The sequence below is a fragment of the Aquarana catesbeiana genome, linkage group LG08 (assembly GCF_042186555.1).
Source record: "Aquarana catesbeiana isolate 2022-GZ linkage group LG08, ASM4218655v1, whole genome shotgun sequence".
NCBI lineage: Eukaryota > Metazoa > Chordata > Amphibia > Anura > Ranidae > Aquarana > Aquarana catesbeiana.
In genome coordinates this window covers 201,807,270-201,879,358 of record NC_133331.1, presented here as the reverse complement: position 1 = coordinate 201,879,358, position 72,089 = coordinate 201,807,270, and positions in this window count along the sequence as shown.

Here is a 72,089-nt window from a genome sequence, read left to right as displayed (position 1 = left end):
CAGAAACTGAGCCCAAACCGTAGAACATCTAACTCCTGTTGAGTAAACTGATATAGGGTGAGATTGATCACATCCAACCCTAAGTGGGTGGTAGATTGATCACAGGTATCTGAAAATTTTCATGTGGAGTTCCCGGCTGGGTAATATGTGAATCCAGTGTACTTTGTTTCATGAACATCTGCAATTGTGTGGTCGGTAATATTTTGAACTGTGCGTTGTGGGAAGATAATTGAGAATTATCTGAAGTCACAGAAAGTGAAGGGCCAGATGCATTTTAATCTGCCAATAAGGTGTTTTGAGTAAGAGGTGATTAAGAAATACTAGAAGTTTGTGATTGAGTGTTCAAAATTTGTAAAGCTTGCATACCTGTGGCACCTATGTATTTTGTCTGTGACTGATTCCCAGCACCATTAACAAGAGAGTTGCCATGTGGCTGATTCTGGTGTGTTGATATCATGTCCTGATTAGAGGACCGTTTCTTAGAGTAGGGTGTAAAAGATCCACCACCATGATTCCACTTACGTGCTCCCTGGTTGCTGTGGGGAAGTGTGGTATTCCCTTTTCTGGAGAGTGACTGTGAAGAAAAAGTAGAAGAATCAAATTCAATATCATCATCGGTCACAAACATATCATTCACTTTAGTACGGTACATTCCATGATTGTTTCTAGGGCCTCTGCCCTGGTTAGGATTTTGCCAACGATTGGCAAAGCCTTCTGAGAAAGCCTGTACTTGGACAATTTATTTTGTTTTTTGAAAATTATATTTTTGGTGATTCTTTTGTTTTGTTTACTGGGTATAGTTTTTAATAGTATCATTAGTTGATTGCAACATCAATATGTCTTGATCGCTACTGTTGAGTTCAGACTAATACTGAGTGATCAGTAGCTTCATCAGCTTGATACTACATTGTGTTAAGATACTCTCCTAGACTGTTTTAAACTCAAAAGAGGCATTCTGAAAGGAAGGATATAACTGTACTCGCAATCCCATAACATACAGTCATTGGCACCCCTGCATTTCTGTCAGATAATGGACCACTTCGCTCAGAAAATTGTTGCAATTACAAATGTTTAGGCATTCCTATGTTTATTTCTTTTGTTTGTATTGGTATGACACAAAAAAATGTAGAAACAAAAAGCCAAATCTGACACATTCCACGCAAAACTCAAAAAATGGACTGGACAAAATGATTGACACCGTCTCAAAATTTTGAGAAATAATTGCATTCCAAGTTTGTGATGCTCCTGTAATTTGTAATTACAACAAGTCTCGTTTAAAAATAAAAAAATAACAAACACGTTATACTTACCTCCTCCGTGCAGTTGGCTTTGCACAGAGCAGCCTGGATTCTCCTCTTCTCAGGTCCCTCTTTGCTGCTCCTGGTCCCTCCCTCCTATTGAGTGCCCCCATAGTCAGCAGCTTCCTATGGGGGCACTGGAGCCGACTCACAGCTCCGTGTGTCCATTTAGACACAGACCCGCCCCCTCTCTTCCCTGATTGGCTGACTGACCTTGATTGACAGCCGAGGGAGCCAATGGCGCCGCTGCTGTGTCTCAGCTAATCAGGAGGAGTGTCCCAGATGGAATAGACAGAGAGATGGGGCTCAGGTAGGTAATTAGGGGGGTTCTGGGGTGGCTGCTACACACAAAAGGTTTTTATTATCTCAATGCATTGAGATAAAAAACCTTCTGCCTTTACAACTCCTTTAAACTCACCTGTATCAATTAACAGGTGCTGACAATAAAGAAATCACACCGGCATCCAGTTAAAATGGTGAAAAATGTACTCAACCTTTCTGTTGTGAGTCTCTGTGTGCCACACGGAGCATGGAGAAGAAAAAGAGCAGCAAAAAATTTTCTGAGAATTTTAGAACAAAAATTATGGAAAAGCATGGACAATCTCAAGGTTACAAGTACATCTCCAAAGATCTTAATGTTCCTGTGTCCACTGTGCAAAACATTGTCAAGAAGTTTACAGCCCATGGCACTGTAGCTAATCGCCCTGGAAGTGGACGAAAGAGAAAAATCAAAGTGTTTGCCAAAACTTACCCGAGGAAGCCAAAATTCTTTTGGGAGAATGTGCTGTGGACAGACAAAACAAAATTACAGCTTTTTGGTAAAGCCTATCATTCTACTGTTTTCATTAAAGAAAAGAATACAGTCCCTACAGTCAAACATAGTGGAGCTTCACTGATGTTTTGGGATTGCTTTGCTGCTTCAGGCACTGGATGTCTTGTGCATGGCAATGTCAGAAAGTTGGGTCTCCGTCAGAGGGCATGGGTCTTACAGCAGGACAATGAACAAAAGCACAAGTCAAAAAGCACCCAGAAATGGTTTAATCATTTGCCGACCGGCTGCAGTATATATACTGCAGCCGGTCGGCTCTATTGCGCGAAACAACGTACCTGTACGTCATTTTGTGCAATAGCCAGCGCGCTGATTGGCCAGAGCACTGATTACTGTAGTAATGTCACTGGTTGCCAAAAAAGTGTCAAAAGTGTCAGTTTGGTGTCCGCTCTGTCCGCCACAATGTCGCAGTCCTGCTAAAAATTGCTGATCTCCGCCATTACTAGTAAAAAAAAAAAAAATGCCATAAATCTATTTTCTAGTTTGTAGACGCTATAACTTTTGTGCAAACCAATCAATACACGCTTATTGGGATTTTTTTAACCAAAAATATGTAGCAGAATACATATTGGCCTAAATTGAGAAAGAAATTAGATTTTTTACATTTTTTTTATTGGATATGTTTTATAGCAGAAAGTAAAAAATATTGTTTTTTTTTTCCAAAATTGGCGGTCTTCTTTTGTTTCTAGCGCAAAAAATAAAAACCATAGAGGTGATCAAATACCACCAAAAGAAAGCTCTATTTGTGGGAAATAAAGGACATCAATTTTATTTGGTTACAGCGTCGCACGACTGCGCAGTTTTCAGTTAAAGTAACGCAGTGCCATATCGCAAAAAATGGCCTGGTCATTAAGGAGGTAAAACCTTCCGGGGCTGAAATAGTTAAGACAAAGTGCTGGAGAGTACTGAACTGGCCAGCAATGAGTCCAGATCTAATTTCCATAGAGCACCTGTGGAGAGATCTCAAAACAGCAGTTAGGCTACTTTCACACTGGTAGTGCTGGCTGTTTTTGCGGCTCTTTAGCGCTGTTTAGCGACGCTTTTGCTGCGGTTTTTGGATGCTAGCGGGTCGTTTTCTACCCCAAAAACTGTGAAAACTCAAAACTCGACATTTTGCGGCACTTTCAAAATGCTTTTAAGGCACTTTGGAAGCACTGCCCATTCATTGCAATGGGCAGGACGTTTTGGGAGTGCTAAATACAGTGCTCCCAACCCGCCCCAAAGATGCTGCTTGCAGGACTTTTGGTAACGTCCTGCAAGCGCACCGCCCCAGTGTGAAAAGAATGAATGGGAGGCGGTTTTTAGGAGATTTGCAGAGGCTTTGCAGATTGCGATTTGCAGAGGCTATTTCTAGCGCTAAAGCGCCTAAAAACCACCTCGGTGTGAAAGTAGCCTTATGCCGTGTACTCACGGGCGGACTTTTCGGCATCAAAGGTCCGATGGTCTTTCCGACGGACTTTTGACGGACTTCCGACGGACTTTCGAATGAACGAATCAGAAACAAACAGTCAGCGCAAAACTTAATGACTAATCACAGCAGCTGAACACTAAAGGCAAATATATAAACCCTTTTGAACTATGTAAATTAATAAGTGCAGCGCTAAAATTAATAACTAAAAACAATCACTAAATAAAAAAGTTCAATAAAGTTCATATGTTCGTGAATTGAAACACATGTAGATAAAGAGGCACACAGACGTCACTGGTGATAAAGGGTGCTTCATGCAAAAGTTTAAGGTGATCCTTGGTCCGTGCTCACACCATTTGTTTAGCCAAACTGCTCACCTTGCTTAATAGACCCCTGAACTAACAGAAAGGTCATGAGAGCTTTCACCACCTCTGGTGGTAATGGTAAACTTGTAGATGGAAGCTGGGCACCTCTCGGACTCCGCAGATAAGCCTTGTAACTCTCCCGCAGCAACATATAATACAAAGAAAAAATCTAGTGCTCTCTGTATGACTTATAAAAGGTATCATTTATTAAAGACGGGTACTCACATAGATAGCACTTAATCCAAGTGCTAGGATATCAAGCATTAAAAAACTGGTAACAGCAAATGAACGGACTTGCCTACACACGATCACACCAAAGTCCGATGGATTTGTACGTGATGACGTACGACCGGACTAAAATAAGGAAGTTCATAGCCAGTAGCCAATAGCTGCCCTAGTGCCGGTTTTCGTCCGTCGGACTAGCATACAGATGAACGTATTTTTCGACTGGACTCGAATCCGTCGGAAAGATTTGAAACATGTTTTAAATCTAAAGTCCGTCTGATTTTCAACCGAAAAAGTCAGCTGCAGGTCCGATGAAGCCCACACACGGTCGGATTGTCCGACGGATTTGTTCCGTCAGACCTGTCTGGTCGAAAAGTCCGCTCGTGTGTACATGGCATAAGGAAACAGAACCCTTCCAATCTGAGAAACTTGGAACAGTTGGTGAAAGAAGAGTGGTCAAAAATTCCAGTAGAGAGGTGTAAGAAACTCATTGATGGTTACCGAAAGCAAGCATTTTGGTTATTTTTTTTCCAAGGGGTATGCTACCAAATATTAAATTGAGAGTGCCAATAATTTTGTCCATTTTTGGAGTTTTGCGTGGAATATATCAAATTTGGCTTTGTTTCTCCACTTTTTTGTGTCATACAAAAAAAAAAGAAATAAACATGAGAATGGCTGAACATTTGTAATTGCAACCATTTTCTGGGTAAAGTGGTGTATTATCTGACACAAATGCAGGGGTGCCAATATTTTTGGCCATGACTGTAGTTTTTAATGCATTATAACACAGTGCTAATGCGTTTTACTTCCAAGGCCCATTTACACCTATGTATTTTAACCACTTTAGCCCCAAAAGGATTTGCCCCCTTCCTGACCGGGCCATTTTTTGTGATACGGCACTGCGATTTAACTGACAATTGCGCGGTCGTGTACCCAAACAAAATTTATGTCCTTTTTTTCCCACAAATAGAGCTTTCTTTTGGTGGTGTTTAATCACCTCTGCGTTTTTTATTTTTTGCGCTATAAACAAAAAAAGAGCGACAATTTTGAAAAAAACACAATATTTTTTACTTTTTGCTATAATAAATATAATATATAATAAATAAATAAAAAAAAAAAAAAAAAATTCTTCCTCAGTTTAGGCTGATATGTATTCTTCTACATATTTTTGGTAAAAAAAAAAAAAAAATCGCAATAAGCGTATGTTGATGGTTGCACTAAAGTTATAGTGTCTACAAAATAGGGGATAGATTTATGACATTTTTATTATTATTTTTTTTTTTTTTTACTAGTAATGGCGGCAATCTGCGATTTTTATCAGGACTGCGACATTTCGGCGGAGAGATCGGACACTTTTTGACACTATTTTGGGACCACTGACATTTATACAGCGATTAGTTCTTTAAATAGCCACTGTATAAATGTCAATGGAAGGGAAGGGGTTAACACTAGGGGGTGATCAAGGGGCTAACTGTGTTCCCTGTGTGTGTTCTAACTGTCGGGGGGATGGGACTGACTAGGGAAGGAGACTGATCGGTGTTCCTATATACTAGGAACACACAATCTGTCTTCTCCTGACAGGACATGGACAGGACGTGGATGTGTGTGTTTACACACACACATCCCTGTTCCTGCTCTGTCAGGAGCAACCGCGAATGTGCCGGCAGACATCGTGGCCACCAGGCACATGCACGGGGTCCTCAGCGAAGCGGTGGGCGCGCCCCCAAAATCCCCTTAAAGCGGCCGCCATACAGCTACGGTGATTCGTGCAGGGGAGCCATTCTGCTTCCATCAATCGGCGGCGGGCGGTCTTGAAACGGTTAAAGGAGAAGTTTGGGTTTGGGTTTTTTCCCCCATTATACAGGCGGATACAGGTTATATAGGTGAATGCAGCATATGTCCAAGGGCGTCTCTGCACTGAGAGCCGAGCCATTGAACGTTGCCAATGGCTCGGTTCTCTCAGCTCCTCGAGCAGAGAGCTGCTGACTGTCAATTATCAGCTCTCCTCTCTGCTCCTCCATGCTCACTGGAGTGCTGAGCTGTGGAGGGGCAGGGAGCGGCTGTCTCTCAGCAGTTTGCTGAGAGGCTGAGACAGCCATCAGTCCAGACACCTGGCGGATCCAGACTTCAAGAGTCGGGATGACGCGGTGCCTGGACTAATCTGTGTGACGTCAGCAGAAAGCGGACTTCAGACTGCTCTCTGCTGAAAACGGGTCACAGGAGTGCAAAACGAATAAGCAGGGATATGATCAACATGTACAAATACATAAGTGGTCCATATAGTAAACTTGGTGTTGAGTTATTCACTGTAAGGTCATCACAGAGGACAAGGGGGCATACTTTACATCTAGAGGAAAAAAGATTTAATCTCCAAATACAGGAAGGTTCTTCACAGTAAGAGCTGTGAAAATGTGGACTAGACTTAATGTACATAATATAACTGGGTACTAACATTTATAGGTAAAGTTGATCTGGGGAATATCCGATTGCCTCTCGGGGATCAGGAAGGAATTTTTTCCCCTGCTGTAGCAAATTAGATCATGCTTTGCTGGGATTTTTCACCTTCCTCTGGATCAACTGTGGGTGAAGGATTGGTTATATGGGATTGTATGATTTTTTTTTTTTAATTGGTTGAACTCGATGTGTCTTTTTTTAACCTGACTAACTATGTAACTATTGATGACAAAAGGCAGCACTTAAAAATGCATTATTAAAGCACATAAAAAGCCCCCCTCCCCCGTATGTGCCATCTGGAATGACCACTGAGTCTCTAGCAAACTCACCTCTGTCAACGACATTCTCCTGCTTCAACCTACTTGATGTTACTGAAACCTGGTTTTAGGAATCTGACTCTGCATCTCCAGCTGCCCTTTCTTATGGTGGCCTCCACTAAACTTACTTACCCACTCACCCACTCAGGAGGTGGAGTCAGACTTCTCCTTTCCCCATAAAACACATTCCAAGTACTTCCTACACCTCCCTCTTTGTTCCTCTTACTGTATTTATCTTTTTTCCCTGGATTCTCTGAGGATTGCAGTAATTTCTCCATTAGCTCATCCCCCACAGCTATTACCTTTTTGTATAACTTGACCCTCCCTCCTAGACTGTAAGCTCTAACAAGCAGGGCCCTCTGATTCCTCCTGTATTGAATTGTATTGTACTTGTACTGTCTGCCCTAATGTTGTAAAGTGCTGCGTAAACTGTCGGCGCTATATAAATCCTGTATAATAATAATAATTTTTCAGCTTCCTGGACCAGTGTCACACCTCCTCAATGACTGCTCTGCTTGGCTACCCTGCTTTCTCTCCTCTGAAATACCCACCATCATCTTCAGTGACCCAAACTTTCCAGTCAATGTTAACACTCCAGCCACCTCTCAACTACTCAACCTAGCTTCTTCTTTTAACCTAGTGCAACACACTTGAGCTTATATTCTCCAACCTCTTTACTCCCCGCAACCTCTCTAACACCTCCCTGTCTCCAAACCCCTAAGTCTCAAGAGGCGCAGCTGTGCTCTTCAGTGACTGTGGCATAAAACGAAATCCCTGCAAGACTTCACTTTATAATAGTAATAATGCATGAAAAGGTGTGAATCCAGCCTAAAGTCATAGGAGTGATGTGCCCTCTCTTTGAGTCCTTTATTTTTTTTTCCCTTGATTTTTGTTCCAACTCTTGTCTACTCTGCTAAAAAAAAAAATGTTGCCTTGGAGAAATAGAGGAATAGGGGAAAACCTAGTAGAATTGCCATTAAAACCTGACAGAGGTTTCAACCCTTACCTGCTCTATTCAAAGGAAAATACAACTTTTTGCCTTGAATTGGGCTTTAAAGCTGAACTCTGGGCTGGAGACTAAGTTATCTTTGCAGCATCACTTGCTACTTCTCCTGTTTCTGAAATCCTAGAGGAAGCACGATCCTGCTGTTGCTCCAGCTTCTGAAACAACTTTTTTCTCATCCAGGCTCTTATTTAATTCGACCACCCACCTACAGTGACTTGGTCACCACCACCCAGCTGTGACCCTCATCAGCACCAGCAGCTTTGGTATATGTGTACATATGGCCTTGCCTCGCTTTTATCCTAGTTGTTTTTCCACTATGTGGTACAAAATGTCTTTTCATAGAAACACAGAAGACAGTCCTGTCGCAATGGGTGACCTCAGGCCATTCTCTACTGCTTCTAGGGATGATTTCTCAGGATCCCTAGAAAGAACCAGTGACTACATAGATCCTTGGAACCCTACTATTACAGGGTCTTCCTCATCAGAAGCTTTTATATCTCTGCTGAGCGTGGCTGAGATCTGCCAGGTGTCTACAAGGCCCCTTATGTCCATTGCAGACTTTTTCTCTGTTGGTGCACAATTAATGGAGCAATCTGCTTGCAGAGGCAGCATCCACAGGAGACAGTCTAATTCTGACCCTTCTGAACCTCTATCTGTAAGTGTGCCTAAGGCCCCTATAAACATCCCGGATTACTCATCTGAGTCCTCACAGTCTACTCCTTATAAGACTGTACTTCAGCAAATTCCATATGAATCAGTATTAAAAGGAGTTGTTTCTAACCTGATTGACGTTCTATTCTACATTTGCAGTAGACCTTGGGCCTTTTAGAGCTCTTACAATTGCAAAGATCTTCCCAATGCACTTTGCATTTAAAACATTTCTCTATGAGGATTTGGAAACAACCTGCAGAATCATGGGCCCCTCCTGACAATGTGAAGGAATGTGTTCAATTTAAAATAGAAAGTATTGATAAGTGGTCACACTACACACACACACCATTCATACACCTTAACAAGAAGATCACTAAAGGTCGATGGTATTCTCACCATTAGGAATTTTCCTGAGACAAATTCCCAGGTTTCAGTTAACCGGACTGACTCTCCATCCACTGTTGGCAGTGACTTTAATTTGTGAAACTGTGCCACTTTGGATCATATGCCTTATGTTCTGGAGCTTTTGGAAAAAAGTGTCTGGACACCTGCACTTCATCTGTGATGGTCTCTTGCAAGCATCCAAGCTTGAGTCTCCAATGGGTTGTCGTCTTTTTCTATGATTGGGGCACTTTGGCTACATGCCTGGGATATCAAGGATACACACAAGCAACACGATTCATTTGTCCCTTAAGAGAAAGAGTCTCTTTGATCCTGCCCTTGACAAAAAAAAATAATTGAAAAAAAGTGCTAATCGTCACAGAAAGAGAGCTAAACTAACCCACATCCCTAACTTACACAATTGAAAAACAGGTTTCCTCTATATGGGACTTTTGAATAGGGCGGGTAGCTATTGAAATGTAAGGCGAGTATTAAAAAATATAAATCTTTTAATAAAGTAGTTTAAAAGAGTGAGCACATACATATTATAGAAATAAATCTTACAATGATACTCTGGAGGCTGTAAAACACACAATACAGTGAAATTGTACAAACAATAACCACAAAATATCCCTTGTACTACAAGTGGGTGCAACATACGTACCCAATGCATTTCAAGATTTGCAATAGTTGCTTTCTCTTCATCAGGGGTATATGCGATTTATCACACAGCGTAAAAACGTCTGCAATTAAACAAAAATAAATACATTACATAAAGATAAGTATACAGTGAAAATACAGCTTTCTAATAGTCAAACATGTCATCACATCCTATCTTACATGTTGATATTGTTTCTTTAAAACAAACTAACCGTACAAACTGTATACAATCCAGCATCCAGATTGGCAAAAAGTATGCTGCGGCTATTAGCCCATTCGGCCCTCGGCTCAGTGTGGTAGGTCAGCATGTCATCCAGAATGTGGCAGGTCCCAGAGCAGGGAAAGAAATGGTCCCTCACAGAGGACATCCCGGTATAGCCCTCTGCGAAAGTACCCTCTGTGTGGCCCCATAAAGAGAAGAAAAAAGGAAGAAGGATAAATATCCAGCTGATATATGGAAGAAAACACACGCAAACAATATATATATATATAAACCTCAAGAAATTATATGCGTCATAAATAGATCCCATCTAGAGGCCAGTTTATGTACAGTATATATGTATATATATAGAGAGAGAGAACAACCTCTTCTCATATGTAATAATCGAACGATGGAAGCAATCTCTAGGGGGGCCCAGAAATGGAGGTTATGAAAAATAACTATACCCATAATTCTAGTGTAAATAGAGCATATCTATGCCACCTTAATGATATATATGTATATACATATATATCAGTGGAACAGTAAATAAATAAGCACTTTATATCTACCTGACCGGAAAGGAAGCCAAACTATGGGAGGAGAAAAAGGTATCTGGAATCAAGGATCTGCCATTGCTGCCCAAACAAAATATACCAGGAGGCTTGGAAAGGTCAAATAGACTGCCTACGATCTAATGCCAAAACAAAAGAGAAGAGAGATCCAAGCAAAACTGTAATTAGATAAGGCTAACATGCCTTGTGGCCAAATAGACTGAAATGTGCAGGTCAATTACATGTATATAGCCGTCTAAGTGCCACCAATGCAAAGCATAGATGAATGCATCAATGAGTTTACCTGGTATGTGTATAAACAGTGTAAGGCAGGTCCAAGCTCAGTCCGCCCAAACAGCATCACAGACCAGCTGGAGGACAGAGGGAATTTATGTGCCTGATTGATTGGCTGAAAGCCAATCAAACCGCACATATACTCAGAGGGGCAGGGCCTACCGGGGCATCCCCCAAAACGGCGGCGCCACGCCTATGGTCAATGACAGAGATGTCCTGCATCAGTAAACAGACGCGGTGACATTAAGATCTGAGTCCCGGCCAGAAGGTCGGAACAAGCGTGCAGGCTGTGTCGTCCCACGTTACCCTCCCGCGGTGCACAAACAATGATTACGTGACCCGGAACAGAGGGCCGCCAGTGCATACAGAGCACGAGCGGCCCCCATGTGCCGAGTGGGGGAACCAAAGCAGTAAGAACTGCCGTGATGACACCGAAATAACCCACAAAGCCTTAGGCGTAAAAGGACTCGAAAAACATAACACAATAACCACAAGGAAACACCTAGGAAAAAGAAATAATAATGTGCAAAAAAGAAGAAAGAGAAAACTATAGAAAAACACAGACAAAATCAGTACCATTAGGAAATGTAAATTAACATACATCATTAATCATGACTAATAATGATATTCAATACAGTAAATAAGAAGGACAGAGCGGTAATAACTCTATTTAGAACACATATTGAGTAATGAAAGCAGAATACAATAATGCTATCTCATGGACATAAACCAATTCCACAAAAAGCTTTTGTCCTATGGTTGTTATTAGGGGTATTTGAGCGCTCAACAAAGAAAGACAGTGATGAGATATATATTAATATACATACCCATAAACTTCCCCCCTTGTTCCAGATGTGAAGTACATAAACCGTAAATGTATATCTCCATGAGCTTTATAGTATATCTATGTTAGGTCGGGTGGTTCCCATTCACACCCTCCAGAGGAAAAACCCTCTAGGAATGGCCTAAAGGATATCGACCCATTCAGGCCAGGTGGTGAGGTGGCATTCAAACAAAAGATCCACCGATGTTCATGCTGGAGCAGAGTCCTATTCCAATCCCCCCTCCCCCCCGCATCCCAGGATGGACGCGATCGAGAATGATGAACGAGACTCTAGGGAAAACTCCATCGTGAACATTGGTGACATGCTTTCCCAAAGGAAGACTAGGGTTGCATGTACACATGGATGCAAGATGACGATAAACTCGTTTCCAAAATTCTTGGGCAGTTTTGCCCGCATAAAAATAACCGCAGTCACACAGGAGGAGATATACTACTCCAGGCGTCCTACAGTTTGCAAAGTGTCGTGGGGAATAGCGTTCACCATTTGGAAGTGTTAAATTGTTAGAGGTGTTAATAAAACGACAATAATTACATCCCCCGCAAGTGAACGTCCCAAAACGTCTACATGGATCCCTGTGACCACCTTCCCTGAATTCACTTGACACAAGCTGGTCACGAAGTGACCTAGCCCGTCTAAAAGTGAATGCCGGGGTACTGGGCACAAATGGACCAATGATTGGGTCCAACGTTAAGACATGCCAATATTTTTGCACAATTGACTTGATTTTCCTGTGTTGGTTTGAGAACCTTGTAATGATGGATATCGGGTTCTCCCTTCTCAGTCATTCTGAGTTCTAGTGCATGCCCTATTGTAGGCTTTTTTCAGACAAGTCTTAGAATACTCACAGATCAACAGTCCTCTTCTCAGAAGGTCAGCCTTCTTCTTGAAGACACTACTGTCAGAGCAATTCCTCCTGGTCCTTAAATATTGGCTGTAAGGGATGGAAGCAATGAGCGCCTGGGGGTGGAAACTACTTGAACGTAAAATTGAGTTTCCAGCCGTCGGCTTTCTGTAGAGGCTGCTGCTCAACAGTCCACTGTCATCTTTATGTATTGTCAGATCAAGAAAGGTAATACTGGAGCTGTCCTGTACCATGGTGAAGTTAAGATTGAACTCATTGTGATTAAGCCTGACCATGAAGAGATCTAGTAGTTCTACAGGACCGTTCCACACCAAAAATACATTGTCGATGTAGCACACCCACATCAACACGTGCCTCATAAAGGGGCTCAGGTCATCATCTCCATTGATCGCACATTCCCACTCCCCCAGCTACAGATTGGCGTACAATGGGGCACATGAAGTCCCCATCGCAATGCCTTGTACCTGGAGGAAGTGGGAACCGTTAAAGACAAAGTGATTATGGTGAATTATACTCCATAGCTCCCAGAATAAAATCCTTAGTCAACTGGTCAACCCCACTATCACAGGACAAAATATGCTTGATGCAGATAAGCCCTTTATCATGTGGGATGGAACTATATAATGCTTCCACATCTATTGCCACCAAAGTGGCCATCGACGGAATACAAATCCCATCAATATTTTGAAGTAATTTCATGGTGTCTTGTATATAACTAGGAAGCTCGGCCACATAATGGCGGAGATGACCATCCACATATTCACTGAGTTTTTCTGTGATGGAGCCATTTCCTGATATAATTGGACTGCCTGAAGGCCTCTGCAAACTCTTGTGTAGTTTAGGCAGGCAATGACAATGTCATTACTGATGATAATGATGTTTGAAATATGCACCTGCCTCAGTTCAGGAAATCTGTGGATCGGGCAGAAAAACCTTCATCTACTACTGCAGTAGTACCTTGTTTGGCAAGTAGGGACCTGTTTGTTTATCCTATTCATTCAGTTGGGTCCCTTCGTACATTACCTCCTCACAGTTTGGATCCCCAGGCTTCCCCCTGTAGCTTCATTTTTAGATCCTTGAATTGGCCACCTCCTTAAGCTGTCCATTCTCACCCTTCAGGTAGTTTTGCACCCCACTGTACTGTTTCCCAGGTTTGTTTGGGTTCCCCGCACCCTTGGATGATTGTATCCATTTTTATCCTTCCCCTAAGAGGCCTCTTGATGAGGTTGACAAGGATCAATCCTTATCGCTCTATTCCATGGTAAGAACCAGACTTTTCATTGTCCATTGAATGGTACCCGGGCCTCGTGTCCGAAGAAACAAGGTTTTACCTGTCTCTTTTTAGAGAGCTGGACCCCGGGATCCAGTATTTGTTTTTTTCAGCCATATTCCTGGCGGGGTGCTTTTTACAGGCCCAGGGTTGTGAAATCCCCGATAAAAAGGGGGCCCCAGTCCCTGAAGGTTTTTTTAACAGAGCCCACCGTGAGAGGTGAAGATTGGGTCTGTTACCACAGAACCCTGTAGCTGGATAAGGTAAAGGAGATTCCTAAGGAATTTTTCTAATTCTTGTTGGTTTTCTCCTTTAAGTAAATGTTGTCATGCCTATAGTCACCACCGGGGGCTGTCAAGAGCACATACCTGTTCCATGCTTGTTAGTCTCGCTCTGTGTACAAGCTTCACGTTTCCCCCAGCCCAGGCTCCAGGTAAAGTTGTGGGAAAGGGGGATTTTTTCTCCTAGGAATGTCCCCCCACTTGGATAGCTTTCCTCCAGGCAGAGGGAGCATGGCATTAGACAGTGGTATGCCGTGCCGCTCCTGCCGCCATTGCGGCGGTTCCCTTCGGCAGCTCTCCTCCACCCCAGTCCTCCTCCATGCGGTCCGGTCAGGATCGGAGCCCGCTCGCGCGGGAAAACAATCTATTTTAAAATAGATGAGGGAGGGGGGCGTGGTGGGTGGTCGGAGGAAGGGGGTGGGGCTGAGCGGCATTGGCGTGCTTCAGCGTCCACAACGCGGGCTGCATAGCTATAAAGTGCACCTTTTTTCAGGTGCATACAGCTAAAGGAGGGACAGAACGGACAGGTGGCATGTGAGTGGATGACACAGGCATTCCCAGGCACATTTACTTAAGCATCAGGCTGAGCTTAATAGCAGCGGCAGTTGCTGGACTATTGCTCAGCAGTGGGTGCATTTTTTTGGTGGCAACTCTGCATTGTGCTCAGCACTATGACCAGAGGAAGTGGTTCAAATGCCACAAAAACCAAGGACACAAAGGGGTCGCCCTCAGGTCCTAAGGACCCTCCCTCTGCAACCCCATCCCAATCTAAGGAGGCTGGTCAGAGTGAGCCATCAGGGTCATCAGGGGCAATTGCTTCCAACACTTCAGCCCCTGTCTATATAACTGAGCAGGTTTTCTCCTCAGCTATGAGTGGTTTAGAGGAAAGATTAGTGGCCTTAATCGCGCCTTCACAGAGTGGAAGAAAACGCATTAGGTCCCCTTCTACCACCCAGGATCCTCAAATGGAGGGAATGTGGGAGGGAAAAGATGAATCCCCCTCAGAGGACCATGAACAGGCTGATGAGTCCTCTTCCGAGAAATCAAGTGGGGAAGGACCCTCTTCAGCTTCACATGCTGAGAAGTTGCTGGTGCATTCTCTTACTGAAATGGTCCGCTCCACATTTAAGCTACCCTTAACGGAGTCGGTTGAAGAGCCCACTTCCTGTTTGGGTTCACTAAAGCCTCCGCAAGCCTTGCGTGCCTTTCCTGTCAATTCATTACTAGAAAAACGTATGTATTCTGAGTGGAATCTACCAGATAAGCACTTTTTCCCTTCTAAAAAGTTTTCAACACTTTATCCTATGGAGGAAAAATGTATTAAGATGTGGAGTATACCAGCAATTGACGCTGCTATATCCTCTGTGAATAAAAGTTTGACTTGACAATATGCAAATGCTTAGGGATCCAACTGATAAAAAATTGTAATTCCTGTTAAAAAACATTTTCTACCTGGCAGGTTCAGTGGCTCAACCTGCAGTGGAGGCAATTGGGGTATGTCAGTCCTTGAGAGACCATTTGAAAAAGGTACTCAAAGTGTTCCCTGAACAGCAAGCCCAGGAACTAGCTGAGCTGCCAGCAGCTTTGTGCTTTGCAATTGACGCAATCAGAGATTCTATTCTTCAAACCTCTCGCCTTACGCTTGGGTTGGTACTTATGCATAGAATCTTATGGTTGAAAAGTTGGTCAGCCGAAGCGCCATGCAAAAAGCTCCTGGCTGGTTTTCTTTTCTGAGGTGAAAAGCTGTTTGGGGAGGATTTGGACAAATATATCCAAAAAATATCAAGTGGGAAAAGTACCCTTTTGCCAGTTAAGAAAAAGAGTAAATGTCCCTCATTTAAACTGGTTTTTTCTCCAGTGCCAGGGGCATCAGCCTCCAGGCAGTCGTGACGGCCTCCACCATCAGGTTCAAGAGGTAAACCTCAGGGTCAACCCCAGGGACAAAAGAAGTCCTGGGGGAGGAAGACAAGACAGAACGCTAAAGCCTCTTTATGAAGGGCCCCCCCCGCTCGCTCGAGTGGGGGGAAGACTTCTGCAGTTCTCAATGGTCTGGCAGGAAGCATTTCGGGACAGATGGGTGGTCTCCACAATAGCTCTAGGTTACAAAGTAAAGTTCCAAGAATTCCCATCCCCTCATTTCCTCAGGTCAAATGTCCCCAAAGATCGAGAGAAAAAGAAGTCTCTCTTTCTATCGTTAGACCGACTTTTGTCACAAAAAGTGATCATGATGGTTCCCGTGGAAGAGCAGGGGTCAGGGTTTTAGTCAAAACTTTTCTGTCAGACCCATTCTAGATCTCAAAGATCTAAACCAGTTCCTGAAGATTCGCATGGAATCAGTCCGATCAGTAGTCTCCATCCTACAAGGGGGAGAGCTTCTGGCATCAATCAACATCAAGGATGCATACCTGCATGTATCTATTTTCCCTGCTCACCAGAAGTATCTGCGTTTCGAAGTAGAAAAACTTCATTTTCAGTTTGTAGCCTTGCATTTTGGTCTAGCTACTGCATCTCGGATGTTTACAAAACTTCTGGCCCTTCCTCTGGCCAAATTAAGGACTCAAGGTATAACAATAATAGCATACCTGGATGGCCTGCTCTTGATAGACCGGTCGGTAGTCCGCTTGGACCAAAGCGTGGTCACCACAGTCAACTACCTGGAATACCTAGGTTGGGTCATCAACCTAGAAAAATCTTCTTTAAAGCCAGTAAGAAGATTAGAGTACTTGGGTCTGATCATAGATACAGCCCAGAAGAAGGTGTTTTTACCCCAGACAAAGATCAGCGCCATAAAGGAGGTCAGGGCAAAGAAGGGTCCTTCCATTCGACTTTGTATGAGGTTGTTGGGGAAGATGGTGGCTTCATTTTTTTTGTAATTCCTTTATTTCTTTCAAATATGGTACAGTTTAGTACTCAAAAACAGATGACAGCGTATACAAGAATAATAGAAATAAAAACATGTCACATACAGGGTTAGATGTCATATCATCAGTGTCAAACAACAATTCCCTCGGTTATGCATTCTGTACATATATGGGTTAAACTATGTGATGGAGCTGTCTGCGTGCTCAACCAGGGAAGCTTCCTGATCGTCATCTTATTAACCTACTTAAGCTTATATAGCTACCAAGGCCAAACAGTGAGAAACACATTCTCAGCTGATTGGGAGGAATACCCCCCAAAAAAACAGCTGAGTCCAGTCATGGGATGCAACAGATGGGTAATGTAAAACAGGATATTCATATTGTCTGACTAAACCTGCCCAAAACTGGGGGTAATTTGGGGGGGAACAGGTGGAAGGGAGAGGAAAAAGGGGGGGATAGGATTCCCCGCAATTGGGGAAAGAAAGAGAGGGGTAGGCGGAGAGGTAGTGCGCAGAAGAGGCGAAAAGAAAGGGGGGAGGAAAGGAAGAGGAAGACGGCGGCGGTGCCCCCCGACTGGTAAGCAACCCGAGCCCAGGATTCATTCAGTCTGTGCTACCTCTCGGAGCTACGCTTCAGAATAGATGTAATGTTGCCATGGTCGCCAAGTCTCCCGAAAGGCCTCCTCCCTGCCGTACAAGGTGGCAGTGAGATCCTCCATGTTTCGTAGTTCATTTATCTTGGCAAACCACTTGGATTTCGTTGGTGGGGTCTCCGATCTCCAACACAAGGGTATGCATGCCTTGGCGGCATTCAATAACTGAATGGTAAGGGAGGCTTTGTATTTCTTGATTGGTCGTCTAGAGAGGTGCAGCAAGCAAGCCCCGGGATCCCTCTCCAGAGTAACATCGGTCAAGTGCTTAATCGTGCGTGCCACCTCCAGCCTATAGGGTTTGATTTTGGGGCAGTCCCAAAAGATGTGACGCCAGCATAGACTGGGAACTTGCGGGAAATAACGGTGTAGAGTGGAAGGTACTCTGTACCAGTGAGTCACAATTTTATAACATGTCTCTTGAACTCTAGTGGCCAAGGATGACTTCTGGGCAAAATGTAAAATCTTCTCTCTCTGCGAATAATTGAATCGAACTCCTAATTCCTCTTCCCAGGAAGCAGGAATAAACCCTTCCGCTGGTGAAATCAGGGAGGAGTAGATTAGAGACAGGCAGTGGCGGGTCAGTTTTCTGTGGTGGAAAATTTGTTCCAGCTCCGTGAGCTGGCGTGATATGCCTGGAGTCCATGCACAACGGCGTAGAAAATTACGTAGTTGGAGACCGCTCAAAAAGTCCAATGGAGGGTCTGTGACCGATATCCCCGCATCTGCTGTGAGTTGGCCATTCGGGCCTAGAAAGTCATGAAGGTGGAGCCGCTTCCCCCCCGCCGTCAAACACCTGAAAACAGGACCCTGACGACCAGGCAGGAAGTTACCAAGGATTGGCACCATAGGGGAAGGTATCGGAGATATCGAGGAATGTCGGAAGGTATCTCTGGCCACCTGAATTGTGCTTCCTAGTGTGGGGTGGTCGGTGATGGCCCTCGGTAGAGGGGTGGCGATCCACGGCCAGCTCTTGACCGTGCTGTCGGAGTCCTCCAACTCCATTGCCACCCACTTTTTTGCCCCTGCATGTCAATGCCAGTTGACCACTCTAGTGAGATGTGCTGCCCTATAATAGGCTTTCACCTCAGGGAGGCCAACCCCACCCCTGTGCTTTGCCATATGGAGGAGTTGCAGTCTAATACGCGGTTTTCGATGCGACCAGACAAAGTTGCGAAACATTGAGTCAATTCGCTTAAAGAATGGAGGAGGAAGGCGAATGGGAAGGGCCTGTAGCATGTACCATCCTCTTCCCCCAACCAACCGGGGGAAGAGGATGGTATCCTAGTAATCAAAGAGGGGATTTTCAGAGGAGAGGATCAGGGGGACCACCTATCACAAGAGGGAGAGGTGCTCCCACCCCCAGGGGTTGGGGGAGAGACCAGAGTCTACCAGAAGAATGGAGACCATGGTACCCCATGACCCCTCAATCAAATCCAGAAAGAAGAGGAGAGCAAGAGGAAGCAGAGGAGGGAAAAGGAAAGCGAAAAAGAATGGCTTAATGGAAGGAATTTTTAACTTAAGTGATGTTACTTTTTCTCAAGAAGAATTAAAAGTTTTAGATTTTGGTTTAAAATACGCTATGGAAAAAAATCTCAACAAATTTGATGTGTTCATTGACCTACAAAAATTCATTAGGAAAGTCAATATTAAAAAGCATTTCTCCAACAAAGAATTTGCATCAAATTCCCCGGAAGAGGAGTATATGCATACAACTTTGAGGAATAACTCAATTTTCAACCCCCAGATCAATAATAATCATTTTGTTGGGGTGTTCAAATCTCTGGTAGAACAGGATCTGGATAAACTTGTTGTTAAACCTCAAAAGAGAAAAAAAGATCTAGAAAGAGGTTTAGAGTCGCTAATAAAAAACAAAAACATAGTGATTAGGTCAGCTGATAAAGGAGGGGGGGTGGTGATACTTAATAAATCTGACTACCTAGAAGAATTAAATAAACTAGTTGGAGACCGAGAAACTTACGAAAAGCTGAAGAACAATCCTACTAAGAAATTCAAGGTAAAATTAAAGAATTTAATTAAAACAGCAACTGAAGAGGGTATTTTGAAGAAAAAAGAGGCCAGATACCTCATCCCCGATGCACCACGAGTACCGGTGATTTACCAATTGCCGAAGATTCACAAGAATAGATCTAAGCCCCCAGGCCGACCGATAATCAGCGGGATTGGATCCCTCTTTTCCAGACTCGGGGAATACCTGGATTGTTTCCTGCAACCACTCACCAAGAAATACCCTGCATATCTTAAAGACAGCAGAGAACTGATTGAATTAATCAAGACAATAACAATAGATGAAAATTGTATACTTGCAAGCATTGATGTAAATTCACTCTATACCAATATTCAACAAGAACATGCGCTACAAGCAGTTGAATGGGCCTTGGGAAACACAGATATGAAATCTAAACAAAAGAAGTTTATCCTAAAAGCTCTTGATCTAGCAATGAGCCACAACTTTTTTTGGCATCAAAAAGAATACTATAGGCAAAAAAAAGGGATTGCAATGGGTGCTAAGTATGCACCTTCAGTGGCCAACCTGTTTATGAGTTTTTGGGAGGATGAAGCGATTTACCAATCTAGTATCCCAGAGCTCAGGTTATACAAAAGGTACATAGATGATATTTTAATCATCTGGGCAGCTGACTCTTTTTTAAAATTCTTGGCCGAAATAGGGACAAATCGATTTGGTATTTCTTTTTCTGAATGTTTTAGTTACCAACAAATCAACTTTCTAGATTTGACATTATTTAGAGAGGGTAATAAACTACTTACTCGCACCTTCTTTAAAGATGTCGATCGAAATGGCTATATCCCCCTGACAAGCTGCCATCATCCAAGATGGCTAGGGGGTATTCCAAAAAGCCAGTTACTCAGGATTAGGAGAAACTGCAGCAATTTGAGTGATTACAACTTGCAAGCTAACATTATTCTGAAAAGATTTCTAGAAAAAGGCTATAGTCTGGAGAAATTAGAGAGGATAAAACAAACGGTTGGGGAAATGGATAGGAACGATCTGTTTAAATCAAAAGAGAAAAGGGAACAAGATAATTTTAGTTTGTCCTTTTTTACAGGATTTAACAGACAGTATCGTGACCTAGAGAAAATTGTCAAGAGACATTGGCCCCTTCTGCTTCAGGACAATGATCTCAAGAAGGTGTTGCCAAAACAGCCCAAATTTATTTACACTAAACCACCCACACTAAGGCTTCAGCTGGCACACAATGTCATAGACCCTCCTAGAAAGGTATGCACCTTTCTAGACAGTGTTGGGTTTTACAGCTGTGGCAGGTGTGTAATGTGCAGGACATCTAAATTCCGAAAACGGAAAACTACTCACTTCAGTTCCCTGGCAGATGGTAGATCCTATGAAATTAATAAATTTATAACTTGTAGCACCACACATGTCACCTACCTTTTGTCTTGTCCTTGTAATCTTCAGTACGTAGGAAGAACTACTAGGCAATTGGGTATAAGACTCAAAGAACATGTGAATAGGATAAAAAAGGGGTATAAGTTCCATGGTCTCTCCAACCATTTCAGGTTATTTCACAATCAGGACCCTAGTCTACTCACCTTTTGTGGGATTGATAGGGTTGAGGAACACTGGCGAGGTTCTAACCTTAGGCAAAACATCTCACAAAATGAAACCCAGTGGATACATAGATTACGTACGTTGAATCCCCTGGGCTTGAATATTGAGTTAGACTTAAACTGTTTTCTTTCTAATTGGTAGTTTCATTTAATAATTTTTAATTTCATTTTATCTATTTTTTTTTTTTTTATAATTTTTTATAAATTTTTCTATATGCTCATTTCTTGTCTAACAATACTGTTATCAAAAAAAAAATATGTGATTTGAATTTTTCTCTTGTTGTAACATTTTCTCTTGTTGTAAGATTCAGCAATTAGTAAGGTATAGTGTTATGTTTTAAAAGGGATTTTTTTGACTAATTAATTATTTATATGTATGTGTGAATTTTTCACATATATATATTTTTATTCTATTTTTTATTTTTAAATTATTTAAATTTTATATATTTTTTATATAATTTTTACATTGTACAACATATTAAAGAATGAATTTTTATTGTTAAAAATTACTAGGGAATCAGACATTCAATATACACTGTATACACTGTATAGAATTTATATTCGTCTAGATATCCTGTTGTGATGTATATTTTATTTTTGTAAAAGACGGTGAACATCTAACTTGTTATCCTGTGTAAGTGACACCAGCATATACATCTGTCCATTGGAGTTGTTTGTGTTCCCAATCACTGATTAAAGTTTCGATTGCAACAGGATATGATGATATAGGAAGTAATGGGTGATAATTCACCCATTGGCCGTAAATGGCTGTCACTCACCGAGCATAATAATATAAATAACTCCTTACGTGAGCAGGATGTTAAGTCTTTGATAACGCCCTGGGGGAGGGGCGAAACGCGTTGACGCAACATCCTGCCTACGCATAACCAGCAACCAGTGACCAGTGACATCACTTCCTGGAGTTGGTGGAACGCATGCTGACTAGCGGCGAACCGACCTAGTATCTGAATGCCTGCTCTGCATGCCGGTCCCGTGAGTAGCGCTTATATGCGCAGGTGACCCTATGTTATCTTAAGGTTTTACACCATATACTTTTTCTTTCTCTTTTGGCGGAACGCGAGTCCTTGTGATCCTCCAAAGCTTCCTTCCGGGCATCTTCAACATCAGTATACCGTCTGCCCTGTTTACTATACGGATGAATTAGTTGGTAGTCTGCCAATTGTCTCTCCTATGGAAGAGTTTTATTCAATCAAATACTTTCAGTTTGCAAATTTTGTTATTGATGACTTTTTTGTTTTACTATTCCACCTGGCATCTTCTTAGAGGCTCGCTTCTTTAACATTTGTGTTTGCGAATCCACGAGAGCACATATATTTATTTATATTTTTGTATGAGTGCAGTGATAATCTTTATCTATATCACTTCACAGTTGCACATGTATAGTTTGCACATTTCTGATTCATCCTTTATTATATTGTAGGTAATTTTTTTGTTAGTGCATTTCGTGCACGGTTCCACTCAGCACTTGGTGTGTTGTGTTAGGCATATATCTAATTTTCTTTTTGTATGATATTGTGTTATATTCACTATATATATTTTTTCATATAGTGTATTTGGTTTTGACACTATTTATTTTTAGCAAGTTGCTAGCGCAGTTCTTTTTGGTCATATGTAGCATGTAGAGCACCCTAGGCAAGGCGGTCATCTTGATGGCATTACATCGTCCAAACCATGTTAAGGTAAGGGAACAGTGGTGGAGATCCATTTTAAGACGTAGAAGTAATGGGGCAAAGTTCACCTGGTACAAATTGGCAGGGTCAGATGTGATGTCGACTACCAAATAGGGGATAGTCTTGGTTGCCCAGTGTAATTGGTATTCTGAACGCAGGCGGCATACTATGTCTGTTCCCACTGTGATGTTAAGTAGGGAGGATTTGGTTAGGTTAATTTGGAACAAGGAGAGAGCCCCATACTCCTGTATGGAGTGAAGTAAGATAGGGAGCGAGGCAAGTGGATCCGCTAGGAAAAAGATGAGGTCATCCACAAAGGCGGCTACTTTATGGGCCCCAGAAGATTTGTGGTATCCGATAATGCCCGAATTTGCCCTTATCCTACATAGGAAGGGTTCCAGTGAGAGTATGAAGATCAGCGGGGACAGCCCTGTCGTGCACCATTGCGAATGTTAAAGTAGCTCGACCTTGTCTCGTTGACCTTGACCGCAGCCGTAGGATGGGAGTAGAGGGATAAGATCCAACTGAGCATCGACGAGCGAAGTCCTATGTGCTCTAAAGTGGCCTGTATAAAGGACCAGTCAACACGGTCAAAAGCCTTCTCCGCGTCAGTTGACAGCAGGAGAAGAGGTCGCCGTGAGCTTTACCACCCTGATGGTGTTATCACGGGGTTCCCGCTGTGGTACAAAGCCCACTATGAATTAGGCTTGGTATATGTAGGAGTATCCTAGTGGACAGTATCTTGGCAAACAATTTTAGGTCGGTGTTCAGGAGAGCTATCGGCCGATAGCTCCCACACCACAGTGGGTCCTTCCCCTCCTTCGGGATAAGGGATATGTAGGCTCTTAAGGTGTCTAAAGGAAAGGAATTGCCTTCCGTGATCGAGTTAAGGGCAGATACCAAAGGCTTGGAAAGCGTCTCAAAAAAGGTCTTGTAGTATACTGGTGTGAAGCCGTCAGGGCCTGGGGCTTTCCTTGGCTTCGAGTTTGCCAGTGCTACACCCAACTCCGCTGTGGTAATGGGTTCCTCCAGTTCTTCCTGGACAGCGGTCGGAAGTGAGGGCATGCCAGACGTGGCTAGGTATGATCGTGGGGTGAATCCCCCAGCGGAATTAGAGTCCTCAGAAGGTGGCCCGTCTAAATTATAGAGGCCTTCATAGAATGACCGGAATTCCGCTGCCACATCTGATGATGCGGTCACCTTCCGGCCGGATGACGTCAAGATGTGAGAGATATAGGTTTTGGTATGAGGGCCTCGCAGTGCTCTGGCTAGTAACGAGCCAGGTTTATTTGAGAACTCGTACATCGTACGGTGTGCCCATGCCAGTTTTTGTTTCATTTTATGAAACAGAAGTGAGCGAAGTTCTTTGCGTGCTTTGAGGAGTTCCTGATGGGTGGAGAGTGCAAGACTAGCCTTATGGGAGCACTTTAGGGAACGGATCTGGGTAAAGAGTTCGTCTATACGACGTGTTCTCTCCTGTTTAAGGTGGGCTCCTATGCTAATTAAGATGCCCCTTACAACCGTCTTGTGGACCTCCCACACCACCAGGGGATTGGTAACCGAGGCTTCGTTGATGGAGAAATACTCCTGCAACTTGGCCAGAACCTCTGAACGGATCTCCTCCGACTGCAGCATAGCCTTATTTAGTCTCCACGAGGGCGGAGTTCGGGTCACTGGACCCAGCCGAAGTGTCAGGTGTATCGGTGCATGGTCTGAAAAAGAAATGACATCTATGGAGGCAGCCACCACCCTAGCTAAGTCTTTATGAGCAAATAGTCCAGTCTCGAATAGGAGTGATGGACTTGGGAGAAAAACGAATAGTCCCTATCCTGGGGATGTAACAATCGCCAGGGGTCTATTGGGCGCAAGGCATGAAGATTTGCTTTCATCTGCTTAAGACGCGCATAGGAGAGATGAGATGCGCCACGTGAGGCGTCTAGTGATGGATCCATCGTAAAGTTAAGGTCCCCCCCTGAAAATGATCATCCCCTTCGAGAACTCCAATAGCTGAGGTAGCAGCTTCCGCAAGAATTGTGGATGATCCACATTGGGGAAATAAACATTGGCGAAGGTGACCTGCTCGTCAAACACACTCCCTTTTAGGAGGAGAAAGCGGCCTTGCGGATCCACCCACTGCACCTCAAACGTCCACGGTACCGACTTTGCTACAAGGATGCTGACCCCCTTGGACTTGGAGATGGGCGATAGGCTGTGGTATGCCGTTGGGAATGCCCCATTAGTCAATTTAGGAATACGTTCACCATGGAAGTGTGTTTCCTGTAAAAAGGCAATTTGAGTTCTGCCTTTGCGCAAATCAGCTAGGAGCTGTGAGCGCTTTTCTGGAACATTAAGGCCATGTACATTGAGGGAGGTGCCCTTTAGGAGACCCATAGTGTCATCTACTGCAATGGCAATCACTATTAATAAAGTGAGGAGAGCAATTGTCCCCGGCCCAAGTCCCCACCCAGCCGAGGGGCAACACCACCGGAGGAAAGGGGGGACACTGAGAGGGGTAGAGAGGAAGGAAGAGTAGAGAGGATGGGGGGGAGAGGGAGAGGACGAGGGATAGAGGAAAGATGATCTTTCAATATAATTACTCTATGGACCCCCCATTAGCACTGAGGTGTCCAATCGGGAGGCCGCCCTAAGTGGGGGTGGTCAGAGCAGTGAGGGTTGCTTTTTCTCAAGCAATTATATAACCAAAAGTTAGACAAAAAAGTCATTATGTTAGGAGATGCACTAGGTGAAGGCAATGAGAACCGTAACAAATAAACATTAGAACCAACTTAACAAATATGCTCTAATGAACAACTGGTGCTCATACAGTGTATAAAGAAGTCTGGCTTCTGCAGCCGCACAGTGTTGCAGCCGCACTGGCATGTGAAGCTGGCTCGTCTGGAAAGCGGTACGGGTTGTTCTCAGCCCGTTCTCTTGCAGAGCTCCTGTCAATGCGTCCTCACGCTTCCATAGCAAGCCACGCCCCCGATGGTGGCTTCATTTGAAGCAGTTCCCTATGCTCAGTTTCATTCGAGACTGCTGCAAAACAGTTGCCAGCAGTTGTTCCCGGGGGAATGGTCCCTTCCCCCCAACATCTTCCTGGCTATATGCCAAAGATGAGGGATCTCGGATGTAGATCTGTTTGCGTCCAGGTTCAACAACAAAGTCGACAACTTTGTGTCAAGAACAAGGGATCCACCCGCATGCGTAACAGATGCGTTGGTGACCCTGTGGGATCAATTCTCACTGATTTATGCATTCCCTCCTATTCTGCTGCTACCTCGACTTCTTTGCAGGATCAAGCGGGTAAGGAAGTCGGTAGTTTTTGTGGCCCCAGTGTGGCCCAGAAGATCTTGGTATGCAGAAATAGTAAACATGGTGGTAGGGGCCCTATGGGGCCCTTTATCACCACGTCCAGACCTGCTATCGCAGGGACCAGTGTTCCATCCTACTTTACAAACGCTAACTTAATAAGTTTGGCTATTGAAACCCACATTTTAAAGAATCGTGGGCTTTCAGTCTCAGTGATACCTACCTTTATTAATGCAAGGAAGCCAGCTTCCAGAGTCATTTATTATAGAGTCTGGAAGGCATATGTTTCTTGGTGTGAATTCAGGGGTTGGCATCCTAGGAAGTATGCCATAGCTAGAATTCTTGCCCTGTGCAAATGGGGATAGAGATGAAACTGGCCTTGAGTACTATCAAGGGCCAGGTCTCGGCATTATCAGTATTGTTTCAACGTCCGCTTGCTTCGCATTCTTTGATCCGAAGCTTTATACAGGGGGGTAACACGGCTTAATCCACCGATTAGAGCACCCCTGAACCCTTGGGACTTGAATTTGGTTCTGTCGGCATTACAGAAACAGCCTTTTGAGCCGACACGACATATTCCTTTGGTCCTTTTGACAAGGAAGCTAGTTTTTCTGGTAGCTATTTCTTCTGCAAGAAGGGTATCAGAGTTAGTGGCTCTTTGTTGTAAAGAGCCATATTTAATCGTTCACAAGGATAGAGTAGTATTGCGTCCTCATGCTAGCTTTCTGCCAAAGGTGGTTTCAGGTTTTCACCTAAAACAGAATATTGTTTTACCTTCATTTTTTCCAGAACCCTGTTCTAAGGAAGAAAAGTCACTACACTCTTTGGATGTAGTGAGAGCAGTCAAGATCTATTTGAAGGCGACTGCTCAGATTCGGAAAACAGATGTTTTGTTCATGTTGCCTGAAGGTCCTAAGAAAGGACAGGTAGGATCAAAATCCTCTATTGCCAAATGGATTTGGCAGGTAATTATTCAAGCTTATGGCTTGAAGAGGAAGGTTCCACCTTTTCAGGTCAAAGCGCACTCCATCAGGGCTGTTAATGCTTCGTGGGCAGTGCATCACCAAGCCTCCATGGCTCAAATCTGCAAGGCCGAAACTTGGTCTTCAGTCCATACATTCACCAGATTCTATCAGGTGGATGTAAGAAGGCATGAGGATATCGCCTTTGGGCGCAGTGTGCTGCAGGCAGCAGTTTAGGTCCTCAGGTCTGATTGCACCCTACTTTTGTTTGTGTCCCCTCCCCTCAGGTGGCATTGCTCTGGGACATCCCATATAGTTATTACTGTGACTCTGTGTCCTGTGATGTATGGTAAAGAAACTAGGATTACCTGTAAAATCCTTTTCTTAGAGTACATCACAAGACACAGAGGTCCCTCCCCTTTTTCTGGTTACACATGTATTGCTTTGCTACAAAACTGAGGTACTCCTGGTAAGGGGAGGGGTTATAAGAGGAATTGAACTTCCTGTTTAGGGTGTTCCAGTGTCCATCACCGGAAGGTGCCATATAACCCATACAGTTATTACTGTGGCTCTGTGTCCCGTGATGTACTCCAAGAAAAGGATTTTACAGATAAGCTGTTATAAAAATCCTATTTTTGACCACTTTGTGAGTCGGATTACCCAGGACAGACAATATCCTATGTATCCAGCGATTCCCCTATTGGTTTTTTGATCTGACCACCACTAGACCTTATTTGGGGGTTGCAAAGTCTTCACCTCTGCAATTTTTTTAGTTCTCCCCCTGCATCAGACTGTCTCCCTACACTGGACTGCATTAATCCAAAAGGCACTATATTGCCTTTTGGATCACCCTTCTAATGATCCTCATTGTGTACAGTAAGGGTTGTGCTCATGATTGCTCCACGCTGAAAGGTCCTGTACTCCCCTGGCGGGCCAGCAAGCCAGACACACTGTTACCCTGGTACAGATTGCCCTAATTGGGACAGGATAAGCCCAGGATAAGGGCTTTTGAGGGACCTAATTACTGGAAAATAGATCCTCTTCTGTGACCAAGCTGTGGTTTTCTGAGGCACCAGCCAAAAGTCGAACTGTTAATGGGCAGGCTGAATGGACCAAGTTTATAAATCAATCAACTTGGGTACAACCAGCCTGCCTGATTCTCTTGCGATTAACGCTAGCGGCTTCCCCTGCCCCCGGGCCAATACATGTTACCATGAGGCTATTCGGCTAGCTCCCACCAAATACACTACTCCACAGCTGCCACTTAGGTTTGAGTGCCTTAGCTCTACTATTCCTCCCAAAGTCGCTCAATCTCAGCACATCAGTTAATGTAACTAACTTTGTTCCGCATGCAACTGTGTATCCAAAGTCTGAAAACACAGACATGTCACAGTTTGCTCAATACATGCTCCACAAAGAGCTCACCAAGATGGATTTCACTAAATTCAATGACAAACCTAAAAACTACAGAGGCTGGAAATCCACCTTCAAAACCACCATCAGTAAACTAGATGTCACAACTACAGAAGAACTAAATCTGCTTTTCAGGTGGCCAGGTCCTCAATCTACTGAATGTTTCAAAACACTCAAAGCTGTTCACATTGTCAACCCTGCCGCAGGTCTAAGGCTCCATTCACACCTGAGCGTTTTGTAGCTTGAAGCCTGAAGCTACAAAATGCTTGAGGGGAAAAGATACATTATTCTCTATGGAGATGGTTCACATCTCCACTCCAAGTCGCCTGAAGCCCTACGCCTGAAGCTCAAACAAGTTCTGGACCCTTTTTTGTCGCTCCAATCGGGCATATTTGGGCGTTTTTGGAGCAGGAAGTAGATGACAAAATCTAAAAACAAAGCAACAAATGATGAAACAGATGATCATTTTTCCTATTGGCTAATAAAAAAACCGACAAAGCTCAAAAACGCTGGAAAACGCTGCAGGGAAACGTGCATATGCCCGACAAAACGCCGGAAAAAACGCTCAAAAACGCTACTCTGAGGTGTGAATGGGGCCTTAATGCTGCTTGGGACAGACTTGAGCAAAGCTTTGCAGTCCAGGAGCCGTTGAGGATGATATATTTAATAGGTTGCAGGTTTCCCAAAAATATCTGCCAGACACAACCTAAAATTTCAAGAGTTCAGTGACCTTCTCTTGTCTACAACCTACCCTATGGTATATAGAAAAATTGGGCATCACTTAGATCAAGGTACAAAGAAGAAAATAAAGTTTCCCCTCCTCCCTTTTCCTACTTCTGTGAGTTACTTCTGGGAGGAGAATTTCAAATACTAACAAAGATCCAAGTTTCTTCTTTGGGGAATCCAACCCTCTGCAGAGGTCCAATGTCTGTGAAAAAGAGTAATATTCTACCCAAACTTACTTCAGTCCCTAAAAAAAAGGACTGATTAGGAAATGTATCGGCTTTAGAAAGAAATCCTTGCAAAAGCAAAGCGCTTTTATAGAAATTTGGGGTTTGCTTCAAATGCTGTACTTCCACAGAACACAATGCTTAAGACTGTAGGGGAAAAAATTCCTTCCGGATCCCCCGAGAGGCAATTAGATATTCCCTGGATCAACTTTACTTATAAATGTTAGTATCCAGTTATATTATGTACATTTAGGAAAGAACCTAGGTCTTTTTTTAAAGCAATCTACTGAGCTGGACAGAAAAAGCTCTTGAGGGAGTCTATTCCACATTTTCACGGTTCTTACTGTGAAGAAACCTTAGATTAAATCTCTTTTTCTCTAGACGTAGAGTGCCCCCTTGTCCTCTGTGATGACCTTAACCACTTTAAGACCAGCCTCGTTTTGGATTTTAGGTGTTTACATGTTTAAAACAGATTTTTCTGCTAGAAAATTACTTAGAACCCCCAAACATTATATATGGTTTTTCTTCTAATACCCTAGAGAATACAATGGCGGTCATTGCAATACTTTTTTTTGCACCGTATTTGCGCAGCGGTCTTATAAGCGCACTTTTTTTGGAAAAAATTCACTTTTTTGAATAAAAAAATAAAACAACAGTAAAGTTATCCCAATTTTTTTTATATTGTGAAATATAATGTTACGCCAAGTAAATTGATACCCAAAATGTCATGCTTGAAAATTGCGCCCGCTCATGGAATAGCGTCAAACTTTTACCCTCAAAAATCTCCATAGGCGACGTTTAAAAAATTCTACAGGTTGCATATTTTGCGCTACAGAGGAGGTCTAGGGCTAGAATTATTGCTCTCGCTCTACCGGTCGCGGCGATACCTCACATGTGTGGTTTGACCACCGTTTTCATATGCGGGCACTACTCGCGTATGCGTTCGCTTCTGCGCGCGAGCTCGTCGGGACAGGGGGGTTTTAAAAATTTTTTTTTTTATTTTTATTATTTATTTTACAATATTTTATTTATTTTTACACTGTTTAAAAAAAAAAAAAAATGTGTCACTTTTATTTCTATTACAAGGAATGTAAACATCCCTTGTAATAGAAAAAAGCATGGCAGGACCTCTTAAATATGAGATCTGGGGTCAAAAAGACCTCAGATCTCATATTTACACTAAAATGCAATAAAAAAAAAAAAAGTCATTTAGAAAAATGACATTTGAAAAAATATGCCTTTAAGAGGCGTGGACGGAAGTGACGTTTTGACGTCGCTTCCGCCCAGCAGTGTCATGGAGACGAGTGAGCGCCATCTTGGCCTCACTCGTCTCCAGACACACAACGGCACAGGACGCGATCGCCTCCGCCGCTACCGACGGCTCCGGTAAGCGGCGGAGGGCACCGGATCGCGGCGGGAGGGGGCTGTTGTGAAACTACAAGTCCCATGACGCATTGCAAGGCTGACAGTTACAAGCATGACTCCCACAGGCAGAGGCATGATGGGACTTGTAGTTTTGCAACAGCTGGAGGGCTGCCAGTTTGAGACCCCTGCACTAGATTTTAGTTAGGGGTATCAGAGTAAAGGGGGCTGAATACAAATACACGCCACACTTTTTAGATAGTTATTTGTAAAAAGAAAATTGAAAACCATTTATCATTTTCCTTCCACTTCACAATTATGTGCCACATTGTGTTGATCTATCACATAAAATCGCAATAAAATACATTTACATTTTTGGCTGTAACATGACAAAATGTGGAAAATTGCAAGGGGTATGAATACTTTTTCAGGGCACTGTACATATAATCAAAGTGAGTGAGTCTCTGTGAATAGTGCAGTCCCATACACCAAAAAATCTTGAGTATTTGACTCTGATCACCATTGGGCCCTTCACCCCATGTATGAGTGTCTTCTCACCTGCTTAGAAAGACATCACTAACTACAGGAGCGTTTTTGCAGTGTTTAAGTGGCACTGTTTCCACTGGCTGTTTAGTCCCAGTCTGCAGAAAAAAACCATAGTGCAGATCACTAAAAAAAAGTATTTATTTTCATATAAAATACACTTACATTTCAGAGTTAAAGAATTGGCAAAAAGGGCACAGTGGTGAACAGAGTCAAATATTAAAGATTTTTTGGTGTATGGGACTGCACTATTCACATAGACTGGATTTATCTTATTTTATGGACTTTGTTAAAAAAAATGAGTACAAAATTCATATTTTTGTAAATATTTTATTCTCTCTTTTCATGTGACAAGACTGAAGAAATTACACTTTGCTACAATGTAAAGTAGTGAGTGTACAGCTTGTATAACAGTGTAAATTTAATGTCCCCACAAAATAACTCAACACACGGCCATTAATGTCTAAACTGCTGGCAACAAAAGTGAGTACACCCAAAAAAATTGGGCCCAATTAGCCATTTTTCCTCCCCGGTGTCATGTGACTCGTTAGTGTTACAAGGTCTCAGTTGTGAATGGGGAGCAGGTGTGTTACATTTGGTGTTATCGCTCTTACTCTCACATACTGGTCACTGGAAGTTCAACATGGCACCTCATGGCAAAGAACTCTCTGAGGATCTGAAAAAAAGAATTGTTGCTCTACATAAAGATGGCCTAGGTTATAAGAAGATTGCCAATACCATGAAACTGAGCTGCAGCACGGTGGCCAAGACCATACAGCAGTTTAACAAGACAGGTTCCACTCAGAACAGGCCTTGCCATGGTTGACCAAAGAATTTGAGTGCGCGTGCTCAGCGTCATAACCAGAGGTTGTCCTTGAGAAATAGACATATGAATGCTGACAGCATTGCTGCAGAGGTTGGGGCGGCAACCAGGTGAGGAGTACAAAGACAAGTGTATCTTACCTACAGTCAAGCATGGTGGTGGGAGTGTCATGGTCTGGGGCTGCATGAGTGCTGCCAGCACTGGGGAGCTACAGCTCATTGAGGGAACCATGAATTCCAACATGTACTGTGGCATACTGAAGCAGAGCATGATCCTCTCCCTTTGGTGACTGGGCTGCAGGGCAGTATTCCAACATGATAACAACCCCAAACAAACCTCCAAGATGACCACTGCCTTGCTAAAGAAGCTGCGGGTAAAGGTGATGGACTGGCCAAGCACGTCTCCAGATCTAAACCCTATTGAGCATCTGTGGGGCATCCTCATACGGAGGGTGGAGGAGCGCAAGGTCTCTAACATCCACCAGCTCTGTGATGTCGTGGAGGAGTGGAAGAGCACTCCAGTGGCAACCTGGTGAACTCCATGCCCAAGAGGGTTAAGGCAGTGCTGGAAAAGAATGGTGGCCACACAAAATATTGACACTCTGGGCCCAATTTGGACATTTTCACTTAGGGGTGTACTCGCTTTTGTTGTCAGTGGTTTAAACATTAATGGCTGTGTATTGAGTTATTTTGAGGGGACAGAAAATTTACACTGTTATACAAGCTGTACACTCACTACTTTACATTGTAGCAAAGTGTCATTTCTTCAGTGATGTCACATGAAAATATATAATAAAACATTTACAAAAATGTGAGGGGTGTATTCACTTTTGTGAGATGTATGTGAGTGTATATAGTATATATATATATATATATATATATATACTGTATTAATCTATATATTTCTTATATATAATGTTTTCTATGTTTTTAATAGAAATTGATGATTTATGCACTTTATTCATTGAAAATTGTATTGTAAATTTATTGAAGTGCACCCTTGTGAGATATTATATACTGTATTTGTTGCATTTGTACAGGTGGTTGGATGCATAATGGTGTTAGCTGCTTCCTGTAGTATTTAGGATTTATCACATATTTTTCACAATCATATTGTAATTAATAGGTTAGCGCGGAAGGATTTTTCACATTTATATATAACCTTTTTCTATCAGGATACCCAGGCACCCTGGGGTGCCTTCAGGTTTTATTGGGGGTGCCTTGGCAAAATGTCTAAAAATTACCCTAAAACTGTATACAAGCCATTGAGTGGATTAAGCCTGTCTTTTAGTTACACAAAGTATCAGGTTTTCATTGTACTCCATTTATAACTTTCCAGCCACCAGCATCCTAACAACCGATGACATGATAGGTTGATAAGGAAGTTAAGTGCCTGCACAGCATCTTTGTTTTGTTTCCCGCTCCCATGCCCCTTGCCGTCAGCACTGGGGCAATATTAATAGAGTGAGGGTGAGAAACTGAGGGAGAAGAGAAACATTGGAATACTAGTCAGTACCAGTTTGCTTTGGAAGAATAAATCACCTCTAATGTTGGGTGTCCTATGTGTGTGGGTATTGCTACGTTATAGTTACATAGTTGGTAAGGTTGAATAAAGATACCAGTCCATCCAGTTCAACCTGAGTGAGTGTGGGTGCATGTCTACAATTGTCCCTATTCCTGTACATTGTGTCTCATTAAGATGGTCATCTATTATTATTATTTATTTAAGGTACCCATATAGCGCCATCAATTTATGCAGCGCTCCACACATACATCGCACACTCACATCGGTCCCTACCCTCCATTAGCCCACAATCCAAGGTCCCCAACTCACACCCATATGCCAGAGCCAATTTTGGACAGAAGCCAATTAACCTACCAGCATGTCTTTGGAGTGTGGGAGGAAACCGCAAACTAAAGACAGGTAGTGTCGTTATGTGTTATGTAAAACTGTTTCGTTTTTTTTACATTTTAAATAGGGTGCCATGGAATTTACGGCAGACTTTGCCCGGCGGACTTTTCGACGGACTTTACGACGGACTTTCTGAATGAACGGACTTGCCTACACACAATCCACCAAAGTCCGTCGAATTCGTACGTGATGACGTACGACCGGACTAAAACAAGGAAGTTCATAGCCAGTAGCCAATAGCTGCCCTAGCGTGGCTTTTTGTCTGCCGAACTAGCATACAGACGAGCGGACTTTTCGACCGGACTCAAGTCCTTCGGATAGATTTGAAACATGTTTCAAATCTAAGTCCGTCCAACTTTTGAGCAAACAAAGTCCGCTGGAGCCCACACACGATCGAATTGTCCGACGAAATCCCGTCCGCCGGGCAAAGTCTGCCGTAAAGTCCAACCGTGTGTACGCGGCATAAGAAACACTGCACTATAGTACAGCTTTGAAGCCTTGTTGCTATAAAGCAACACAAAATATCAGAGGTAGTTCTTCACTGAAACCTTGACAAGCAAGGAGAACCATACTTCACATTAGGTATGGTTCATATTTCTACAGTTGGTTTCACATATTTCTAAAGCAGAGGCTGCTGTCCAAGCAACATTTTCCAACTCATTTAACCAGGAGGACAACTGTTGTTATTGTTTTCTCTCAATGTGCAGCTACAGTGCTGCACCAAAATTGGACATATTTTACACAGTCTGATTTACAAAATCTGTAGAAAAAAAGTGGATCTATCAGAAAAAAAAAAAAAAAGATTACTTCCTTGAAAGTATAAACCTGTTGTTGTAGCCAGTTGTTTCACTTGCCACTGTTATTTTTCCCTCCTTCAATATTTGTATATATGCATTTGTAAAACTTAAATCTCCCTAGCCAAAACTTTAGGAGAATGTTAAAAGCCCTGTTAGGTTTCTGTTGCTGATGGTATCTCATTGGAGAGCACTCCCCTTGCTTCCTGTCCTGGAGACAAAAGCTAACTAGGACAGATGAATCTTTTTTTTTTTTTCATATAACCAGTAGGTTGAATAAAAAAAAAAAAATGACTCCATTCCCCCATCCTCCCCACTGAGCTATTGTATTCTGAGAGCAGGGAGACTTCCTACACTGATTAGGATTGCAGAGTGTCAGTTCATAGCAATGAGACAGTTAACATGGATTATGAGCAGGATAACTAAAGCAGCAAGAAGATACAACAAAGGACTCTGCTCCACTCTGCAAGACCGACTGTGAGGAAATCAACATTTTGGAAAGCATCTCTTACAAGTCTTACTCCCTCTACCCTTTAATATGCCCCCTTTACATGCTGCTACCAGACTCATCCACTTTACCAACCATTCGGTGTCTGTCACCTCTCTCTGCCAATCCCTTCACTGGCTTTCCATTGCCCAACAAATAAAATTCAAAAATTGACAATAACATAGAAAGCCGTTTGCAACTCTGCTCCGAGCTACATCACCAGTGCCGGGACAAGGTCATTTTGTGCCCAGGGCGAAGATGTCTAACCGCCCCCCTCCTGCAAGTGCACTGAAACATATGTAAAATTCTATCTCATAGTAAATTTTGCAGTAACAATGATGTAGAAAGTCATGCCCTGACATCAATGTGAGGAAAAACTGCCCCTGTGCTGGAGGTGTCACTGTAAGGTAGAAATGCTCCTGCATTGTGGTGCCACTAAAAGGAAAAGATGCCCATGCATCTGTAGTGTCGAAGGACAAAGAAAATGTCCCTACATCAGTGGTGTCCCTAGAAGGACAAATGACCTTGTGTCTCTGTTGTCACTGGGAGGAAAGAATGCTCCTGTGTTGATGGTATCAGTCTGAGAAGGACTGGTGGTGATATGAAGGGTAACAGGGGCTGGGAGGGTGGGGCATTGTGGGTTCATTTAACTAAGAGGCCCTCCTTCAGGCAGCTGAAAGGCTGTGAGCCCCTTTCCCTACCACATGATGACATAGTAGATCTGTACATCAATATTTACATAATATTTCTCATTACCTATCCTGGCCCACACTACCTCCATTAATAGGTATAGTGCATGGTAGAGATTGTGATATTGCAACAGTCTCCTAGGGGGCAGACAATCCATCCAACAGGTTCAGTCTGATATACCTATAAGCTGATGCAAATGCAGTAATATAAGGCTCCATTCTCACAGGTGTTTAGCCATGGTGTGAATCCCAGTGGCAAGAATCTACTGATTCCTGCTGCTGGGTTTGACAGCTGTGGGTGAATAGCTGCTGTCATCAAGCCCATACACTGCAATGGCAGGCTTTCAGTGGTTGAAGCTATTCATGGCTATTTGCACAGATAGGGATTACCAGTGGTGATTGTGACTGAATGTACTTTGGCTGTGATGATTGCAGCTGAAGCCCCTTTCAGCCATTATTATCCATTCCTGAAATCCAAAGCATCACATTACATCCATACTCAGGCACCTGCCATCTCAGGGAAATAGTGACATAAGGCTCATAGAAAGAAGCCTAATATTTTTTCCCAGCAGGTGAAAGTCAATGGTCCTTAAAAGAAAACATTTCCCCCAAAATATTTATGCTCATATATAATTATTAAGAAGACAGATGCATTACATCTATAACAAAAGTAGGTACCCCCCCAAAAAAATGGCTAAAGATGTTGGGGGTGAAGTTCCCCTTTAAATAACCTTATTCCTTAACAGAGTACTACTATCTCTTCAATAATGAATGAATTAGTGTTCAGTTGTAAATATGAAGTCAAAGACCTCAAGCACTTTCCTTACCTAAATATTGCTTCTCCAATGTTTGTCCCTCCTTGCTTTCTGAGGGAGCTGTCATGCTCCTCCTGTCCTCCGAAGCAGAGCAGCGTCCAGAGCAGCATCCTAAATCTCCCACCTCCAAAGTAACACCAGCTGAAACATGGGCGGCATCCGAGCTCACGCACAATGTCACCAGCGGGTTCCGCCAACCCTCACCTTCTCTTCTTCCCCTCTCCGGGAGTTAAGTATGTTACTCAGCAATACGGATGAATACCCCCCGGTTTGGTTCACACCAGAACACCGCGAACAGGCAAAAAATTTGTGCGAAAATGCAAACACCGTTAAAGTCTATGGGACACGGACGTGAAAAATCAAAAGTGTTCATTTTAAAGGCTTATATTCAAGTTATTGCCATGTGAAGTGTTTGGGGACATGGGTACTGCCCCAGGGGACATGTATAAATTAAAAAAAAAAGTTTTTAAATCGGCCATTTTTTCAGAAGCAGTGATTTTAATAATGCTTAAAGTGAAACAATAAAAATGAAATATTCCTTTAAATATTGTGCCTGGGGGTCCCCTTAGTTTGCCTGTAAAGTGGGACATCTGTCTGATGTGTTTTATTGTGCCGCAGTATAATGACATTTCTAAAGGAAAAAATGTCATTTAAAGTTGCTGTAATGTATTGCTGGCTTCCGGCAATATAGATAAAAATCAATGAAAAAATTGGCGTGGGTCCCCCCCCCCCCCCCAAATCTATACCAGTCCCTTATACGAGCAAGCAGCCTGACAGGCCAGGAAAGGGGGCTGGGACGAGCGAGCGCCCCCCCTCTGAACCATACCAGGCCGCTTGCCCTCAACATGGGGAGGGTGCTTTGGGGTCCCCGAAAAATAGAAAAAAAAAATAAAAATACTTCGCCTCCATGAGAGGCGTCCCGCTGACTGCTGTCTTTTCGCTGTGACAGCTCTTATATAGGAAAGGGCGGGGCCACCCACTGACGTAACCAGATGACCCTGCCCCCTCTGACGGCACATGACAGGCGGCCCCGCCCTTGCCTATATAACAGCTGTCACAGCCAAAAGACAGCAGTCGGTGGGATGCCTCCCATCGAGGCGGAGGGGTTTGTTTTTCTATTTTTTGGGTTTGTTGGGCAGTGTGATTGAAAATGGATGGACATCACGGGAAACTTTTTTTTTTTTCCCTTTTTTAATAAAGGAATTGTCAAAAACTGGGTATTGTGGTTTTTACTTTTTGACACTTTTTTTGGTGAATGGGTAGGGGTACAATGTACCTCATACCCATTCACATAGAGGGGGGTCGGGATCTGGGGGGCCCCTTGTTAAAGGGGGCTTCCAGACTCCGATAAGCCCTCCGCCTGCAGACCCTCACAACCACCGGGCCAGGGTTGTGGGGACAAGGCCCTTTTGCCCCATCAACATGGGGACAAGGTGCTTTGGGGGGGCCCCAAAGAACCCTCCCCATGTTGAGGGCAAGTGGCCTGGTATGGTTCAGGAGGGGGGGCGCTCGCTCATCCCCCTATCCTGGCCTGCCAGGCTGCTTGCTCGGATAAGGGTCTGGTATGGATTTTGGGGGGGACCCCACACCAATTTTTTTTTAAATTTTGGTGTGGAGTTCCCCTTAAAACCTATGCCAGACCCAAAGGGCCTGCCATGGATTGGAGGGGGGGGGGCCATGCCATTTTTTTTTATTTTGGTGTGGAGTTCCCCTTAAAAACTATACCAGACCTAAAGGGCCAGGTATGGACTGGGGGGGGCATGCCGTTCTTTTTTCTGAATTCTATCATAGGGTTCCCCTTAACCACTTCAATACACTATATTACATACTGTACACTGCACTATATACCATGCACTGTATTATATACTACACTAACTGTGTTATATACTTTGAACTGCAGTATATATACAGTATGGACTGTACTATTTACTCTGAACTGCAGTATATATACTATACGGACTTCACTATATACTCTGAACTGCAGTATATATACATTATATGGACTACACCATATACTGTGCAGAAAAATTGGGCCTTTGGTTTTGGTGGTGCCAGAACACTGTAACCCCTCACAGTTACGCTTGTTGGGTGCAGGAACGGCCCCTGCTGTTAAATATTATTTCAAAAATTGTAATTACATGCCCCTGTAAACAGGTGTAGAAAAAATGGGCCTTGGGTGTTGGTGGTGCCCTAAGCCAAAAATATTGTTGGAAGCTAGCATCATCAAGATTCAGGCATAGAATAAGCAGCATAGGTAGTCTTCAAGGGATCCCAGATCCATAGCAAATTCAATCAGTTACATCAGCATCAGGTGCTTGATAGCTGCTGATCCAAGACTGATTAATTTTTATAAATGTGAGCCTATCAACGGAGTCTGTGGACAGGCGCACTCTTTGATCCGTTACAAAGCCTCCAGCAGCACTAAATGTGCGTTGAGAAAGCACGCTGGATGCAGGACAGACCAGTAGCTTGATTGCATATTGAGTAAGTTCTGGCCAGTGGTCCATCCTCAAGACCCAGTAATGCAGTGGATGCTCTGTTGGAAAGGTCTCCAAGTCTGCTCTTGCCCCTAGATTTTCCTGTACCATATAATGCAGACACTGGCGATGGGTGCTTGAACCTATCAGACCTTGTTGCTGAGGACTGAAAAATTGTTTAAAGGCATCGGTCAGCAGCCTGCCACCTTCACCGCTCTTCCTCTGACCTAACGAAGCCTCATAAACACGTTGTCCAGAACTGGGAAATGGTAACCTCCCTGGGTCTGGAAAGGCGTTACAAAAACTTTTCTTCAAGGCCTCCTGAAGATGTTTCATCCTCTGCTCCCTCTGCAAAGGCAGGATGAGTTCTGCAACTTTGCCAGCCACTAATGATCCCTCTCCTTGATACCACAAATCCTAGGATCCTTTTGCAGGCTTTGCAGAATCAGGGAGGCCATGCAGCATAAGTTTGCAGAGGCTTTCGATTCTGAGTCCTTTGGGTCAAAAAGGATGATATTATCAGGAACTACCTCCTTCCAGCCACGTACAACTCCTTGGGTTTCTGGGGACTGAAAACCATCCCTTGAAGACTGCTATGTGTTATCCTCTACATCCATGCTGACACAATCCTCCTCCTCCTATTCCTGTGTGTTTGGCGGCCTCGCAGGAATGCTATCTGCATAAAGGGGGCCTTGAGAGGAAAGGAAGTCCTCCTCTTCCTCCCGCTGTTCTGCCTCAAGTGCCCTGTCTATGAAGCGTGTGCTCCAGCAGGAAGACTAGAGGGACAGTGTCACTGATGCATACATTGTCGGTGCTCACCATTAGGGATGAGCTTCGAGTTCGAGTCGAACTCATGTTCTACTCGAACATTGGCTGTTCGCAAGTTCGCCGAACAGCGAACAATTTGGGGTGTTCGCGGCAAATTCGAATGCCGCGGAACACCCTTTAAAAGTCTATGGGAGAAATCAAAAGTGCTAATTTTAAAGGCTTATATGCAAGTTATTGTCATAAAAAGTGTTTGGGGACCCGGGTCCTGCCCCAGGGGACATGGATCAATGCAAAAAAAAGTTTTAAAAACGGACGTTTTTTCAGGAGCAGTGATTTTATTAATGCTTAAAGTCAAACAATAAAAGTGTAATATCCCTTTAAATTTCGTACCTGGGGGGTGTCTATAGTATGCCTGTAAAGGGGCGCATGTTTCCTGTGTTTAGAACAGTCTGACAGCAAAATGACATTTGGAAGGAAAAAACTCATTTAAAACTACCCGCGGCTATTGCATTGCCGACAATACACATAGAAGTTCATTGATAAAAACGGCATGGGAATTCCCCACAGGGGAACCCCGAACCAAAATAAAAAAAAAAAAATGATGTGGGGGTCCCCCTAAATCCCATACAAGGCCCTTCAGGTCTGGTATGGATATTAAGGGGAACCCCAGCCAAAATTTTTAAAAAAAATTGACGTGGGGTTCCCCCTAAATTCCATACCAGACCCTTCAGGTCTGGTATGGATTTTAAGGGGAACCCCGCGCCAAAAAAAAAAAAAAAAAACGGCGTGGGGTCCCCCTAAAAATCCATACCAGACCCTTATCCGAGCACGCAACCTGGCAGGCCGCAGGAAAAGAGGGGGGGACGAGAGTGCGGCCCCCCCCCCTCCTGAACCGTACCAGGCCACATGCCCTCAACATTGGGAGGGTGCTTTGGGGTAGCCCCCCAAAACACCTTGTCCCCATGTTGATGAGGACAAGGGCCTCATCCTCACAACCGTGGCCGGTGGTTGTGGGGGTCTGCGGGCGGGGGGCTTATCGGAATCTGGAAGCCCCCTTTAACAAGGGGACCCCCAGATCCCGGCCCCCCCCCTGTGTGAAATGGTAAGGGGGTACTTACCCCTACCATTTCACTAAAAAACTGTCAAAAATGTTAAAAATGACAAGAGACAGTTTTTGACAATTCCTTTATTTAAATGCTTCTTCTTTCTTCCTTCATCTTCTTCTTCTTCTGGTTCTTCTGGCTCTTCTGGTTCTTCCTCCGGCGTTCTCGTCCAGCATCTTCTCCGCGGCGTCTTCTATCTTCTTCTCCTCGGGCCGCTCCGCACCCATGGCATGAGGGGGGAGGCTCCCGCTCTTCTCTTCATCTTCTTCTCTTCTTCATCTTCTTCTTCATCTTCATCTTTTCTTCCTTCTTCTCTTCTTCATGTCTTCTGCGGGCCGCTCCGCAGCCATGCTGTGGCATGGAGGGAGGCTCCCGCTGTGTGACGGCGTCTCTTCGTCTGACGGTTCTTAAATAACGGGGGGCGGGGCCACCCGGTGACCCCGCCCCCCTCTGACGCACGGTGACATGACGGGACTTCCCTGTGACGTCACGGGGAATGCCACAGGGAAGTCCCGTCATGTCACAGTGCGTCAGAGGGGGGCGGGGTCACCGGGTGGCCCCGCCCCCCGTTATTTAAGAACCGTCAGACGAAGAGACGCCGTCACACAGCGGGAGCCTCCCACCATGCCAGCATGGCTGCGGAGCGGCCCGCAGAAGACATGAAGAAGAGAAGAAGGAAGAAGAGATGAAGAAGAAGATGAAGAAGAAGATGAAGAAGAGAAGAAGATGAAGAGAAGAGCGGGAGCCTCCCCCCCATGCCATGGGTGCGGAGCGGCCCGAGGAGAAGAAGATAGAAGACGCCGCGGAGAAGATGCTGGACGAGAACGCCGGAGGAAGAACCAGAAGAGCCAGAAGAACCAGAAGAAGAAGAAGATGAAGGAAGAAAGAAGAAGCATTTAAATAAAGGAATTGTCAAAAACTGTCTCTTGTCATTTTTAACATTTTTGACAGTTTTTTAGTGAAATGGTAGGGGTAAGTACCCCCTTACCATTTCACACAGGGGGGGGGCCGGGATCTGGGGGTCCCCTTGTTAAAGGGGGCTTCCAGATTCCGATAAGCCCCCCGCCCGCAGACCCCCACAACCACCGGCCACGGTTGTGAGGATGAGGCCCTTGTCCTCATCAACATGGGGACAAGGTGTTTTGGGGGGCTACCCCAAAGCACCCTCCCAATGTTGAGGGCATGTGGCCTGGTACGGTTCAGGAGGGGGGGGGGCCGCACTCTCGTCCCCCCCTCTTTTCCTGCGGCCTGCCAGGTTGCGTGCTCGGATAAGGGTCTGGTATGGATTTTTAGGGGGACCCCACGCCGTTTTTTTTTTTTTTTTTTGGCGCGGGGTTCCCCTTAAAATCCATACCAGACCTGAAGGGTCTGGTATGGAATTTAGGGGGAACCCCACGTCAATTTTTTTTTTAAATTTTGGCTGGGGTTCCCCTTAATATCCATACCAGACCTGAAGGGCCTTGTATGGAATTTAGGGGGACCCCCACATCAATTTTTTTTTTTTTTTATTTTGGTTCGGGGTTCCCCTGTGGGGAATTCCCATGCCGTTTTTATCAATGAACTTCTATGTGTATTGTCGGCAATGCAATAGCCGCGGTAGTTTTAAATGTGTTTTTTCCTTCAAAATGTCATTTTGCTGTCAGACGGTTCTAAACACGGGAAACATGCGCCCCTTTACAGGCATACTATAGACACCCCCCAGGTATGAAATTTAAAGGGATATTACACTTTTATTGTTTGACTTTAAGCATTATTAAAATCACTGCTCCTGAAAAAACGGCCGTTTTTAAAACTTTTTTTTGCATTGATTCATGTCCCCTGGGGCAGGACCCAGGTCCCCAAACACTTTTATTGACAATAACTTGCATATTAGCCTTTAAAATTAGCACTTTTGATTATTCATGTTCGTGTCCCATAGACTTTAACGGTGTTCGCGTGTTCGAACGAATTTTTTTCCTGTTCGCATGTTCTGGTGCGAACCGAACAGGGGGGTGTTCGGCTCATCCCTACTCACCATCCTTGTGGCCTCCTCAAATGGTGACAGGACAGTGCATGCATCCTTGATCAGTAGCCACTGGCGTGGCGAAAAGAAGCCAAGCTCCCCTGACCTTGTCCTGGTGCCATACTCACACAGGTACTCATTGATGGCCCTCTGCTGTGTGTGCAGCCGCTGCCAATGTTAAGTTCCACCTAGTGGACATGTCACAAATGAGGCGGTTGGTGGGCAGGTTAAATTCCCTTTGAATGTCAGCCAGCCGAGCACTGGCATTGTATGACCGCCCGAAATGACCACAGACTTTTCTGGCCTGCTTCAGGAGATCTTGTAAGCTTGGGTACCTGGTCAAGAAACGCTGCACAACCAAATTCGGGACATGTGCCAAGCATGGAACATGGGTCAAGTGTCCCTGTCGGAGGGCAGAGAGAAGGTTGGTGCCATTGTCGCATAAAACCATCCCTGGCTCAAGCTGCCGTGACATCAACCACCTCTGAGCCTGCCCCTGCAGAACTGACAGAATCTCTGCCCCAGTCTGGCTCCTGTGCCCTAGGCAGACCAACTGAAGCACCGCATGGCATCTTTTAGCCTGACTGCTTGCGTAGCCCCTTGAGCGTTTACAGAGCACTGCTGGTTCAGAGGACAATTCTGCAGAAGAGGCCCAAGAGGAAGAAGAGGGAGGAGGGGAGCATAGAGATGTTGGGGCAGAATCACCTGCAGCTTTTTGGAGGCGTGGTGGCGGAACAAGCTCCAACACTGAACCCTGTCCTGTATCCTTCCCAGCCGCCAGCAGAGTTACCCAGTGCGCCGTGAAGGAAAAGTAACATCCCTGCCCATGCCTGTTGGACCATGAGTCAGCGGTAATATGAACCTTGCAGCTGACCACCCTGTCCAACGAGGCCAAAATATTGCCTTCCACATGAATGTAGAGAGCTGGAATGGCCTTACGTGAAAAAAAATTATTTTGGAACCTGCCACTGTGGTACTGCACATTCCACAAATTCACGAAAGGGGGCAGAGTCTACCAGCTGAAAAGGCAGCAGTTACAGTGCTAACAATTTGGCCAAGCTAGCATTTAGACACTGAGTATGTGGATAGCTGGGACAGAATTTTTTTTTACGATTCAGCAACTGGGGTAGCGAAATTTGCCTGCTGAAATCAGCTGGTGGTGTACTGCTAGCAGATTGGCTGCAAGTACTTGTGACACCTATTGCTATACCTTCATTCCTCTCAGTGCAGGTTTTTGAGAGGACTGGAGGTATAGTAGGGTTTGAGATCCCAGATGAGGAGCGAGGAGAAGTCCGCGTTTTTCTATGATGTGGGTCTTTCAGGTGCTATTGCCAACGGACTGCATGGCAGGTCGTCATATGTCTTGTCAAGCATGTGGTGCCCAAGCGACTGCTGTTCTGGCCACGCTTGATCCGCTTCACATAGATTGCAAATAGCAACGGTGCAATCTACTGCACACAGGTCGAAAAAAGCCCACACCAAGAAACTTTTGCAAGTCAGCGGGGAGTCAGCAGCAACCTGCACCTGCGGAGCTCTGTGGTGTGATGCAATAGGGTGGCTGCCCCTAAGCTGACCCCTGGAGGACATCCTGCCTCGTTGGACTTGTGCCTCCTCCTCACTTCCCCCTGTCTTCTCTCAGTCACCCAAGTACAGTCAGTGACCTCATCATCCCCTCCCTCCTCGCCACTGGAGAAAACTTGTCAGTATGCTGCAGCTGGGTGAACATGACTGCCAGTTTCTTGTCCTTCTGTGGCACCCCCTCTCTCTAAGCTCATGTTACTCCCTTCTTCAACCTGGGAACCAACATTGGAGCCTTGAAATTGCTGCGCATCCTCCAGCAGCATGTAACCGACACTATGGTCGAATAATTCTAGTGACTCCTCCGTGCATGATGGTGGGGCTACAGAAGGAGTAACTGTGGACAAGGAGCCGGTGGAATAGGCCGCTTTGGCAGCTGTGTTGGAAGACAAACTACTATGAGCCTGGGTGACAGAGGATGAGGAAGATGAAGATGGCTTTGTTATCCACTCCACCAACTCTTCTGCATGTTATGGCTCAATAACACGGCCAGCAGAAGAAAAAAAGTGTGACCCGCCTGCAGAGGATGCACCATGTCCATGACCACCACTGTTCACTGTAGACATAGAGGCTGCTTGCCAAACATGTGCATTCGTTTTCGTCCGAATGCATTTTCGTCCGAATTTCAGGTATTTTCATTATCGTTTTAACAAACGATAACGAAAGTGCAGAATACGAAAACCGAAAGATCCAACATAAACAAATGCTTTATTTTCATTTTGGTTGCGACAACAGTTTGATATAGATAGGAGATTCGACATGACGCTGACAATAACAATCTGTGTCTATCGAACCTGTGGTCGAATGTGCCTAACCTTAACTCTATTATTCAAAGATTATTGGACATAGATAGAAAAGATTCAACATAGAGAGAAAAGATTCGACATAGAGAGAAAAGATTTGACATAGAGAGAAACGAATCAACATAGCGAGAAAAGATCACTGCTGGAATTGGGTGGGGGAAGTAAAATAAAAATAATGATGATGATGAATTTTATTGGCCGATTGTAACCAAAGAGGAGGGGCAGTAAAATAGCTAGAACTAAGTACACACGTACAGCCAACTTACTTTCACTTACGATTTGCTAGCAGAGAGAGACACACACACACTGAATCATTTCAGAAGACAGTCAATCTTAGCTGGTCCGTTTGACAGAGAACCTGAATTATTTAGCAATTTAGCATAAGCACAGCAGCAGAACAATAGTGGAGCAAGCTACAGTTCAACTTAACATTTTCATAATAATCTGCTGCTATTGTGTTAGTGTTGTGAACTTGATAGTGATACTAGTGTTGCTAGTGTTGTGATAGCCTCAGAGGCTGCTCGTGTTGTGGGGGGGATTTATTATTATAGATTCTATATTATAATGCCATATCAATATCTCAAAAAAGATGTATCATAGCACAGAGTGCTACCGTGGATACATAAAATAATATAAAAGTGCCGCGTCCTGAAAACGATAATTCAATGAAGGAAGAGAGGGGACTTTAGGACTTTGTAGGCACACCAATTATCTTACAAAAATAGTTTATTGAAAAAGCATAATTATACAATAGTTATTAAAAAACCACAAACATTTATGTACAAAAGATATTTCATGTAGTCATTGCTATACAGAACCATCTTTACATATGGGACCTCGGATATAAGGATAACTTATCCAAAGTGAGTAGATATCCAAGGGCGTGTCTGGAAAGCAATTCAACAAAGGGTAACTTTATATCAGAGAATGCTCTACATGTTCCGCGTGCCTAGACGCTTCTTCAGGAGCAGGGACAGTTGTGGCTAACAGATTGGATAAAATTGATACAATTAATATACGAATTAATAATAATGCATAATGTAAAAATGGTATAAACGGTTCAGGAACCTCAAGTAGCCAGACAGCAAGGATGAGGGCTAAGGCACCCAACAGGGGCGATGAAAAGACACCACGGGGACGTGCAAAATATGATATTATTGTATGGATGGGGAAATAGAAAGAAGGCATCTCAGGTAAAGGCCCAAATTAGAAAAAGAAAATACACGTATCTATAGGATAACCTGGGAAGCAAGAGGAAAGGAAGGGAACAAGGGACAAAAGAGGGGAGGAAGGAGGGGGGGGGGCAAGGGGATTGGGGGGGGATAGGAAAAGAGAGAGGGAGGGGGGAAGGGATTTTTTAATAACTATTGTATAATTATGCTTTTTCAATAAACTATTTTTGTAAGATAATTGGTGTTACTGTGCCTACAAAGTCCTAAAGTCCCCCTCTCTTCCATATCAATATCTGACACAACGTCGGAATGCCGTGCCCGCCATAGCACTTGGAGATTGAGAAACGAATGTGAAAGTTGGCTGACTGTTGGGGTAGAGTAGACCATTCAACATGAACGACGAAGATTCGACAAAGCAACGAAAAACATACAAACGTTGAATCTTTGGCTTATGGTGTCTGTCGAAAGTTCTAAGAAGATTCGACGGAGCAGCTAAACTGTACGATGCTGCAATCGTACATTTCCGGTCAAATGCATCCACCCATAGGCTATAGAAACATTCCAATGTTGGTTGACTAGCAAAATAATTAATAAATATAATTATTACTAGTCATACAACATTAGAATTCTACTACAGCTAGCTTGTAGGTGGAAAATTCGACCGGAAATGTAAATGTACAGTTTAGCTGCTCCGTCGAATCTTCTTTGAACATTCGACAGCCCCCTGATGAAGACACGTGACCCTGTGTCGAACACGCGTAGGGGAAGGGCCAGGACAGAGCACGGAGCCTTTCACTCCACTGAGATGCGATGCACAGCTTATCTTTCCTGACAGGCAAACTTTGAGGCAAACTTTGGAGACTGTTATCAGATTGGTGCACTCACGCACCTTGCAAATGTGAGTATCCTAATGTAGGGAGCTTTTATCCTAATAAATATTTATAAACGATATCACACTATCCAGTTTTTCTTTTCCTTTATTCCTAACTGTAGAGTTTCTGCAGAAAACTGTGTATCTGGATTCCATCACTGAGCCGTGGGATGGCTCTTAAGCGTGTTTAGACTCAGTCTCACAGCTGAGTCGCACGCTCTGAGGTGAGCGGCTGTCCCCGGGGGGTCAGTGGATGGCACTTGAGCATGGAATTCTGAGCACTAAGCACTAAGTTTAATGCACACACGTTGGATTTTTTATGAACAGTTTTTATGGACTTGTGCATTTCTTTCATATATTGGACTTTAATAATCACGTACCACATCTTGGATTTGATATTCACACTCATTGTGTGGCACTTGGCACTTTTTGTATTTTGCATTTTTTATTGTGATATATTTATTTTTATATATATATATATATATATATATATATTTATATTTTTTTTTTAACACAGTAAATTTCAGACTATATAAATGATTTTTTCATCCATTATATATACAGGTAGTAGTTCAGTAATCGCTACTCTCATTCTATTTGTATACATCTAGTATATTATTTACACATTGCACTTTAAAATCACTTGTTTTATATATATATATGTCCTTTGTGCCTTGCTGTGGCTGGATAAGTCACTTATGCGGTATTTTCAGTATACCTCATATGCATTAATAATCTCCAGATTGATATTTTCACCTTAGCGCAGTGTATCTTTTGTATACGACAGACACCATAAGCCTTCAATGACAGATTCGACCTTAATTAACCACTTGACGACCGCCGCACGACGTTGTACGTCGGCAGAGTGGCACGGGCAGGCAAAAGGGCTTACATGTACGTCCTTGCCTGCCCGCGGGTGGGGGGTCCTATCGGACCCCCCCCCGGTGCCAGCGGCAGTCGGATTCAGGTCAGAGACGATCAAAGGTGAGGGGGAGGCCACTCATTCGTGGCTCCCCCCTCGCGATCGCTCCTGGCCAATGACAGACTTCCTCGGCTTCTGTAATGTAAACAGAAGCGGAGGAAGTGATGTCACCTCTCCTCGGCTCGGCAGCCGAGGAGAGAAGACTGTAATGTGAGTGCACCAAACACACACACACAGTAGAACATGCCAGGCACACAAAACACCCCCCTTTACCCCCCGATCCCCCCCCCCCCCGATCACCCCCCTGATCACCCCCCCCCCCCCCCCCCCGTCACACTGACACCAAGCAGTTTTTTTTTTTTTTTGATTACTGCATGGTGTCAGTTTGTGACATTTAGTGTGTTAAGGCAGTTAGGGTTAGCTCCCTTTAGGTCTAGGGTACCCCCCTAACCCCCCCTAATAAAGTTTTAGCCCCTTGATCACCCCCTGTCGCCAGTGTCACTAAGCGATCATTTTTCTGATCGCTGTATTAGTGTCACTGGTGACGATAGTTAGGGAGGTAAATATTTAGGTTCGCCGTCAGCATTTTATAGCGACAGGGACCCCCATATACTATCTAATAAATGTTTTAACCCCTTGATTGCCCCCTAGTTAACCCTTTCACCACTGATCACCGTATAACCGTTACGGGTGATGCTGGTTAGTTTGTTTATTTTTTATAGTGTCAGGGCACCCGCCGTTTATTACCGAATAAAAGTTTAGCCCCCTGATCGCCCGGCGGTGATATGCGTCGCCCCAGGCAGCGTCAGGTTAGCGCCAGTACCGCTAACACCCACGCACGCACCGTACACCTCCCTTAGTGGTATAGTATCTGAACGGATCAATATCTGATCCGATCAGATCTATACTAGCATCCCCAGCAGTTTAGGGTTCCCAAAAACGCAGTGTTAGCGGGATCAGCCCAGATACCTGCTAGCACCTGCGTTTTGCCCCTCCGCCTGGCCCAGCCCAGCCCACCCAAGTGCAGTATCGATCGATCACTGTCACTTACAAAACACTAAACACATAACTGCAGCGTTCGCAGAGTCAGGCCTGATCCTTGCGATCGCTAACAGTTTTTTTGGTAGCGTTTTGGTGAACTGGCAAGCACCAGCCCCAGGCTGCGTCAGGTTAGCGCCAGTACCGCTAACACCCACGCATGCAGCATACGCCTCCCTTAGTGGTATAGTATCTGAATGGATCAATATCTGATCAGATCAGATCTATACTAGCGTCCCCAGCAGTTTAGGGTTCCCAAAAACGCAGTGTTAGCGGGATCAGCCCAGATACCTGCTAGCACCTGCGTTTTGCCCCTCCGCCCGGCCCAGCCCAGCCCACCCAAGTGCAGTATCGATCGATCACTGTCACTTACAAAACACTAAATGCATAACTGCAGCGTTCGCAGAGTCAGGCCTGATCCCTGCGATCGCTAACAGTTATTTTGGTAGCGTTTTGGTGAACTGGCAAGCACCAGCGGCCTAGTACACCCCGATCGTAGTCAAACCAGCACTGCAGTAACACTTGGTGACGTGGCGAGTCCCATAAGTGCAGTTCAAGCTGGTGAGTTGGCAAGCACAAGTAGTGTCCCGCTGCCACCAAGAAGAAGACAAACACAGGCCCGTCGTGCCCATAATGCCCTTCCTGCTGCATTCGCCAATCCTAATTGGGAACCCACCACTTCTGCAGCACCCGTACTTCCCCCATTCACATCCCCAACCAAATGCAGTCGGCTGCATGAGAGGCATTTTCTTTATGTCCTCCCGAGTACCCCTACCCAACGAACCCCCCCAAAAAAGATGTTGTGTCTACAGCAAGAGCGGATATAGGTGTGACACCCGCTATTATTGTCCCTCCTGTCCTGACAATCCTGGTCTTTGCATTGGTGAATGTTTTGAACGCTACCATTCACTAGTTGAGTATTAGCATAGGGTACAGCATTGCACAGACTAGGCACACTTTCACAGGGTCTCCCAAGATGCCATCGCATTTTGAGAGACCCAAACCTGGAACCGGTTACAGTTATAAAAGTTAGTTACAAGAAAAAGTGTAAAAAAATATATATATATATAAATTTTAAAAAATAGTTGTCGTTTTATTGTTCTCTCTCTCTCTATTCTCTCTCTATTGTTCTGCTCTTTTTTACTGTACTCTATTCTGCAATGTTTTATTGTTATTATGTTTTATCTTGTTTGCTTTTCAGGTATGCAATTTTTTATACTTTACCATTTACTGTGTTTTATTGTTAACCATTTTTTGTCTTCAGGTACGCCATTCAGGACTTTGAGTGGTTATACCAGAATGATGCCTGCAGGTTTAGGTATCATCTTGGTATCATTCTTTTCAGCCAGCGGTCGGCTTTCATGTAAAAGCAATCCTAGCGGCTAATTAGCCTCTATACTGCTTTTACAAGCAGTGGGAGGGAATGCCCCCCCCACCGTGTTTTTCTCTGGCTCTCCTGTCTCAACAGGGAACCTGAGAATGCAGCCGGTGATTCAGCGAGCTGACCATAGAGCTGATCAGAGACCAGAGTGGCTCCAAACATCTCTATGGCCTAAGAAACCGGAAGCTACGAGCATTTCATGACTTAGATTTCGCCAGATGTAAACAGCGCCATTGGGAAATTGGGAAAGCATTTTTTTTTTTTTAAATCAAAAAGGGTTTTTATTGAACATTTTAAGTAAATACATCTTCCAGTGTACAATTTTCTACATTTCAGTGTCATATTCATACAATGTAAAGCATAGGTTCTTATAGTATTACTACATAGCCCTCTAATTTTCATTATACCATGTCAAAAGTATATTTAACTCCCAACATCCTTCCAATACGCATGTATTGTACCTCCTTTCCATTTTCATTAACTTATTTATCTAAGGACCCTGTAAGAGCCTTGTCATGACTAGTTCTCTCGGACTAAGTCCAGGCGTGTCTAACCAATTTGACCAAATGCGTTCAAACCTATGTGGGCAGCCTCTATATTGATATACTGTATGTATTTTTGTCCATAATTAGAGTTTTACCCATATGTGTTATCCACATTTTGACAGAGGGCGGTACTGCAGACTTCCATGCCATTAGTATAAGTTTTCTAGCTTGAAATAGAGCCCTGGAGAAAGCCACTTTAGTTTGTTCCTCTGGGATTACCTCATCCAAAACCCCCAACAAGCAGTGTATAGGATCTACCGGTACCGCCGTTTGGAACACTCCATTTAGTGTATTAATCACCTCGTGCCAGTACCGATGAAGCTTCGGACACCGCCACAGAAGATGTATAAGATCCGCACTGTGCTGCCGACATCGGCAGCACATGGGGTCTGCCACTCTGCCCATCCTGTGCAACTTGGATGGAGTGTAGTGCACTCTAAGTATTATATAAAGTTGGGACACTTTTTGCGCAACATTAAGGGAACACGTGGGTATGGCCTGTAGCGCTTCCTCCCATTGATCCTCAGTTATCTGACCCAGGTCCCTTCTCCATGCATCAATTGCCTTACATGGGTTGGCACCTAGGTACTTGGCAAGTAGCATCTGGTAACACATGGAAATAATCCCTTTAGTTACACTGGATGACTGCAACACATGGAACACTGGCGTGGGACAAAGTTCCCACTCACCTGCGTCTCCCTGCGCTGCAACTGCATGCCGAAGCTGTATATATGGATAGTACATAGTGTCTGGGAGCCCAAATGTGTTCTGCAGTTCTGTAAAGGTCATCAGTTTACCATGTTTAAATATGTGAGAAAGCATGGTCACTCCGTGGGCCTTCCATCTGGGCTCACACTGTAACTTAGCCAGCTCCACATAGGTGCGATTTCCCCATATTGGGCTGTATTCTGTAAATCCCTGCACCCCTTGTATTTGTCTACTTTTGTTCCATATTTTCTGTACCAGGGATAGTGTCGGAGTTTTTTTGTTAGATTTCGCGAATATTTGTGCCTCTAGACCCAGAGGAATGGTCTCAGAGCCCGTAGCAAAAAGCATCAATCGCGCTGCTGAGACCATTGGTTCATGCACCATAGATCCCACAAGGTGTTGCAACTGCGCCGCAATATAGTATAGCCAAGGGTTGGGGACCGCCAACCCTCCGCCATCCTTTGGATACTGCAACTGCTCTATCCGGACTCTGAGTGCTTTGTTGTGCCATAGCAGTCGTCGAAAAAGGGTATTGACTACTCTGAAAATTTTTAAATGTATCACTACTGGTGAGTTGTGAAGGAAATATAATAGCTGGGGCATTAAAATCATTTTAATGAGATTTGCCTTAGTGACATCATTAAGTTGTTCCATGTGTTTATTTTGTCTCGAAAGCGGGATAGCAATGGGAATATGTTTAAAGAGCAGAAGTCCCCAACACATGGGGATATCTGGACGCCCAGGTATTTAAATCCAGTGGTGGTTGGAATGGGGCAAGAGTCAGGCAGACTCACATCCCGGCTCTCGTCTAGCATCATCAGGGCCGAATTAGACCAATTTATAGTCAGGCCCGAGAAATGACCAAATCGCTCTATTATATCCATTACCCCCAGCAGTGATTGGCTAGTGTCTCCCAGGAATAGCAGCATGTCATCCGCATATAACATGAGCTTTTCATGCAAGTCACCATACCTGAATCCGACTATCCGTGGACTGTCCCTTATTTGAGCCGCCAGAGGTTCTATAGCGATCGCAAAGAGTAGGGGGGACAGCGGGCAACCCTGCCTCGTCCCCCTACCCAGAGCGAAAGCGTCTGACATCCTGTTCGCTATTCTAATGTTGGCTTGAGGGGCCGCATACAGCAGTTTTGTCCATGCCACAAACCACCTTCCAAAGCCAAACCTGTCCAGTGTCGCCCATAAGTATCTCCAGCTAACGCTGTCAAACGCCTTATTGGCGTCTAAGGATAAAAGAGCTCTGTGTCCCTCATTGTCAGCCTGTATTTGCATATTCAAATATAGCCTCCGAAGATTTGTAGCTGTGGACTTCTGCGGCATAAAGCCAGCCTGGTCTGGGTGTATGATTGAGGATATTATGCCATTGACCCGGATTGCCAGGACCTTGGCAAGGATCTTTACATCGCTTTGGAGTAGGGATATGGGCCTATACGAACCCGGGTCTACAGGATCCTTCCCTGGCTTAAGCAGTAAAATCACATTTGCTCTGGTCATGGAATCCGGCAATCTACCCCTATCTAGGCTGGAATTGAAAACCTTTAGTAGTTCAGGCAACAATTTTTCTTCATACTGAGAGTATACCTCCATTGGGAGACCATCCTCCCCTGGCGCCTTACAGGTAGGGAAAGAACTCACCGCCACCTGGAGCTCCTCTATAGTTATTGGAGCGTCCAGTTGCCGTCTCGCCTCAACAGACAGTGTGGGTAGATTTATGTTAGCCATAAAAGCATTGAGATCATCATCAGAGTAGGTCTCTCTAGATTTGTATAGATCCCTATAAAAATTTGCCAGCTCAGAGATAATATCATCAGGAGCATTAACTATCTTGCCATTGGCAGCTCGTATGGCTCCTATAGCCGGTGATTGTTGTTGTGATTTTGCAATTTTTGCTAATAGGCGGCCTGTCTTTTCCCCCTCCTCATAAAACGCCAGTTTCGAAAAAAATCTCTTACGTTCTGCAGCGGAGGATCGCACGCGGTCTAAGGAATCCTGAGCCGCGATCCATGCCTCCCTTGCAGAGTCAGTGGGATCATTCACAAATGCCAACTCTAGTTGGCTCACCAAGTCCTCCGCCTGCTCTAGCAGGACCGAGGTATTTTGTTTAACCACATTTATTTCCTGAATAAATAATCCTTTACAATATGCTTTAAGCTGTTCCCATTTATACAGGATATCTGTGTGCTGTCTATGTATTTTAAGAAATTTATGGATCTGAGCCTCTATCCGTTCATGCGAAGTAAATAGTTTAAGCCAGAAGGCATTTAGTTTCCATGGGGCCTTAGATAATAGGCTGGAGGGTTGCGCATTCAGCCATATGACTAGTGGGGAATGATCAGACACCCCCCGTGGGTAGTACTCCACCCTCGAGGTGTATCCCACCATATCTGGAGTGCCGACACAGAGGTCTATACGGGACAGAGAGCCATGTGTCTTGGAGAAACATGAAAACTGTCTATGGTTTGGGTAACGAACCCGCCATAGGTCAGTCCACCCTATTTCCATTAAGAGACGGCTAAGGGCAGTTCCCCGACCTCCCCTGGGTGGAACCATAGGAGGGTGCCTGTCCATTCTTGGGTCCAGGCAGCAGTTAAAGTCCCCCATAATTAATATTGGAATGTCAGGTTTATTAGTCACGTATGAAACCAGTAGCTGCAACACTTCCCTCGAGAACGGGGGTGGTATATATATAAATGCCAGAATCATGGTAATTGTATATATTTTGCAATGGAGAAATATAAATCTGCCGGATATGTCTATCAGAGAGTCTAGCTCTTGGTATGCTATGGCCTTGTGTATCAGTACACTTACTCCACGGGAAAAAGCAGAGTATGTGGAATGATATGCCTTCCCCACCCATGCATACTGCAGAAAGCTAACCGTATTGTCCTGCAGGTGGGTCTCCTGCAGGCCAATGATGGCGGGGTGGATCCTGCGCATGACTGTAGATATCATTGTTCTCTTCAAAGGATCATTTACCCCCCGCACATTCCAAGACATTATAGGTGTGCTAGCCATACCAAATCATTATGAATTAATCTATGCATATAAAACATTCCTGCATCCTCATATACATTTCCCTTTACGCCCCTGATATGAACTGTGTTGAGTTCAGATGTGGTCGTCACTTGACTTAGCACCTTATGGGCCATGTGAAAGAGTCCCGTACACTGGAGATGTAGTAGAAAACTGATAAACAAACATCTGCACCACTGCGCTTTCCTGCGATTACGCTGATGAATCGATAAGTGAGTTACAGTCAGTGTTCCTGTAATTTCTAACTTGGTGTAGTAGAAGATTCCCGACATCTGTAGGTTTTGATCATTAACCTTCAACTTTTTGCCAACAGGGCAAAGATATCTGTGCCACAGCAACCTAAACAGTAGATTGAAAGCGCACATTGCACTTACATGCACGCCAAATAGGCGGTTAAACTTGTGAGTGTTCAAACACATATTGCAATTAAACTGCCATTCGCTGATGGTGAAATTTTTATCATGAGTCCTCTTTGAACTTTGTAAGACTGCACAAGTGATGGGGCGCCCATCCTGCCCGATTAGTGTGGATTTGACTACGTCATCCGTCTCCATTTTCCCTTCGTGGTCTTCGGATGCCCTGCTCATTGCCCTGCTCATTGCGGTCTAGCCAATCTGCTGCATCTTGAGCGTTTTCAAAGAAGTGATTTTGATCTCCTGCTGTAAAAAGCATGGCGTACTTTAACTGTAGACGTTGCAACCTTTTCTTGACATCCATGAATTTAGACCTTTTTCGCTGCACTTCTGCGGAAAAGTCCGGGTAGAAGGATATTTTAACTCCATTAAAGTGTATTGCTCCCTTTTCTCTGGCCAATCGAAGCACCACCTCACGATCCCTGTAATTCAGGAGTCTGGCAAGCACTGACCTTGGGGGACTGCCGGGTGGAAGAGGACGCGGCGGCACCCGATGTGCCCTTTCCACCGCGTATAGGGGTGAGAACGCCTCTTTCCCAAAGATTTCCTGCAGCCAGCCTTCAACAAAATTAGTGGGGTCCCTGCCCTCCACCTTCTCGGGGAGCCCCACAATACGAACGTTGTTGCGTCTCAGGCGATTCTCGATGTCGTCTGTTTTATCAAACGCCTAGTGGGCCTGCTGAGCTGCCACCCTCACTTCTCTGTTAAGGTGAGGCATGTGATCTTCCATTTCGCTCACTCTCCCTTCTACTGCTGTGGTTCTCTCTCTGATTTTTTGCAAATCATGGCGTAGCAGAGAGACTGTCTCCCGCAGGCCCCCAAATTTCTCTTTGAGATCATCCACCGATGCTGTGCATTTATGAACAGCCTGCAGAATATCACTCAATGATGGTTGGGGACTGCCCTCTGTCTGCATATCAAACAAGGCAGGCATAGGATCAGGAACAGATTCCATGGATTCAGTGTCTTCCAGCCTGTCTGTACTATCTCTGTCTGCCTGCATCGCTGACACTGTTGTGTGCTGTGAATCAGCCTGTGTAACTTCCAGGGTTCCTGCCATTTTCTGAGCATAATATATCATGTCTTTAGGCTGGTCTTTTGTTTTAGGGAGTTTAGGTAGCTTACCCCCGTGCTCCGGTTTCTTGTCCTGGCCGCGTGGAGTCCTCTGTGGCTGAGGATGCCCGGCGCCATCTTGGAATTCCTGGGCGCCATCTTGGAATTCCTGGGAGGCCGAAGCTGCGGCGTCTCCTCGGTTCCCCCGGGTCATCATACCCGTTCTAGTTGCCGTTTTAGGGTCTGCCGGCTTCTAGTGACTGTTAGGGGTCGGTTCCGTGCGTTTGCGGGCGCTGTATGTGGCGAGGATAGGATTCTCTGTAGGATCAACAGCGGGAGCTCCGTCGAACACGACTGTTCACATGCCCTGCTAGGCCACGCCCCCCGGGAAAGCATTTTATCACACCGATCTTGGTGTGGTCAGATGCTTTGAGGGCAGAGGAGAGATCTAGGGTCTAATAGACCCCAATTTTTTCAAAAAAGAGTACCTGTCACTACCTATTGCTATCATAGGGGATATTTACATTCCCTGAGATAACAATAAAAATGATTAAAAAAAAAAGAAAGGAGCAGTTTAAAAATAAGATAAAAAAGCAAAAAAATAATAAAGAAAAAAAAAAAAAAAAAAAAAAGCACCCCTGTCCCCCCAGCTCTCGCGCAAAGGCGAACGCAAGCGTCGGTCTGGCGTCAAATGTAAACAGCAATTGCACCATGCATGTGAGGTGTCACCGCGAACGTCAGATCGAGGGCAGTAATTTTAGCAGTAGACCTCCTCTGAAGGTCCTCCTCTAAAGTGGTAACCTGTAAAGGCTTTTAAAGGCTTTTAAAAAGGTATTTAGTTTGTCGCCACTGCACGTTTGTGCGCAATTTTAAAGCATGTCATGTTTGGTATCCATGTACTTGGCCTAAGATCATCATTTTTATTGCATCAAACATTTGGGCAATATAGTGTGTTTTAGTGCATTAAAATTTAAAAAAGTGTGTTTTTTCCCCAAAAAATGCGATTGAAAAATCGCTGCGCAAATACTGTGTGAAAAAAAAAATGAAACACCCACCATTTTAATCTGTAGGGCATTTGCTTTAAAAAAAATATATAATGTTTGGGGGTTCAAAGTAATTTTCTTGCACAAAAAAATAATTTTTTCATGTAAACAAAAAGTGTCAGAAAGGGCTTTGTCTTCAAGTGTTTTTTTTCCTCTTGACTGGGAAGGGTCCCAAAAATATTGGGCCAAGTTTTTTTGAAGGACAGCTCAGTTTCAAGTTTGTTGTGGAAACCCAGACCTTGTCTCCAGGTTTAAGTTCAGATTACCTCTCTTCTTCTTGTCGAAGAACTTTTTATTGCTTGCTTGAGTCTTGGAGATTGTATCTTGCAGTAATTGGTTATTAGTACTGAGGAATCTGTTTTGTACAGCAGGTACAGATGATTCAATGGCCAACTCAGGTAAGAAAGAGACGTGGTACCCACATAGGCGTGCGCACAGGGTGTGCCAGGTGTGCCTGGGAACACCCTAATCCTGGGCTTGACAACCTGTCAATCTCAATCTACCTCTCAATAACGGGCAGGTGACGGGTAGACCGTAACTTTTCCTTGCCAAACCCTGGGGAAAAAAAAATAATAATAATATTATTGTAAAAAATAATTAAAAAACAAAATAATAAAATTTAAAAAACTACTGACACCATCCACTGCCCTACTGACAACAAACACTGCCCCACTGACTCCCTCCACTGTGCAACTGACACATCCACTGTGCTACTGATATGTCCACTGCTCTACTAAATAACACCATCCAATGTCCTACTGACACCAACCTCTGCCCTACTGACACATCCACTGCTCTACTGACACCATCCATCACCCTAATGACACTGTGTACATTCACACACAGCATGTGTTCTTGAGCTTTGGGGTGCACACCCTAATGCAATGGGCTGCGCACACCTATGGGTACCCATAATTGGCAAAAAAGGGTGCTTGGTTGCAGAGTGGATGGAATTATTGTATGCAAATTCTGCCAGTGGGAGAAGTGATAGCCAGTCATCTTGTGCAAAAGAGGAAAAACACCGTAAGTACTGCTCGAGGGTTTGATTGATTCTTTCAGTTTGTCCATTAGTTTGTGGATGGTAGGCTGTGGAGAGGCGGAGTTCAATGTTCGGTGCTTGGCATAATGCCCTCCAAAATCTAGACGTAAACTGCACCCCACGATCAGAGATGATGCTATCAGGGACACCATGTAATCTTACAATCTCCTTGATGAAAGCTGAGGCGGTCTCTGTGGCCGAAGAAGTTCCTTGTAAGGGTACAAAATGGGCCATCTTGGTCAGGCGATCCACAACGACAAACACGGTGGTGAAGTCTTTGGATGGGGGGAGTTCCACAATGAAATCCATGGAGATCATGCTCCATGGTTTCTCAAGTACAGGGAGTGGCTCAAGTAGGCCCCAAGTTTTGGCTCTGTCCGTCTTATTCCGAAGGCATGTCACACAAGAGTTAACATATCTTTTGCAGTCTTGCATCAAGTCTGGCCACCAGAATGTACGAGAGATCAGATCGGCTGTTTTGCGAATTCCAAAGTGGCCCGCTAATGGGTGGTCATGACATCGCCTCAGGACAGCAACTCTGAATTGCTCAGGGATAAAGATTTGCTCCTTATGAAAGTACAGACCATCCCTCAATTGAAGATCTTTGGAAGGTGGTTGGTTTACCACATCTGCTTTTATCTGAGACGTCAAATCCGCCTGAAGAAGCAAAACATTTTTGGCTGGTAGAATAGTATCAGGTTCTGAGAATACCACTGGGTCGCTGAACATGCGGGACAAGGCATCCGGTTTACCATTCTTTGAGCCAGGACAATAAGTTATACGGAACATAAAACGAGAGAAGGAAAGTGCCCACCTTGCCTGCCCGGGTCTTAGTCGTCTAGCCGTCCTCAAGTATTCGAGATTTTTATGGTCCGTGAAGATGAGGATGGGGTGAGCTGCTCCTTCCAGGAGGTAGTGCCATTCTTCAAGCGCAGCCTTGATAGCCAGCAATTCTCGGTCTCCAACATCATAGTTCCTTTCAGAAGGATTTAATTTCTTAGAGCAAAAGGCCACAGGATGGAGCAAAGATTTGGGACCTTGGCGTTGAAACAAAATAGCGCCCAGTGCACTCTCAGAGGCATCCACCTCCAAAACGTAGGCTAAGGATGGATCAGGATGTTTCAAGATAGGAGCTGACGTGAATAAAGTTTTTAACTGTTCAAAAGCTGTTTGAGCTTCAGGGGTCCATCGGAAAGGAACATGCTGCTTTGTTAACTGAGTGATGGGAGTGATGATGCCAGAAAAGTTCTTGATAAATTTTCTGTAAAAGTTGGCGAATCCCACAAATCTCTGAACAGCTTTCCTGTCGACAGGGACAGGCCATTCCAGGACGGAAGTGACTTTCTGTGGGTCCATGGATATACCGTCAGCAGAGATGACAAGTCCCAGGAAATGTATGGTTGGTTTTTCAAAGTCACGGTTCTCAGCCTTTGCGTAAAGGCGTTGTTCCCTCAGCCGACCCAGTACTTTCTTTACATGAGCCCTATGGGATTCTAGAGTTTCAGAGAATATAAGGATGTCATCCAGATACACAATGACGAATAAATCAAGAAAGTCCCGAAAAACGTCATTAACCAGATGTTGGAATGTGGCAGGGGCGTTGCAGAGTCCGAATGGCATGACTTAATATTCAAAATGACCGAAGCGTGTTCGGAAGGCCCTCTTCCATTCATCTCCCTCCCTGACTCTGACAAGATTATAAGCACCTCTCAGATCCAATTTGGAGAACACTCGTGCCCCACGCAGCCTTTGAAAAAGTTCAGGGATCAGAGGCAGAGGGTACTGGTTTTTAACAGTGACCCTGTTAAGGTCACGATAGTCCACACAGGGCCTAAGGGTATGGTCTTTCTTTTCAACAAAGACAATACCGGCCCCTGCTGGTGAAGTGGAGGGCCGGATGAACTGTTTTTCAAGGCTTTCATCGATATAAATCCGCAGGGCTTCTAGTTCAGGCTCAGAGAGAGGATAAATTCGCCCAAATGGGATCTCGGCCCCTGGTAAAAGTTCAATAGGACAATCATATGTTCTATGGGGAGGAAGAGTGTCCGCTCCTTTCTTGTTAAATACATTCAGATACTCGTGGTAGGCAGCAGGGACCAGATTAGAGGTTTCATGGTCAGGGAGGATACCCAGGAGGGGTGTGGTATTGAAAGTCTTTTCAGGTAGGCAGTGAATTTGGCAGTAGTCAGAGGAGAAGGAGATGTCTCCGGTAAGCCAGTTAATGTGAGGATTATGTGCCTTCAACCATGGAATGCCAAGGATGACCGGGAACATGGGAGAAGCTATGATATCCAAACGGAGGAATTCATGGTTGCCGGAAGAAGTACGGCAGGAAATAGGTAAAGTCTCTTGGGTTACTGGGCCTGATTTAATGCCGGAACCGTCAGCCAGATGAACATGGAATTCCTGCTTCTTGGCACATACAGGCAGCTGGTGGAGAGAAGCAAATGCAGAGTCCATAAAACAACTACAGGCCCCAGAGTCTATGATTGCAAGTACAGGAACAGTCTTTTCAGAAAACTGGAGAACAATGGAAAGAGAGACATGAGACTGGTACCTCCCTGAGAGATGCATCATGTGAGGCTGACGGGAGAAAGACCTGCGGGTCTTTGCCGGGCAAGTCTGTATAAAGTGACCCGCCTCCCCGCAATAGAGACACAGATTGTCCTGTAATCGATGAAGGCGTTCATCAGGAGAAAGGGGTGGTCTTCGAAAACTTCTATGAGGAGTCTTATGCAGTTCCCTCCTTCTGGGGGATGCAACGGATGAGGATGCAGGAATGTCAGACCTTGAAGCCACAGAAAGGGTTCCTTTGGACCTTTCGGATTGCCTTTCACGTAATCGCCGATCGATCTGAATGGTTAGATCGATCAGGTCTTCCAAGAATGCTGGAACTCCCACTCTGGCAAGCTCATCCTTTAAGGTGTCAGACAGTCGTAGTCGAAACTGGTGGCGAAGTGCGGAATGATTCCATTGGGTATCTGCACTCCATACACGGAAGTCAGTTACATATTCCTCAGCAGGCCTTGGACCTTGCTGTAATTTGCCAAGCATGAATTCGGTAGTATGCTGGTAGAAGGGGTCTGCCTAAAGCTGAGCCATGGCTGAGAAGAAAGAATCTGTAGTTGTCAGGACAGGGTCATGTTGTTCCCGGAGATGATGAGCCCAGGAAAGTGGTTCATCCGATAGTAACGTAATGATAAACCCCACCTTGATGTTTTCAGACGTGAAGGTCCGGGGTAACAGGGAGAAATATAGTTTGCAGGAATTCCGGAATGTGCGAAACTTCTTGCGATTTCCGGAGAATCGCTCAGGCATAGGCACCCTCGGTTCAGGAGCGGAAGCAACCTCATGGAATAAGCCGGGCTTTGTTTGGGTATATGAATCAGAGACCAAAAGCGGAGCACAGGCCAATGCGACATTCTCATCGTGGGGAAATCGCTCTTCCATGCGACTCAGATTTTCTTGTAACTTCTGCACAATATTGGATAGCACAGAAATAGATCTGTAAATGTCCTCTGGTGGAGAGGCCTCCTTTTCAGACTCCATTTGTGGTTGCTTGATACTGTCACGTACCTGGTAGGAGTCTGAAATGACGAGGTCAGCCTCTCTTGTATCTCCAATCCAAGCCCCACTGGAGATGGAACAGATGGTGGCAAGGATCAGGAGGAACACGAGTGCCTGTGAATGCTGCGTGCAGAACTTGCCGGAAGTGTTGCAGACTGGGAAGTGCAGGCAGGGTTTCTGGTGAAGAGCTGGAACCAGCAAAGCTGAGAGGATGGACGGCCAGCACAGGTACTCGGAAACAGCGTGGAGCCAAACAGGAGACAGGAGCGAGGTCATCGGGTAAGCCGGGTTCAGTAACGGGCGGGCAGTGAGGTACCAAGGTATAAACAGGAGCAAGGTCAAACAGGAAGCCAGGATCAGGAACCGGTAATCAGAGTAATCAGAGTCCAGAAACAGGGTCAGGAAGGCCAGGGTTTCAGCAACAGGAAATCAAGTCAAACAAACAGGGTTTCAGAATCTCAGGACACAGCTGAAGATCAAGCAGCACCTGTCAGAAATCAGAGCAATCCTTAAATAGGCTGTCAGGCGCCAATTGTGGTCAGATGTGTGTTCCTGCGCAAGGAAATCTGCCGATGCCAGTGAATGCGCGCATGCGCACGTGTGCGTGCCGGGCGCATCCTGACAGTTCTCTTACACACAGGCTGTTAAAGATCTTCAGGAAGGCTATACCCGATTGGAAGAACGTGTCCTTGTACTTTCATCTCCAGCTGCCACCCAGGTGTCCCCACATACCTCTGCATCTTCTGCCAGTACAGCCTCCTCTCCTACGGTAGTTATGCTTCCTCCTGAACCAAGAGTACCCACACCTGAAAAGTTTTCCAGAGAACGCAGTAAATTCAGGGCATTCCGCAACACATGCAAACTATATTTTGCTCTACAGCCAGGTACTTTTTTCTTAGAAGCCACTAAAGTGGGCTTCGTAATCTCTTTGCAACACATGCAAACTATATTTTGCTCTACAGCCAGGTACTTTTTTCTTAGAAGCCACTAAAGTGGGCTTCGTAATCTCTTTGCTACAGGGTGAACTGAACCCCAAACCTGGGCTCACCACCTCCTGGAACAGAAGGCAGAATCTTTAACTAACCTGACTACTTTCTTCGATGCCATGGCCCAGCTGTACGAAGATCCCCAGCTTTCCGCAACCGCAGATGCTGCACTGCATACGCTACAGCATGGACACAGGGTGGCAGAAGACTATGTTGCTGGGTTTAGGCGCTGGATGGCAGACACTAACTGGAATGATGCTGCTCTCTGCTACCAGTTACGCATGGGGCATCTAAAGGATGAGCTGGCCCGAATTCGGGTACCCCAAACCCTGGATGCACTGGTCAACCAGTCGATACAGATTAACCGGCATCTGAGGGAGCGAAGATTGGAGAGGGCTACAGGACCTCCCCGTCCTATGTGGATGTTACCTAGGGTCCCCAGTTTCTCTCATCCGGCTCCTCCAGTTCAGCCAGCTTCCGCACCTGATACATCTGAGCCCATGCAACTAGGGGTGCTCCACCCCTCACTTACAGTGGAAGAACGCCAACGTCACCGGCAGAATAACCTATGTCTGTATTGTGGAGAACCTGGACATTATGTCAGAACTTGTCCCGCCAAGCTTCATAAGTGTCTGTCAATTTCCTCTGATCATGCATTCGCTTTGGTCTAACACCTCTTCTCACCTTGCACTCTCTATCTTGTTGCAGCTTCCAGGAAGGAATTTACAAGTCTCCGCCATTATTGACTGCGAAGCCTGCAGCTGCTTCATGGATTAATCTTTTGCAGCCAAACACCAGATTCCCTTACAACTTTAGGCCCAAGGACTTTCTATACATCTGGCTGATGGGTCTGCTATTAATTCTGGACCAGTTACGCAGGAAACCCCGCAACTACCTGCCACTATTTCCAATTCTCACCAAGATCTAATATGCTTAGATATCATTACCTCTGTTACCAGTCATAATTGGCATGTCGTGATTGCAAGCCCACAACCCTCATATCAATTGGGCCACAGGGGAGATCATGTTCCCTTCTTCATATTGCCATCAGTTCTGTCTAAATAAAAATGCCTGTTAACCACCTTCCCTGTTGTGTCTGGACTCCAACACCGAGACATGCCAATCTGTCCTGAAAGCTTATCATGACTTTATGGACGTTTTCAGCAAAAAGGGAGCAGAGTCTCTTCCATCCTATTGGGCCTATGATTGTCCAATTGAGCTCCTGGAGCCGAAGTTCCTTTTGGGAGAATCTTCCCTTTGACAGAGCTAGAGCTGGAAACATTAAAAACATACATTGACGAGAATCTGAAAAAGGGCTTCATCCGCCCATCCACCATCCACCAGATGCTGGAGCAGGCATCTTTTTTGGGGAAAAAAAAGATCACACCCTACGGCCTTGCATCGATTACTGCAAGCTTACTAAAATCACAGTTAAGAATCGCTACCCTCTTCCCCTGGTGCCCGAACTATTCCAGAGACTGGGAGCTGCTACTATTTTCACCAAACTTGATCTTCGAGGGGCCTACAACTTGGTCCACATCAGAGAAGGAGACGAATAGAAGCACAATCCTAGTCTGGCCAGTCCCTGTGGACAAGAAATGTATCAGCCATCATTACTCCCATTACTCAGCTAACCAAACTGGGCATCCATTTCCATTGGTCTCCAGAGGCTCAGTTTGCTTTTGAAACCCTTAAGAGAATGTTCACCTCTGCCTCTTAAAACATCCTGACGCTACTCTACCATTCGTCCTGGAAGTTGATGCCTCCGAAATTGCTGTAAGAGCAGTACTCTCCCAGTGGCAGAGACTAGAGCCCTGTTACATCCAGTTGCCTTCTTTTCCCATAAGTTATCTGCAACGGAGAGGAATTATGACGTGGGAGATCGAGAACTGTTGGCAATAAAGTACGCACTGGAGGAATGGCGGTACCTGTTAGAAGGGGCAGCCCACCCAATCCTGATCTATACAGATCATACGAATCTGAAGTATTTAAGACCTGCAAAGAGATTAAGGCCATGTCAAGCCAGGTGGGCATTATTTTTCTTTCCATGTCTCTTACCGGCCTGGCTCAAAGTACACGAAACCTGATACTTTGTCCCGAATGTTCCATAAATCTAAACAAATCTCACCCCCGGACACCATCCTGTCTCCAGGAAATTTTTCTTTTGGTACAAGATGATTTGTTTTCACGAATCAAACAAGCCTCCGCAGGATTGGCACCCCCCACCAAAACAGAGTTACAGGCAAGAGATGGTCTATTCTGGTACAGAAACAGATCTTCATACCTGAGAATCTACGGGTCACTATACTGGAACTCTGTCACGACCATGTATTGGCTGTACATTTTGACATAACTAAAACTGCTGACCTTCTGCAATGCACGTTTTGGTGGCCTCAAGTAGCTGGAGATTGCAAAACATACGTGGAATCCTGCACTTCTTGCATTCGAAGCAAGAATAGTAGAACCAAGGCCTGTCGGTTATTAAAACCATTGCCTGTTCCAGACAGACAATGGAAGATGTTATCCATAGACTTTATTGTAGAGCTGCCCCTTGCAGAGGGTCATACCACTATCTTTGTGGTGGTGGATTGACTGTCCAAAATGGCACACTTCATCCCAATGAGAGGAACACCCTCACAGCACAAGTCTTTATCGGGGAAATCATCAAACTTCATGGAGTGCCATCCAACATTGTCTCGGATCGGGGAGTTCAATTCACCTCCAGATTCTGGAAGGCACTATATGAGTCTCTTGGAGTTGAATTGTCTTTTTCCTCTGCCTACCACCTACAGACAAACGGGCAGGCGGAGGGGACCAACCAGACCTTCGAGCAATACTTGCGCTGTTTCTCCTCATTCTCCCAAGATGACTGGATCTCCCTGCTCCCATTGGCTGAGTTCGCCTACAACAACTCCACCCATTCTGCCACTAAACAAACCCCATTTTTTGCCAGTTACGGCTTCCATCCATCATTTTTGCCCAATTCCATTCCTGAATGCTCTGTACCAGCTGTCCTGGAGACTATACATTTCCTCAGTTCCAATAACCAATTGTTAGAGGAAACCATGACAAAAACGCAGGAACATAACAAGGAAATCTTTGACAGGAAGAGATGTGGAGAATTAAATCTTGAACCTGATAACCTAGTGTGGTTGTCCACGACAAACCTAAGATTAGCATGCCCTTCAAAAAAGTTGGGTTCTAAGTTTGTAGGTCCGTTTCCAGTAAAGAGGAAAATTAACGAGGTGGCCTAGGAGCTGGAACTACTAGACTCATTTAGAATCCACCCTGTCTTTCATGTGACTTTACTGAAACCCTCTGTTCCAACTCTTTTCCAGAACGGAATTTGGAGCCTCCAGAGCCTGTAATAGTGGACGGAGAGGAGGAATTCGAAGTGGAAGCAATTCTGGATTGCAGGAAGAGAAATAACCAAATCCAGTTCTTAATTAAATAGAAGGGGTACGGACCTGAAGAGAACTCATGGGAGCCCGAAGGTAACATCCATGCTAAGAGATTGAGCCGGTCTTTCAAGAGCTCTCACCCTCAAAAATTGGCCAGGTTGGGCATCTGGAAAATTGCCCCTGGGGGGGGGGCAATGTCAGGAAGATCCTGCTAGAAACAGGAGATCTGGACAAGTTTGTGCGTGATTGCAGATGCCAATGCGCGAACGCTGAGGCCAGGTGGGCTATTTAAACCAGGCTGACACACAGAAGCATTGCTGTCTAATCTACAGCATTCCCGTGTGTTACCTGCTATCTGAATCTATTCCTGTGTATTACCTGGCTTGCCTTTTGACTATTCCTGCTGTCTACCTGCATCTGACCCCGGCCTGTCTTGATGTCGCATCTGCCTGCTCCTCTGGTCCTTCTGCTGCCTGCCTGATACCGACCCAGCTTGTTCCAGCGGCCTTGCTCCTGCTTCTGCCTTGTCTCCAAGTTACCTGTCTGTGTATGACCCAGCTTGTTTGACCTTTCTGAGTTCCAGTCCTGTGTGGATCCTCCTTCCAGTCTGCTCCTGCTCCCAGTCTGCTCCAGCCTCCAGTCTGCTGCTCCTGTCTGCTGTTCCATCCTACTGACTACCTTGCACAGTGCCATCTGTAGTTCCGGACTCACTTCCTTGCTGTTGATCCTGCCAGACACTCGTGCTACTCTGCACTCCTGCGCCTCCTGTTTGCTCTATCGGGGGCCTCGAGTCAGAGGCATAAGAGAGGCCGTCCTCTGCAGTTCGGGCTCTTCGACCAGGTACCTGACATTGCCTGAAGTGTATTAGAAACTGTACACACTGTATTATATACTATGTACACCGCCTGCACTGTATTAGAAACTGTACGTCGGCTGCACTGTATTATATACTGTGTACACCACCTGAAGTGTATTAGAAACTGTACACACTATATTGTATGCTGTGTACACCGCCTGCACTGTATTAGAAACTGTACACCGGCTGCACTGTATTATATACTGTGTACACCACCTGAAGTGTATTAGAAACTGTACACACTGTAATATAAACTGTGTACACCGCCTACACTGTATTAGAAAGTGTACACTGGCTGCACGGTATTATATATTGTGTACACCGCCTGCACTGTATTAGAAACTGTACACCAGCTACACTGTATTATATACTGTGTACACCACCTGAAGTGTATTAGAAACTATACACCGGCTGCACCGTATTATATTATTATATACTGTGTACACTATAAGGTGCCTGTGGTAGGTAGTGTCCGAAGTGGAGCTTGTGTGCTGAGGATTCAGGCGAAAACATTGTCAGGCAGGTTAGGTCGACAACAGATCAGGCAAAGCGGTACACAATCGAAATCCAGAGAGTGGTCAGGCAGGCAGAGGTCAAACACGAGCTGGCGACAAAGTACAAAATCAGCAGGCTAGAGAGTCGTCAAGAATTCAGGCAGAAGTTCATACAAAGTAATCAGAGTCACAGAGCTAGCAATACACTCAGGGAGCTAGTCCACACAAACGACACTGAGTAACAGAAAGTGCTGCTATTTATAGGCTGCTTGATTGTACATTGTCCGCAGCTGGCAGCAGGTGGGGCTAGTGAGTCCAAGGCAATGCATCAGGCTGGGAGAACATTAAGAAAATGCCAGAGCTCTCCTGTGGCACAACAGGTAAGGATGCAACTGTGGAACCAGGAACATCCCGGTTCAATGACACCCAGGTACGTGACATACACCACCTGAAATGTATTAGCAACTGTACACACACTGTATTATATACTGTGTACACCACCTGCACTGTATTAGAAACTGCACCCTGACTGTACTGCATTATATATTGTGTACAACACCGCCAAATGCACTGTATATATAGTCTACACTGGATGCAGAGTGTGTATATATATATATATAAAAATACACAGCCTGAAGTGTATTATATACTGTACACCACCGAATGCACTGTATATATAGTCTACACTGAATGCAGAGTGTATATATATATATGAAATACACTGCCTGCACTAAATAACCTAATAATAAATTAGCTCAATCTCTCTCCATCCACGCCAACACTACACAGGGCTGGTGTTGGAAGCAGCCCTATATAGTGTGGGGCGTGGACTTAGTCCCCCTGAGCCATGACTGACCAAAGGCACACTGTGATTGGTCAAAGCATGCACATCAGACATAAATGCACTGCGATCTCGCAGTGCATTATGGGGCGTTTCGCGGTGCTTGAAATGTCCCACGAACACTCCATAATGTTCAGTATTTGCCAGGTGGGCGAACATCAGGCACATCCATACTTAGCAAGCGCCTGTTCTGTCTGCTTTCTCTGTTGGAGGGAGCAGAGAGTAGAATCTTCTCTCCAGCAGCTGGTGCTGCTCCAGCCCAGTACTTTGTTCTCCAGCTGCCTAAGACGGCAGCATGATTACTCATCTCATTCAGACAGATGGAGAATGGAGCACTGACAAGCTCCCAGCGCCCCTCCTTCACAAGACCACACAGCGCTCAGGGCAAGTGCCCCTCCCGCCCCCTTGCACCAGCCCTGTACATCACCAATCTTATCTCCAAATATCACCCAAACCGCCCTCTCCAATACTCCCAAGACACCCTGCTCCCTAGCTCCCTTGTCTACCCCACACATGCTCATCTCCAGGACTTCTCCAGAGCCTCTCCTATCATCTGCAACTCCTTACCCAATCTGTACTGCTATCTCCTACTCTGTCAACTTTTAGGTGATCCCTGAAAATTCATGTCTTCGGGGAAACCTATCCTGCCTTCAGCTAATAACCAAATCTTTTATTTCTCCCATCAGTTCATCCCTCACAGTTATTACCTTTTGTTCCGCTAGCTCCTCTCTATTAGATTGTAGCAGGACCCTCCTAACCCTCTTGTATTGAACTGTATTGTTGCTGTATTGTCTCCCTTTATATTGTAAAGCACTGCACAACCATTTAGCACTATATAAATTCTGTGGACAAATAATAATTAGCGCTGCAGGCTATATCTGGTGGCACTGATTGAGCAAGGAAAATCCAACAGGGTGGTTATACAAAAGTTGATTGGTAGATTTGGCTGGTCCCTACTGTATGGCTAGCTTAAAGCAGGGCTCTACCCAAAAGGGGAAGCTCTGCCAATTTGCTTTCTCCCCCCCCCCTCTACTGCCACATTTGGCACCTCTCGGGGGGGGGGGCATGTACCTGGTTTTGACAGGTACCTGCTCCCACTTCCAACTGACTTCACCGCAGCAAACTCATCTGGAAGTTTGGCCCGCCTCCTCCTTCCCCCGCCACCAGGCCATTCACAAGGTGCAGCACACTTTCTCTTACCCAAAATGGCAGCGGCAGCACCCAAGAGCCAATTGAAATATTGGCTGGGGTGAAGACACCACTGGATTTGTGGACAGGAAATTCCCTTGTAGATGTTCCCATTGTGAGTTTTCTCTTTGCCTCATGTTCTGAGGAAAACTATAAAATTATGGCTTTTCTCTGACAGTGATCACCACAGAGGGTGATAGTCACCAGTGGAGATGCAGACAGCAGTAAAAATCTAGCAGATGTTCTGACCCTCCAATATTATTTTTAAAACTAACAAAAGAATTACTGGAGATGCACATTAATATTTATTTTATTTGTAATATTGACAATTATCATTATTTTAAGTAATATAATTATTGATAATATTATAATAACAGAAACAAAAATATTAAATGTGAACTCCTGGAATTATGGTATTTGTATTGCATATTTACATCTTCCCACTTGGCACTATGTAAGTATGCATTACCCATACCAAATGGACTGCTTCAGAAGTTGACAATCACTGTGGTAGTCACAATCTTCTGGGTCCTTCTATGCAAGGAGTTTCCCCATTGCATGCTGACCACAGAAGGTCGCTCGCTCAGCACTACTCCCATTCATAAAACACCTTGTATTTTTTTCAGTGAATACAAGGGATTCTCTGTTTGCATGAAGTGAATAGGAGGACCACTGTCATCACAATCTCCACTTCATTCATCATATTCATTGAAAAAATACAAAGTGTTTTAAAAATGGCAGCAGTGCAGATGGATCAAACCCCTTGTGGTCAGTCTGCAGAAGGGCAGCTCGGAGTTTATATGTTCTTCCTGTGCTTGTGTGGTTTTCCTCCCACACTCCAAAGACATGTTGGTAGTTGCTCAGCTGACCATATACTGTTAGATCTCTTTCACCCAGCCTGTGGGCTGAATGCAAGAAATCAAACAGATTCCTCCATCCATGCTAAACAGCTCAAATGGACAAATCCCCCTGCTGGGCTACTGTATTGTGCCAGGCAGTAGCTGTCAGAAAACCTGAACAGGGGCTACATCTGATTTGGTGCAGTAGCTGTGTGGAAATCCTTTGGTATAAGTGGACTGAATGATTAACCTTTGTCAGGTGGAGGGACGGCAGGACCACCCACGGAGTGAATTTTGGCTGGTTCTCAGATAGCAAGCAATTGTGCTGCAAGTTTGAAAATGACTTGCCAAGCTATTGCTAGACTTGCCAGGCTTCACAAGTTTATTGCACAACTGCAGCAAGTCCACATTGCATGACTCCCGATTAACTTTCTCTGCAAACATTCTGCAAGTCTGCTGCAAGTTCTGGTTCAGTTATGTTGTGCAATAGTCATCCCACCACAGGGGTCACTGTTGCTGAATTTTCATGCTGTAGACTTACAGAGCTCTTGCTGTAGACTCCCTCATGCACCTTTGCTCTTGCTAGAAACTTGCTACGCAAATTTGCTACAAATTGCAAAAGTGTCAACTAGAACTTGTGCTTCAAGTGCTCTGCAAGTTTACAACTTGGCAGTGAAAACGTGCAGCAAGTTAACAAGACTTACAATTCAACACTGCCGCAAATTTGTGGCAAGTTATCCTTGCTATCTGGGCTTGTCAGGAAGCAGCCAAAATGTGTTTAGTGTATGGCCAGCTTAAATCTGCTCCTGACTAAATTGGCCCTCATTAAATGCCCTCATACACAGGTGATTAAATTGTACGTAGGGACCCAGATAGCAAGGATAACTTGCCACAAATTTGTGGCAGTGTTAGATTGTAAGTCTGTTAACTTGCTGCATATTTTTACTGGCAAGTTGTACACTTGCAGAGCACTTGAAGCACAAAATCTAGTTGACACTTTTCCAATTTGTAGCAAATTTGCATGGCAAGACTCTAGCAAGAGCAAAGTTGCAGCCGTGAGTCTACAGCAAGAACTACGCAAGTCACAGCGACCCCTGTGGTGGTATGAATATTGCACAACATAACAGAACCAGAACTTGCAATAGACTTGCAGAATGTTTGCAAAGAAAGTTGATCTGGAGTCA